General features: G+C 35.2%; 2 long non-coding RNA genes and 1 other non-coding gene across 3 annotated transcripts; 2 read left to right on the plus strand and 1 right to left on the minus strand.

Moving 5' to 3' along the window:
* Nucleotides 1-7,889: 7,889 nt before the first annotated feature.
* Nucleotides 7,890-7,996, minus strand: LOC120279895. Its single transcript, XR_005542197.1, has one exon. It is a non-coding gene; the product is annotated as a small nucleolar RNA R71 (small nucleolar RNA).
* A 26,159-nt stretch (nt 7,997-34,155) lies between these two features.
* Nucleotides 34,156-36,455, plus strand: LOC120278823. Its single transcript, XR_005541776.1, has 3 exons — nt 34,156-34,217; nt 34,617-34,740; nt 36,320-36,455. It is a non-coding gene; the product is annotated as an uncharacterized LOC120278823 (long non-coding RNA).
* A 4,511-nt stretch (nt 36,456-40,966) lies between these two features.
* Nucleotides 40,967-42,748, plus strand: LOC120279455. Its single transcript, XR_005541917.1, has 3 exons — nt 40,967-41,086; nt 41,922-41,981; nt 42,530-42,748. It is a non-coding gene; the product is annotated as an uncharacterized LOC120279455 (long non-coding RNA).
* The last annotated feature ends 29,341 nt before the right edge of the window (nt 42,749-72,089 follow it).

Raw genomic sequence — 72,089 nt, forward strand, 5'->3', positions numbered from 1 at the left:
TTTATTTAATATTTATATTATTATATGAGGACTGGTATTCTAGGGACATCCCTACATTTTAAATCTAGGGACGTTCACAGTAACCGTCGGATGGTAATCCGATGGCTACTATCATTCTAAATAGTGCAAAATGCGTTCTACAGTGTCCTATAGTAATCATGAACAGTAAAAAGATGTATAGTGCTTATATAAATAAACAACCATTGGATGATGATCCAACGGTTGTAAGTGGGACATCCTTAGAGAACAGTAATCTAGGGACATCCCTAGATTACCATTTCCCTTATTATATTAATGTTTTATTATTTTATTAGATCCACACCGATGTAATTTATGATTGTTTTATTTTTATTTGATGTGTTGAATGGATGGGTACCATACGATCATGAATTTTATTGCTTTTTATATTTATTTTATTTTGAATTTATGTATTTGGGCCATATTGCGTCAAATGTAATTTTCTTTAATTTTTACAGAAAGTAAATTGTATCTAGGATACACATTTGTAAATTTTAGAGAAAATATAATCAAGTGACACAAGAGTCTGAGAATACGTGGACCAAGAAGCCCGGTGCGAAGTCCTTCTTTTGTATGGAGAGCAAAACCATGTATTAGATTAGGATTTTATTTTTAAATTAATCTATTAAATTGGGTTAATCTTAGATGTTCGTGATTGTATCCATGTGATGGCTTGATTATGTATGTATGTCATATTTTATACATGCATGTTTGATGTAATGTGAGACCTTAAGTACATTTAAATAATTCTCCTGAAAGAAAACACTAAGTTGAAGGGCATGGAATGTCCTGGTTCTCCACCAAGCTTTGGGTGATTAAAGTTATGAGGGTGCATGATATCTTCCCTTTATGAGGGGTCCCCGTATTCGTTATAACTTTAAGAACCTTTAGTGCATTGGATGCCGTCAGCCGAAACAAATTCCTCCCCAATTATACTATATGGGTTGAGGGGGTGGAATTCAATTGTTATATTGACAGAAGTTGGTGGGTTTGACTTAGATAGTTTACGGGCCAATTAAACTGTATGGGTTGAGACTTGGTGAACTATGGGCCAAAATTGATTGGACTACCTATGGTATAGGTTGGCATAGAACGCCACTTTATTGACTCTAGTGGTGCAATTATATTGTATAAGTTGAGCTCCGCTGGATTTAATAAAGAACACAATCACTCACTATGAAATCCTACCAACGAGGATTTCTGATTTCTACAGTGGGAGTGTAGATTTCAAAAAATGTAGTGGAAGCCAAGTTTTATTTGAAGACCTTAATATAACTTGGGTATTATATAAATAAACTAATAATTTAGTTTTTTATTTTCTTGTAGTTTATTTCTCGATATGACTAATAACCCACTTAATATTTTGCTTTAAAAAAAAATACCCTTACCGAGTCCAATTATGTAGATTGGCTTAGGAATTTAAAGATGGTCCTCAATTTAGAGCAAATCAGGTATACATTCATGAGGCTGATGTTCCTACCGAACCTCCACCCGAGGCAAGTAAGGAAGAACAAGATATTTATCTAAAATGGCTTGAGGACAACTTGCGAGTGATGAGCTATATGTTAGCCTCCATGAGCAGTGATCTGCAACGCTCTCATGAGAAGATGAGTGATGTGAAATAGGTATTGTTGCACTTAAGGAGCTCTATGGAGAGCATAGTTGGACTGCTCGGTATGAAATATCGAGATAGCTTGATAAGTGCTTGTGTATAAGTAATACGAAGTATTCTTTTCTTACATTAAGCATTACTTTTCTTAGATTTTATCACTTATTCTTGTGTATATGTGTTTTTTTGTGCATGTAGGGTGTGGAGACAATTGTAGAAGAAAGAAGCCAAAAGTAGATCGTGGACGCATTTGTTAATGAAGTCTTTGAGTGAATAAATCTGAAGACACAAGTTGTGCTCAAAGACCTGTGAGGGTGTGCCAACCTCCATTGTGCTTAAGCGAATACGCAAAGTGGAGGGGCACAAAGGTAGTTACACTCACGTGTTCTGACTTCTGCAATACTTGCAAGATCTTCGTCAATTTTATTTTTGACAAGATCCCCTTGCGTATATCCCGCAAGTGCACGGGTTTGTCGAAGTAATAATCCCGGGTGAGCGGGTATCGAATCCACAGGGAGTAGGGAATAAAAATACTTAATTCGATTCTTAGCTATGTAAAAGATCAATGATAATGAGTGTGACAATGATTTAATTCTCAACAGTAAAAGCAACAAGTAAGAGAGCAAAAGTAAAGAAGGGGGTAAGGCAATCGATAAAGATGGGGTACCCGGATAATGCTCCACCTAGGATAATTGTTTCAAGTGCAAGAACCCTCTATTATGCTTCCTAATCAATGCAATGGTGAGTTATGGAAATCCTTAAATACATAGTCCCAAATCTAAGGTCAACTATGCCTAACTCTATACATGTCCCGGAGGAGAAATCGAACAATCTCAACACCTCGCACTCGCATAGAGTTGCAATGAGCTCTAGGGATTCCAAGTGATAAATCTCTTCCTAAGTATAGACCTAACCCTTTGGTCCAGGTGGAAGGTCCCTAACCACAATTGAGCCCTAGATACTAAGATCACCTCAACGCTTCACTCCGTTGCACGCGCAACTAAGCCCCAGTGGAAGTTCATCCCTTAGACCATTCACTCTATTATAGCCGCAAAGAACTCGAGGAACGGAGGTAGAATCTATCACACCGGAGGGGAAAAGGGACGCTCCTGTACCTCTCGACTCACCCTCTCAACCCTCTCCAACCTAGCTTTGTCTAACGCTCGTGGTGTGTCACTCACTCACAAGGTTACCAACAAGAATTCTCAACCCTAGTGTCACTCTAGGGGAAATGTTCATACAATCAAGCATTGAAGGTTGGAACTCACAATAAACATCAATTTATTGAAAGCATAATAAAGAGGTTCAAAGAAACAAATACATTCTAGGGTTCACAATACCCGAGTACCCACTAGGGGTTTAGCTCTCCATGGAGCTAAGTACAATCAAAGAAATAGAATGTAAAAGCAATGAATCCATAAAGAAACCCCCTCGATAGTCGTGTCGATGGTCTTGTGGAAAGTCCTCTACTCGTCGTCCAAGGATTCCCTCGTCCGGTATAGGATACGCCTCAACGGAAGCTCCCCTACCAACCTTCTTCCTAAGGAATGACGATGTCAGAGCCGTAGAACCTCTCCAAAACTTTGGCCAATACCCCTCAAAACCCTAGCCGAAGCCCTCTCTCAAGTTGGGGAAAAGATGGAGAAAAGAATACAAAAATCGGGGCTGATTCGGCTTTAAATAGGGCTGGAATCGGGCTACTACACGGGCGTGGATGCTTCACGTGCCCGTGCGGAATTTCCACACGGGCGTGGGTAATTTCCACACGCCCGTGTGGATTCTCTGAAACTGTCATTTTCGGGCGGCTGTGAACAGTAACTACTACAGTGTTTGTTACAGTGATTTGCAACAGTAACCTACTACAGTACTATGCCAAAAAATATTCCCGAATCCACTTTTTATCGAGGTAACATAAACGGGCACACGTTTATGCCGTGGATCGCTTTGCTTCTTCAATGACGGATAAGTTGATAGAGATCTTGTTCTATGTGCATAAGTCGGAATGCTTGAGTGTGACTGCCCTTGTGCCCTCCAAATGGTTGTGCAAACTCAAATACGGGGAGGTTGGCACACACTCTAGCATCTCGCACCCGACTTATATCTTCGCGTTTGAACCTTAGCAAGATTTCCTACAAAATCGGTGCATTGTGATCCACATTGGCTTCTTTCCTTCATAATTGGTTTCACAACCCTACCTGCATAAAAGTAACATAAAAACACACATATTAATGTAAAAACCCGAGAAAAGTAATGCTCAACATAAGGAATGCTTCACATTCATATCACTCAAACACTTATCAATTTTATTGAAGACGCAACACGATCTACCGCATGGATGTGTGCCCATTCATGTGGCCTCGATGATAAGAGTGGATTGGGAGCATTTTGGCGAAGTACTGTAGCAAATCATTATAGCAAAAGTACTGTAGTAGTTACTATTCACAGCTCGCATGAAACCAAAATCTGGAAATCTACATGGCTGTGTGGATGCCCGATTCCAGCCCCTATAAATACTACAACTTGAGACATTTTGAATAATCTTTTCCTTATTTTTCTCCCATCTTTGGAGGCGCTCGCGGCTAGGATTTAGAGAGGCTTTGGCTAGGTCTTTGGAGCGGTCTACTGCCTTCAACATCGTGTTCCTTTGGAAGAGAGTTATTGGGGGAGCTTTCATCGGCATCGATTCAGCGAGGTGTGCCCTAGGCTTGACAATGGAACCTTTGGAGAAGATGAGGCAGCTCCGTAAGACCATCGATATGGACTACAAGGGGGTTTTATCTACAGATTGCATGTTTTCACTATTGATTTCAATGTTGATTGTGTATTGCTCCATGGAGAGCTAAACCCCTAGTGGGTGCTTGGATTTTTAAACCCTAGGATGATTTTGTTTCATTGACCTTTATTATGCTTCTTTAATTGATTTTTTAATTGAGTTCCATCCTTGAATGCTTATTATATTAATTTTTCCTCAGAGTGACACTAGGGTTGAGAATCCATCTTGGTAATCCTTGTGGATGGGTGACACGCCATTAAGATTAGACAAAGCTAGGTTGGAGAGAGTCGAGAGAGTGAGTCGAAAAGTAGCGGAACGTCCCCTTTCCCTTCAGGTGTGATTTATCCTACCTCCACATTCCAAGAGTTCTTTGGGGTCACGATAGAGTGAAGTGCTAAGAGACAAACTCCACTGGGGCTTAGTTACACGAGTAATAGAGTGAAGTGTTGAAGTGATCCTTAGTGCTGGGGCTTAATTGTGACTAGGGGTCTTTCACCTGGACCAAAAGGTTAGATCTATATTAGGGAATATGATATATCAATTGGAATCCCATAGAGCTTTAAGCAACCTTGCGCAGTGTGAGGCGTTGAGAGTATTCCTTTTCGCCGGGGCATAGTGTAAGGTTAGTCACGGTTGACCTTAGGTTTGGGACCGTGTATTTTTTTTTTTTGGATTTCTACGACTCATTAAACATCAGTTAGGAGATATAATGATTAGTCTTGCACTTGAAACAATAGTCCTAGGGTGAGCAATATTTGGGTGCCCCATTTTCTATCGATTGCCTCTCCTTATTACTATTCTGTCTCTTTCTTCTTTTCTTTATTTTTACTTGCATTGATATTTTTCATACCACACTTGAATCATCTTCATTTTAGTTAAATAACAATATTCTGAGCATTATTCTCTGTGGATACAACTACCCACCCACCAGGGTACTTTATTACTTCGATAACCCGTGCACTTGCAGTACACACATGCAAGGGGTGTGTCAGAGCTTTTTAGGGCGAAGATGAGTGAGGGTGGTGAAGTTGGAGAGCATGTCCTTAAGATGATCTCTATGATTGAGAGGTTGGAAGCTCTTAACTTTTCCATGGACTACAACCTTCAGGATGATCTAACCTTGCAGTCTCTTCTTACTTCCTTCTCTTAGTTCATTGTTAATTTTAACATGAATGATATTGAATACACACTAGCGGGTCTTCTTAACAAGCTAGTGAGTACCCAGTTTCAGATGAAGACTAAAGGGAAGAATGTTGTTGCTTTGTCTATCTCTACTAATAGGCTGATAAATGGCTAAATAAGTGTATTTCATACGTATTCTTATCATATTATTTATGTATAGATTGATGATTTGTTGTTGTTTGTGTGGTTTAATTGATCTTATTTGTGTTACAGGTCTTGAAGATGCCCAGGTGAGCTCAACAACACAAAAAAAAAGAAAAACGACACTAAAAATGACGTTTTAGAGCCCAGGGCATTGTAGCAGTTACTATAGCACAAAGAACTTGAGAAACGACAAAGTCTTGGGTTTTGTTGACAGGTTTGTTAATGGCCGTGAAGATGCCTATGAACCGGATGAAGAATGCGCAGTTTTACCATAGTAGTTTCTGTAACATTTTACTGTAGCACTACACAAATTTTCGGCAAATTGTCGAAACTCTGATAGCCTCCTTCATGCCCGTGAAGATGGCTGTGAAACCAACCCGAGCAAGTTTTAAAAGGGGCTTTAGGGCTTTTTGAGCTATCTTCTTCCACATCTTCTTTTCCTACCTCCACCATTCCTCTTCATCTTCCAAATTCGGGGTAAAGACGACTCAAGAAGATATTTTAGACGAGGAAGTCAAAGGAAGAGATAAGATTCGACATCATCTCCCATTGTTCAAGCTTATAAGAGGGCAAGGAAGCCGCCCTTTTGGTGGCATCGTTGGAAGCTTACCGCGGCTTGTCTCTCCACATTCATCACTTGAGGGAGTTCTTTTTTGATTATTTAGTTATTTTTATGGACTTGATCATGTATTTTCTTAGTATGAACAACTAAACCCCAAGGTTACAGGATGTTGGTGAACCTTGGGTGAACTTGTGTAGTTGGATGCTTTGATCTATTTTATTTCATTTTGGTGTGTTTGTAATTCATGCTTTGTCTACTTTGATGTATTGATATGCATGAGAACACGATATGTCAATTTCTAGGTTGTACTAGGTTACGTGACCATCGCCCTTGTATTAGACATACCTAGCTTGGAAGGGATCCATGTACAAACACGCCGTGACCATCAGGTATTTTGTGTCCCTCCAACATTTGGGTTTGACATAGTTTGTGTTTCGGCCCTAATTAGATATTTTTATAATTGTAATGCAATCATAGGAGGATTTGGTAGGAAAAAAAATTCTATATCAATACTCCTACCGGATTAGGAGTCAATTGCCATGACCATCTGGTTGACCTATCTTAGGAATCTCTTGGTCCAAACCACCAATTGCATGATAGTTCTAGCATCCTTCTCACTTTAGCAGCCCCAGGGGGACCGCATCTGTGACCATTTTCATTCCTTGATTTCTACCCTTGATTTGCCTCGACTGTAGACACACATTTAGAGTTCTTTCTTTTATTTTGTAGTTTAGAACACGATCACTCAAATCTGTAGGCTAGATAACACGTGAGGAAGAAATAAGAGTAGCTTCTCGGGCTCTGGGAATACGACCTTCTCATGCTTACATGAGAGGTATTACTTGACAACCTCGTGCATTTGCTGATGTCACAGCAAGTTTTTGGCGCCATTGCCGGGAACCCACGAGGAATATTCGAAAAACTTAGAGCATGTTGATTTGGCCATTGTTTCTTTTATTTTCTTATTTTGTTTTTGCTTGTTTTTCTTGTACATATATTTTCATTTCTTTGCTTCTATTTCTTTCTCTTGTTTTCTTTTTAAATCCTTATTGTTGGTGTTTGATGCTATGCAAGGTACCCATCTTATGACACGTGCAAATCAAACAAACTTGGTGGTGTCGGACGATGAAATTTAGAGAACCTTGCATCAAAGGTTGAGGGAAGTAGCTAAGTGTTCAGGGCAACAAGAGGTTCAGATTGAACATAGTGAACCATCAATCATGGCAGAACAAAAGAGGACCTTGTCAGATTATGAGAGGCCACAGTTTACTGGTGAAGAATTCAGTGTGCAAGCTTCTACAGTGCCAGCAAATAATTTTGAAATTAAGGCCATTACAATCGGGATGATTAAATATTCAGTTCAGTTTGATGGGTTAGTTGATGAAGACCCTCATGCTCATTTGTCCTGTTTCCTCTAGATTTGCTCCACCTTCAAGATCAATTCAGTCTCAGATGATGCCATCAGATTGAGGCTATTTTTGTTTAGTCTGAGAGGAGCAGCTTATCGATGGTTCACTTCATTAGCTCCCGTGTCTATCACCACATGGAAGGAATTAGTGGAAAAATTTCTTGCAAGATACTTCCCGCCAAGCAAAGCAGCTAGACTAAGGCAAGAGATTTCGGCCTTCAAGAAGGGTAATTTTGAGACACTCTTTGAGGCGCATGAAAGTTTCAAGGATATCCTAAGAAGATGTCCTCATCATGGTTTCTCTTCTTGGATGAGAGTGCAGATGCAATGCAATGGCTTAAATTATGCAACTCGCTAGCTTATCGACACTGGAGCAGGGGGTCGTTGAGTAATAAATATCCTAAGGATGCTGAGAAATTGATTGAGGATATGGTGAGTAATGAATGCCATTAGAGCATTAGGCAGAAACCCCTAAGAGTAGTAGGGATTTATGAAGTGAATGACACCACCGCCTTAGTTGTAGAATTGGAGGTACTGAAAAGAAGATTTGATCAATTTATGATAGGTTTGAGCTCGAAATCAGGGGCAGTCCTATCTTGTGAGACGTATGGGCGGGAGATGAAACTGCTAAGTGCTGAATTTCTAGTACATCGATAGTGCCTATGGAAAGAGTTGACTATGTTAGTAGAGGCCAAAGAAGCCAAGGGAATCCTTATGGTACCACTTATAAGCTCGGGTGGGGAAGCCACCCCAATCACTCTGGGGGTCAAGGTTCACAACAATGGGCACCACCACCACCACCATGTCCACAAGTACATCAATAGCCACCACTGCAATAAGAGAGGAAGTACACTACTAAAGATGTTCTGGCCAAGTTCATGATCAACACAGAGGCCAAATTATAGAACAAAAACACTAGGCTTGATGAATTCAGCATAGTATTAAGGAATGTCCAAGCTTCAATTCTCGCGCTAAAAAATCAAGTTGGGTAACTTGCCAGGGTAAATTCTGAGTGCTCCCCAGGCAGCTTACCAAGTAATACTGAAAGTAATCCGAGCGAGTATTTGAAGGCCATCACTTTTAGGAGTGGAAAGCAGGTTGAAACACTGGCTAAAAAAGGACACATCACCAAGGAGATGGTGCAAGCTGTGCAAGATATTCCAAGCACATCAAAGAGTACCGATGAGAAAGAAGGGATTCTTAGGAGTGGTTGGCATTGAGTATAAGTGGGAGATTGTTAGGATTATGCCCTCGAATGCCAACAAGGATACTTGTATTAGGGCATTTGATTTGTATTATACATTCTTCTTATTATTAAATAGGCATTTATTTTGATGTTCATATAAATCTTATAATGGAATTTTAATTAGTTTTGAACATCGCAATCCATGTGTCTTAAGTTAAACCTTCTGTTCTTTGTGGGATAAAGATAAAATCACTAGAAGGGTTTGGTACTTATGCATTTACATAGTTCTCAAATCGGAGAACCTTTAATTGGGCATTAAAGGTTCATAAGGATTTGTATAACATATACTTTGACATAGAGTGTTAGTTGAACACTATGAATAGTGGGATCATATATCATAAATGCATCACTGGGATTGGTGTATTCGAACATGACTCTCAACTATCTAATCACATGGGTTTTAGTCTTTGACAGTCAATTATTGGGACTGTTGGTTATGATCATATGAGTGGACCTTAGACCTGAGATATCGTGATCACAATCTATTTGTGATGTCTAGTCTGTTACTAGAGTCATTAGGCTCAGTTTACTTTTTGGTAAGGCCGACCTCGAAGTGCGACTATGTTGGGCAAGTAACAGTTGTGACTTGTGAGTGATCACCAAATTCTCGGAAGTAATTGAGTTAGTATTCTATGCAATTATAAGTATGTGATATTAGAAGACCTTGGCCAAGGCAATCAAACTAAACACGTGGGACATGAAGGGTAGTTTGGTAATCTTGCTCTACTGTGGTTATTAGCATACGGTCGAGTTTAATGAGTATGACAATTACCATGGCTCTTACTCTGTTGGGATACAAGAACGAAGGTTTTATGCACATGCCTCTGATGGTATTATTTAATTTTGCAATATTATCTAACAGTATTCACAAGAAGATGACTAGTGGAAAGACGACACACTGAGTTATTCATGCATGTGTGTGCACTAGAAGTCTCATCATATAAAGCTTTAGAATTCACTATAGTACCAAACCCATATACATCAGTGTGTGTAGTTGTCATCCCCTTAACTGATGATGCGAATGCTTCCAGATCAAACTCGGGAGGATCAACTTTAAATTTCTCCTACAAAGTAAAAAATAATTATCGCCAATCATAGATTTAATTTTATAAAAAAAGTAGCAATTTAAAACTTAAGTATGAATTGATAACAATTGACATGGTGCCCGTAAGATCACTATTTCCTCTTAACATATATGAGTTCTCTCGAACAATTCTATATATTCTGTTGGTCGTTGAAGCTTTTTTTTCTTTACATTCACAGAGAATTGTTTTTAATTAAACTAGGAATGTAATTTTTTTTATCGAAAATATATGTATATATATGAATAACACAGACAAAATTCATGAGATGAATTGAGTGAAATTGTTCTATACCATTAGATATTGAGTAACAAGAAAGGAATGAGATTCACTTGTGTGTTTGTAATAGTTCCCTCATTTTTTGTTAAGCGATTGGCTAGTGCTTTCTTGGATATATTTTGCCAATTCTCTATAATCCAAATAGTATCAATAAAAGCAACAAAAACTTCAATTGACATCCAACAACTTTTCATTCCTATATGCTTCTTATAGCAATATCAATGAAATCAACTTCTTGCATTGTACCGTTCAACATATCTTTGAATCACTTCTTACTTGCCTTTTACCATACTCGTCAAACATTATGTTCCTCTTCTAAAGGCCACTTAAAATATTCCTAATATTAAACATTAAAAAACATTACTAAGATCCACATATAAATAATCAAAAAATTTAGTAAATAAGTCAAGATAAAATAAAATAAACAACACAATTTGTAGTCACCCCAAATTTTTTCTACATAGCTTCCTTCACATTGTAGGGAATTTTACTACATAGCAGAAACACGCTGGTCAAGAAATTCTTTATTATTTTAACAATAGTTTTTGACACCATTTTCTTAGCAAAAACATTGTGAGAAATCAAAGTCAATCATTAATACATAAAATTATAAAATTTACAAAATAACTAAGCCAATAGAAAAAACAATTAATTGTGAAAGTATCACACAAAATCCCAGATTTCTTCAATATACCTATCTTTAAGAATAGTCAGACAAATGTTTTGGTTTGTAACTTTTGGAGTGATTCTTCTTATAGTAGAACCACTTATTTGACGTTGTATATCTTCTCCTATGATAGCTTAACATGTAACAGAAAAATCCATCATAACTAAACTTTAATTTCCCATTTACTATTGCCTCCATTGAAGAAGCAGTTGGTGCTTCAATTGGTGAATCATTATTTGTTGATGGTTGAGACCATAGAGTGACGAGGGATGATATTGATATCAGTGGTTCTTTAGTGGATAAAGTGGCAAAAGAGACATTCAAGGATGGATGACACGCAGGATTCTTTGTAGGGTCATAGTTGCTTATTTTAATTACTTGAGCTTTAGCTTTATTTTGGGCTTTAGGATCATTTAGCTTAGCCATTGCAACTCTAAGATTAAAAAACTAATTAGTACTAATTAGATTTGGATATCTTCTGCTATATATTAAATAATATAACCAAACAATAAAAATCAAAATTAGAAAAATGTTGGTAAATAAACAACCAAATTTGGATAACAAACACACCAACAGTAAAATTTCATATATGATAATAGTTATGTGTTCAATAAGCTAGATGTAGAAAAACACAAGAATTAAATAAAGTATATTAGTAAATTAAACATATCAATCATCATTAGAGTAAGGAAATTCATTTTCTTGATCATCTTCATACTCATCTCCATTTTCCCCATCCTACCCATCATTCACATTTTCCTCATCTTTATTACATATTTGTCTTCATCTTCATCAACTTCATCGTCATTGTCTTCTTGCTCTTCAATAAATGAAAATTTCTCTTCAGACCTACCATTAGCAAGAAAAATTAGGCTTTCAAGTTTCTCTTAAAATGTAATATATGTATTTATAAAGACATCATCTTTTTAATAAATATCTCCAATTAAATTTGTTGTACTTTTTCCATAAGTATCCCTCTCATAAAGGTAAAACATACTCCTCACCTTGGTTTTGAAAACTGCCCACCAATTGCATCAATCTCTCTTATTAAAGGTATGAGGACTGTAATAAACTTATAAACCTTAATCAACTAGCACAAATGGTTCATTACAATGAAGTATTGATTTGTGTTTGATTTCAACAAGGCCATGACAAGGATCAACCTTAATCTATTTTTCTAGGTCAAACCAATAACATTTTAAAAAGTACAACCTTATTTCCAACCCCAAAATTCTTTAATTAGATAATATGCTCCAAGACACCATATATGTCATTCTTGGAATCATTATAAGAATTCCCTTTCATGCAGACTCCACTATTTATTGTACTCTTGTTTTACCTATTGTCTTACTTGTCAAACTTGGACCCATTTATAAAAATAACCTTTGATAAATTATGTAATTTATCTCAGCCCATATGATATCTCGACGATGCAAAGGTCAATTTCATTTTAAATTTTTTTCACTATTTCACCCATGCACAAACATGCCTTCTATCATCTTTTCTCAAAGTGTATGAGGCTTGAGGTATGTAAACACAACCATTAGTTTCCACCAATTCCAATTCTTTACAACCGCAATATACTGCCAAGTCTGTACAAACATGTATGTGGTCTTTAGTTTTACCATTAATATCCATCATCATATTGAACACACTCTTTAAGACATCTCATTTAATATGCATCACATTTAAATTATCAAAATAAAATTGTGTGTCAATAAAGAAACTTCCAAATATACTTTTATTCACTCAATTATGACTTTCTCTAAATCCTAAAAGCTTTCCCTCATTGCATTTTGTGCCACACATGATATTTGGAATGGAATTCAACTGTGTTAATATTTTTTGACCAGATAATCAAGGAATTGGACAATCATGCTCAACCTTTTTTCTAGAGTATATTTTTACCTCCTAAAATAATGATCACTTCTTAAGATTGGTAATCATAATAAAAAAAATGTCTTCTTATCATGAACTAATATAAAAGACTTAAAAATGTTCCATGCAATAAGGACATGATAAGGTTCCATAAGTACTACAACAGGAAAACATAGCATATGTTGAAAAATCATTAATTGTCCATAACAATTATGCTTTCATAGTGAAATTCTATTTTTTAGAAGCATCATAAGTTAGAATGCCATCATTCCATAGTTCTTTTAACTCATCTATCAAGTCCACAAGAACAAATATATGTTTTAGTCTAGACTTTTCTTTCCTAAAGTGACTATAATAAGAAATACGTATGACTACTTCAAACATTTCCAAAAAGGCAAATTGTAAATAACAAATATTAATGACCAAATAGAATATGGTTTTGTTACAAGTCTAAAAAGACTAAAACTATATGCCCATAACCTGAGTCTCACATTGTGGGATTTTTGGATGAAAGATGAATTCATTTGGTTGAAGTGCTGCCATGCTTCCCTATCAACAAGATCTTTAAGCTTGCCATCAGTGCTTTAATTAGTCACACGCCATGTTATATTTTTAGCAATCTTTAGTGACATTTCTAATGTTTTGGTATAAGTGGTAAATAGAGAAATATCTTGCAAAGAATTATCTTTTGCCTTCCTTTTTTTTTATTTGTCTTATTGTATCATCTTATACCAGGATGTCCACAAATAGAATGATGGTCAATTTTAGTAGCCTCTTTATAAAACAATATGCAATTATTTTGATACACATGTATTTTCTCATAACCCACACTATCTTTCTTTATTTTCTACTTTATTCTATAACAGTTATAGAGTAAGCATTCATCTTTTGGAACCATATTCTTAATCATCACCATAAGATGATCAAACATGCTTCACTCCTGATTAAACTTAGACATTAAATTAAGTAGTTATGATAAAGTTGATAGCTTTGTGTACTTGGCGCAATGTTGATATCATAGTTTATTTGCATCATTCAACAAATCATAGAGCTTGATTGCCTTGGGTTAGGTTCTTCTTCCACAAAATTTAACCCACTATTATGATAAAGAGAAATGCTAAAAGTTGGGTCTATAAAATATATTATCATTGGAGCATACGAATTTCGGGATTCCACTTGACAAATTATCTCAACATGATGATCTCCATATATAGAAGATTGTCCAATTTCATATTCCCATGAGAAGGTTCAAGTTATATAACCAACCATAAAACCATTATAGTAAAGGTGCCTACACATTGTATCAGCAATATGAATTATACTATTTTGAGAATATGCAAAGGCAATAAATTCCTCTACTTCCTTAATAAATTCATTATTAATTAATGTACCTAATCCCTCTGACAATACATCTAAGATCAATTTCTAACCATTTTGTAATTCAAAATAGCTAAAAACATACAATCTATTTATTAAAAAAACCATAAATTTTGTTACTATTTTAACAAGAAATCGTATGTTTCAAATTTTACCCTTCAATGCATAAAAATGTTCAAAAGTCCTAAATTCATCAAGTATTTATACAAATGAATTAAGATAGCACAAATTTTCCTTAATAGCAAACAAAAGGCCAATAAAAAGTAAATATGAGCAAAGGTTCTCTATGCATTTCCAATAGTATATCCATTCTTAAAAAGGCCAAACTGGTATCAAATCAAAAATTATTTGAAAATATGAGAATGGGATAAAATGCCAAGAAACAAGTATTGTGTATGGCGTAATGTGACAAAATGAAAATAACCACCCATAAATACACCTAGGCTTTACATGAGGAATTATTTCACAAATTCTTGCCCCTCAATATTTTTGCTTCAACATAGTCCCAAATTATAATTTATACTAAATTAAGAAATAGTAATAGAAAAAATATATCATTCATAAGAGCTTAAGATCTAATTTGGGAAGCTTGTGAAGTTTGAGAACTATTAGCTGAAGAAGAATCTTGAACTTATACACGTCAACCATTTATTAAGGAAAACTTGTCATTAATTTGGAAAACAATAATATCTGCATTAAATTAAATAAGAGAAGTGCAAAGCAATAATGTCATCCATCATTCTGATGTTTGCTAAAGATTGATCAGTGGATGGTAAGGTGGACTATACACTTTTCAATTTCAAAGTTTCTATGTTATGGAATCAAAGTGGTGATTTGAATTGATTTTAAAATTAACTCTCTCTGATGGATATTTAGAGTAAAATAGTGTCATATTTTCATTGGCCTTTTCATTTATTTAAATGCATTCTAAAATAAATCCGCTTCATATATCCAACATTTGTTAAAGCAAAAACAAAATAATAATAATAATAATATCATTATTATCTATCATCATCATCATCATCATCATCATTAACTAATTAATTAATTTGATTAGATGAAAAATTAGAGAGTATATAAATGAGGAACAAGTTTAATGGTTTATAGACTTTGATTTTCAGTTTTGTTTCGCAATTAGTTGCATGGCTGATGAAATACTTTTATGCATGTAATGAATTAAACATAACATTTTAAACATCAATTTTATGCCACATTACCCAACACAAGGTGCATACTAAAATGTGGATAGGATCCTCTGTTTTACACATTTATTAATTAAAAAATGTTACATCTAATTAGAATATGGTGGCCCTCCTTACATAGCATATATTCCATGCTTGCTTTATTGGCAATAAAATGAGTCTTTTTTTGCCTTGTAATCCAACGAAGGCAATGGTTTGGAGTACTAAACAAAGCCCCAAAAACATGCTACAAACACTCAAGGAAAGGAGTTTTTTTTTCTTGATTATACCCATATTCAATCCACATTTAGAATAAACACCTTATGTATACATCCATTTTGTGGTCCTGTTTAAGCATCATGCACTATCTTAAATGAGTTAGATGTCCTTATATTTTACCACTTGAAATAATACACTTCCACCTCTCCCACTTATATTTCACCACTTATTACTCTTATCTTAAATCACCACCCTTGCTCATTTTTCATTTCTTCTCAAGAACTTCCATTTCCTCTAGTCCATATAAGGATGGAAATTTTCAATCTAAATTTTTCCCCCCATTTTTGATTATGTTAGGAGTATGCCCTCGAATGCCAGCGAGGATACTTATATTAGGACATTTTATTTATTTTATACACTTTTGATTATTAATATAAGACATTTCTTTTGATGTTCATATTAAATATTGTATTAGTATTTTAATATATATTGAACAATATAGTTCATGTCTATTAAGTTCAATTTTCTACTCCTTATGGGATAAGGAGAAGGCACCAGAAGGGTTTAGTACATATACACTTAGGTAGTGTTTGTTTGGGGTTATTTTAAAAACCTTGTAATTGAAAATACTTTACTTTAGAAAATCTTTTGTTTGTTTAGATTTATTTGAAAACTTGATGTAAGTGGAAACCCTCCTTTAGGTCTATTTGGTTTTAAGCTCAAATCAAGAGTAAAACCAAATCTTGTAAAATCAAATACATCATTCTCTCCTTCATCACCTCGTGCTTCATTGTGATGCTCTCCGTCTTTTGCTCAATTTTAAACCTATCAATTTGGGTTTGTGGTGGGCCAGCCCCCGGCCCGCCAAACCCGCCATTTGGCTGGGCGGGGCGGGTCAACTTGCCATTTTGGGTTAAGGGCTAAACGGGCCAACCCGCCAAAAAAATAAAAAAAATAAAAAATATATTATATTTCATAGTTTTTACTTAAACCTGTTAATACATTTTACATTTAACATGGTACATGGCATCTAATGATTCTAATATTAAAAACTAGACATAAGATAAAAGTATCCATTACAATTACAATGAAGTTCATTAAAAATTTAAAATCTTCCCATCAACAATAAAAAAGTTCAATCATAAGATAAAAATCTATTTCATAGTTCTTCAAACTCCCTCTCCTTCTTAAGACATACAATAATAAAATTCATTACAAATTTAAAATTCATCAACCATTAAATCATTAACATCTTCCTCTTCTCCATCTCCTCCTTCTCTTATATCTTCATCAATAACTTCAAAAATATTTGATTCCCCACCAGATATAGTTGATTTAATATTTGCTCCATCTTCATTATCTACATAAAAACGGCCAAATACAAAGATTAGTTAAAAATTAAATTTAAGATAAACCATTATTTCAAGATTTCAACTACATGAAAAACTTAAATTAAATAATTTGTAAGTAAATTACCAATGTTATAGCCATGCAACCAATTACGGGTGCAAATGAGAGCTTGCACTTTTTCAGGAAGGGTACAACTTTTGTACTTGGTGAGCACATGACACCAATAGAGAAAGCCGATTCAGATGCAATAGTTGTTATTGGAATAGCCTAGACATCACTTGCCATTGATGCAAGGATTGGGAACCTATGCTTATGATCATTCCAATACTCCAACACATCCAAATCTTCATAATATGAAAATTCAAGCTTTGGCTAGTCCAAATAAAGATCCTATTGAGATTTCCCCACATTTGTAATTGATGGGCTCTCAAATGTTTTAATTTCCTACAATTAACAATTAACATATGTTATCATAAAAAATATAAACAAATTAGAGAAATAAAAAGAAAGAAAGAAAGAAAGTGTTAGAATACTTACATCATAGATTCTTTTGCCCTTCCTTTTAATTCCTCCACCACCTTTGTGTAGATGTAGGTGCAATGGTAGAAGAATGTTGTGGTTGTGAAAGACTTGCCTTATTAGCATTAGAATAATGCTCAAAAAAATCTTGTCTAACTTTGTCTTCACAAGTGACACTTTCTCTTGGAATTTAGTATGATCACTCTCAACTTTCCCATAAAAATATTCCAACATCGGCAACTTAATCCGTGGGTCAAGGATAGCTCCAAATGCAAGCACCACACTATATTGTCTCCAATATTTATCAAAATTTTCTTTCTTACTTCTACACATATCACTTATCACCACATCTTCACTTGACAAATTTTCTTTTAATAAAACCTCAATCTTCCAAACTTGCAAAAAATACAAGTTTGATTTAGGATAAGAAGAAGCCGAGATCAAGTTGGTAGTATCAAAAAATGGCTCCAAGAACTCATATATTTTCTCTCCTCGTTTCAATTCTTCATTTGAAAGGAAATACTTATAATTTCTATCATTTAATTGAAGAGAAGCAAACGCCTTTTTATATTTAACGACACTGTCCAACATAAAATATGTTGAATTCCAACGGGTGGACACATCCAATCGCAAACCAATACTAGTACTGATGTTGCCAACTGCCCCCACACATTTTTCAAAATTTTTCATTCTGCTATCTGAACCTTTCACATATTTGATAGATTCTCTGATTTTATGCAAATCATCACTAGCTACTTTCAAACCTTCTTACACAATGAGATTCAATATGTGAGCGGAACAATGAATATGAAAAAAATTCACCATTACACAACAAACTAACATGTAGAGAGAGCTGCTCTTTCAGAATATCTTGCATATTGTCATTGCTAGATGCATTATACAATATCAAAGAAAAGACTTTTTTCTCAATTCCCCATTCTTTCAAAAATGCAAATAACTTTGCAGCTAATTCAACTCCAGAGTGTGGAGGGGGCATTTCAGTAAAGTTAAGAATTTTACTGTGCAATTTCCAATTTTCATCAATAAAATGCCCTATCAAGCAAATGTAGCCCTCACTAGTGCATGCAGTCCACACATCTGAAGTTAAACAAATTCTATTTTGAATATTACTCAAAACATGCTTAAGTTTCTCTTTCTCCCTCATATATATTCCTTTAATATCATAAACAAGGGTATTTCTAGAAATGCAAGCACCATCGGGATTTACATATTTCATCCAAGCTCTAATGCCATCATATTCAACAAATGAAAATGGTAAATCATGTTTTATAACTGCAGCAGCTAATAAGTCACGTGCAATTTTTTGGTCTATTTTCTTAGACCTTATCTTCCCTTCATGATCAAAAAACATCTGTCCTATGTCATTGAACTTTAAGTTTTTGTAGTTATCCCTGTGGTGCCTCAATGAAGAAGTTCCATACTTTTTACCCCCACATTTATATTCTTTCTTACATCCCTTACATTCTACTATTTGTGTGCCATCTTGAGTCATCCCTTTCTTTATAAAGAAATTCCAAACATCAAAATATTCTTTGGATTTTTTAATTGACTCCTTACAAGAATTAGTGTTTTCTAATTCTTCTTCATCTAGGTTCACACTTTGATTCAAAGAGGTAGATTCCATGTTTTTTTTTGTTCTGCACATATGTATAAAAACATAAGAAAAATCGGATTACATGTGAAATTCAATCAAAAAGCTTAATAAAGCCACATTATAGTTTCTTGATTGAACAATTTTATATTAAAAATTTTATATAAATGGCTTCAAATGATTGAACAATTTTATATTAAAAATTTTATATAAATGGCTTCAAATGATTGAACAATTTTATATTAAAAATATCATCCATGTCTAAAAAGGGTTGACATAAATGGCAGTCAAAGGAGATTGGACTAAATAAAGTTTAATAGGTGATTAAAACATTGCATTGAGCATTCATGCAAATCTAGTTTCTATTTGTCAGTACAAAATTATTAAAACATTCTTCAGATAAGTAACAACCAGCAATAGTGAGTGCTTTACCTTTTCTTAAAGATTCAGTAAGGTATCATTGAAATCTTCAAAATAAACCTTACGGCCAGATTCTCAATGTAGCTAGATTTCCTTAACTACAATGATTCTCATGAAATAAATAAAAATAGATATATAAAGTACTAACACATGGAGATGCATCAAAGATTCAAAGAAAGGTTGTTACCCGGTCCTCACTCCTCAGATGCCAAATGGTACGGATAGTTCTTTTGCATCAATGGACTTTTAGAATCAATGTTGCAAAAACGAAAGCAAAGAAACCTAAATCCTAGGTTAGCTTGGGTACCTAACAAAATTATGGTTTCTTGATATTCCTATTGATACTTTGATGAAAAGAGAGATAACGAGAGGAGGATTACCTCAATTCAGATAATAGACAGATAGATTTTTGAATCTTAGCAAACCTTAGGGTTTTGAGATAACGGGAGAGGAATGACACACCCTTTGCATGTGTACCGCAAGTGCACAGGTTGTCAAAGTAATAAAAATACCCTGGTGAAATGGGTAGTCCTTTCCACAAGGAATAGTGATCAGAAACATAAGAATTGCTATTTAACTATGGTGAGGATAAATCAATAGTGGTACGAACAATATTAATGCAAATAAAAATAAAGAAAACAAGAGAGAGAGAGAGAGAGAGAAAGACGCAATAAAATGATAGGAGAGGCAATCGATAGAAAGTGGGGCACCCGAACATTGCTCACCCTAGGACTATTGCTTCAAGTGCAAGACCAATCATTATGTCTCCCAACTGATGTCTACTGAGTCCTGGAAATCCTTAAACACACGATCCCAAACCTAAGGTCAACTGTGACTAACTCTACACTATGCCCTGGTGGAGAAATCGCTTAATCTTAACACCTCAAACTGTGAAAGGTTGCTTAAAGCTCTAGTGACTCCAAGCGATAAACCCTATTCCCTAATCTAGATCTAACCCTTTGGTCCAGGTGAAAGATCCCTAGTCTCAATTAAGCCCCAGCACTAAGGATTACTGCAACGCTTCACTTTGTCGCTTGTGCAACTAAGCCCATGCGGAGTTCCTCTCTTAGCACTTCACTCTATTGCGACCGCAAGAAACTCTTGGAACACGGAGGTAGGATAAATCACACTGGAAGGGAAAAGGGACGTTCTGCTACCTCTCAACTCACCCTCTCAACCCTCTCCAACCTAGCTTTGTCTAATCCTCATGGTGTGTCACTCATCCACAAGGATTACCAAGATGGATTCTCAACCCTAGTGTCACTCTAAGGGAAAATAAACTCAACAAGCATTCAAGATTGGAACTCAATTAAAACATCAATTAAATAAAACATAATAAAAGGTCAATGAAACAAAATCATCCTAGGGTTTACAAGTCGAAGCACCCACTAGGGGTCTAGCTCTCCATGGAGCAAGATACAATCAATAATGAAATCAAAAGTAAAAACATGCAATCCACGAGTAAAACCCCCTTGTAGTTCGTACCGATGATCTTATCGAGTAGCCTCATCTTCTCTAAAGGTTCCCTCGTCAAGCCTAGGGCACACCTTGCCGAATCGACACCGACAAAAACTCCCCCAATAGCTACCTTCCAAAGGAACGTGGTGTTGAAGGCCGTAGAACCACTGCAAAAGTCTTGCCAAAGCCTCTCCAAACCTTAGCCGCGAGCGCCTCCAAAGATGGGGAAAAGATGAGAAAAAGGATAGGAAAAGGATCCCCAAAACGTCATAAGTCGCTACTTTAAATAGGCTGGAATCGGGCATCCACAAAGGCCTGTGGAATTTCCACACGCCCATGTGAATCTCCGGGAAATGAATTTCTGCGATGTGTAAACAGTAACTGATACAGTACTTTTTGCTACAACGATTTGCTACACTAACTGCTACGGTACTTCACCAAAATACTCCCGATTCCACACTCTTCATCGAGGCCACATGAATGGGCACACATCCATGCGGTAGACCATGTTGTGTCTTCAATAAAAATCACCTTGACCACGATCTTGCTAACATTGCATAAGTCGAAACACGCGAATGTCACTACTTTTGTGCCCTCTAAACCATGTATTTGCTTGAGCATAATGGAGGTTGGCACACAATCATGTGTCTTTAAGCACAACTCATGTCTTCGTGTTTGTTCACTTCAAGATTTTATCAACAAAGTTCATCCACGATCTACTTTTGGCTCCTTTCTTTCATAATTGTCTCCACAACCCTTCATGCACAAAAGAACACAAACACACATGCATAAGCGATAAAATCTAAGAAAAGTAATGCTCAATGTAAGAAAAGAATACTTCATATTACTAATACACAAGCACTTATCAAGGAAGATGTTGAAGAATATGAGAAGGAGCCGAGGAGGGTGTTGTCGGCACTTGGAGGAAGGCACGTTGCTCAATCCTGAAGGAGTCATCGACGCTTGGAGCCTTGGAGGAAGATGATGGGGGCGGCGAAGACTGCGAGGTGAAGAGATCTAGGAGGCCAGTGATCAGGGCAAGGAGAAAAGATACAAAAAATTATATATTAATATATATATATATATATAACAAAAGTTAAAAACTAATAACTTAAGGGCGGGCCGCGGATTGGCCCACGTAGGCCCGCCTCTAAACGGGCCTAGAAAACGCTAAACCAACCCACCCATTTCTGTTAGCTGGGCGGGCTGGCCCGGCGGGTCAAGCCCGAATTGACAAGCCTACTCTTGTTTTATTGCGAGGTTGTCCTTCCTCACAACAATTTTTTCGTTGAGACTAGAGATGGCCACGGGCCGTCTAATCAGGCCCGCTAGGTCTGGGTCGGCTTTGGACAGACCCGGAACCGGCCTGTCCTATGCTCTGACCCACCGAGCCGGGTTGGCCCAGCGGACCTGGCCGGTCTGGGTCACCCCTAAGGGTGACCCATACCCGGCCTGAGTCTCCTCACAAAACCAACGAACCGGGCTAGAACCCGCTGATTCTCAGGCCGACCAGTCGGGTTTTACTATTTTTTAAATAAAATTGTATTTAAAATATTAAATTTAATACAAATTCTTAAAAATAGTTAAAAAATCTGGATTAATTGTGAGCTTATTACTACATTTATAGGAGGTTATGATGTTGTTTTTCAAAGATTAACCGATGTGGGACTAAAATTGCATAGCATGAGTAATATATTTTTATATCTTTTATTAAAAGAATACTACCATTAAAAACTTGTAGTTCAGTTTGTGAAAATAGTCATGCTATTAATTGTCTAAGGTGTCATGAGTTCAAACCCTTACAAGTACATTGTTGATTATTTTGAGTTCAAACCCTTACAAGTACATTGTTGATTATTTTTCCCAAAAATCAAATCTAATTTTAAAAAATTCTAAAATATTTAAGATAATTTCAAATAAATCACAATAATTAATTATAATTGTTTATTTATTTTTTAAAATATACATTATCTAGAAAAAATTTAAATATTAATAATTATTAATGAATATTTTTATCGTAATTTAGATTTATTTCTTTAAAATATCTTGTTAATGAAGATAAATATAAAATTTGTAAATTACATTTGAGCGAAAAACTTTGTTATTAATGTAACAAAATTTTAAGTTAATTATTTATTCATCAAGCTTTTAGTGAATATTATGATTTTAAGTTAATAATATGTTTAGAAATACTTAAGATTTTATTAACTTCACCTAAAAAATACACAAAAATGTGTAGAAAAGATTATAGTTTAAATTAATAATATGGTTATACTATTACGTACATTTTGTTTTTCTATTCGTTTTAAATAATATTAATAACGGAGGTGAGTATACAAATAAAAACAATGGATTATAATGTTGACTAATATGCAAAGAGGGTGAATAATATCTATTTTGTTTATATGTAATGTAATGGTTGCTAATAACAATTAAAGTAAATAAATTGACGCTAAATGAAAAATAATGGGATGCAAAAGGTATGTATAGATTAAAAAGAAAAAGAAAAAGAAAATTAATTTTATGTTCTTTTTAAAATATGTTTTTAGTTTTTCGTTTTTCCTAACTTAACAAAAAATAGGGCATGGTTGGGTGGTTAGAATGTTTGTTTGGTGACTTGGACTTCATTAGTTCGATTCTTGGAGATTGGTTGTAGTATTTGTTGTTTTGTTTTTCAAAATTTAATAAAAAAAAAATGGACTAACCTGCCTTTTTGACCCGGGTGATTCGGCGGGTTGACCCACCGATTCACCGAGTTGGGATAACCCTAACCTGACAATGCGGTTTGGTTACGGGTAATCGGCCCGGTTTGTCGGGTTAGCTGAACCGATGGGTTTGGGCAGGCCGATTCTTGGCCAAAAGACAGCCCATTCCCCCCTCTAGTTGAGACCCCTATTACCGATAGCTTTTTCACCTACCTCCAAGTCAAACTTAGTGATTCTTGTCACCTCTATTGTTTCATCCTTGCCTGCTTGGGGACCTGGGGGATGCCAGTTAGCAGGCCTATGGCCTTCTATTGGGAAGAGGTTGGTTCCGCCGGTTGGATAAAATGATTACATGAGTCAAGGGGAGTCTAAAGCCCCTGTTAGCCCCTCCATGGCTCCTTCCCTGGGTAAGGGCCATTCTTGAATTGTGATAATGTTGGGCAAATAGCAGTTGTAAGTGATTACCAAGAAAAAAATCATTCTCTCTTAAGTAAATGATTTAGTATCATACGCAATTATAAGTAGGTAAGATAAGGACACCTTGGCTAAGGCAAACAAACTAATCATGTGTGTCATGAAGGGTAGTTTAACAATCTTATCTACTATGGTTATTTGCATATGATCAAGTTTAGTGAGTTTGACGTTTTCAAAGGCTTTCACTTGATTCGGATACAAGAACAATGTGTTTATACAAATATATTAATTATAATTGGAAAGGTTCATAATGATCTATTCATTCGAACATGATGTAGGGTCATAGGTTGGCTAGGTATCATCCAGGTCTTTTAGTATTCTCTCATTCCTAATCAGGATGACCCTAAAGAGTCACGCTTAAAGAAATTAAGAATCAAACTTAGTTTGAGGGATAAAATTGTCAACTTAAAGTTTTACCTCATGGGATGAAGTAAAACTATAAATTGGACTAGGTTTTTGTCTTAAATTTAAATTTTGATTAAAGTTCAATAGAATCGAATAATTAATCAAAATTATAATGGCTTGTAGATGAAAATTGGTCTCGGGCTCATGGGTAAATTTTGTGCCCTTATAATAGCATAATGGTAATTATTCTTTATGAAGTGGTTTTTTTTTAAATATTATAAAATTTTAAATCATTTGCATGAATGCATGCGCATACTTCACTTTATTTATAGAAGTGCATAAATAGTATAAAAACAATAAATATTGTACCATTTTCTATAATATAATTTTAAATATAGTAAATTGTTTACCGTTTTTAGTGTCAAGCACTGAAACAAATAAATAGTGTACCCTGTTCAATTCTTACGTATCCACCTACCCCCCCTCTTCCCCTCTTGCCATTCCTCTCAATGATTTCAATGTTATAAACATCTTTTATATTATAATGGTACACCCTTAATTGTTTTCAACAATTTCAATGTTATATGATATGTTTTATATTGTTCAATGTCATAGAGCATGTTTTATGTTATAATAGTACACCCTAAATGTTTTCAACAATTTTACTGTAATAAAACATTTTTATATGGTTCCATTGGTACAAAACATGCTTGATGTTATAACGGTAAACAGTTTACTATTTTTAATGTTGTGGCATTGAATTCGGTAAATTATTTACCATTTTTAACACCAAACACCACATTATCATGATTGTATTACCGTTATCTCAATGGCTTCCAAAGTATACAACCTATCATTTTTAATGGTTTTCATTGCAAACATTTGTAAGTGTGGTTGTCTCTCCTTTATATAAGTATTGATATGCTGCTCATCTCCTCTACCAGCCCTTAAACCTTTATTTTTTATCCATTTTTTTTATTTTCTCCTCATCCGAGCCCCATTTCCCTACTTCTATAATAGTGGAAAGATCACTTATTTTGGTTTACTACAATGATTCTACCACTACAAGTGAGGACACTGTTATATTTTTTGTTGACAATCAAACTTTTTTTTTATATAGAAAATGATCTCTTTATAAAATTTAAAGAGTAACAAGATCCCCTTGCGTATATCCCGCAAGTGCACGGGTTTGTCGAAGTAATAATCCCGAATGAACGGGTATCGAATCCACAGGGAGTAGTGAATAAAAACACTTAATCTGCTTCTTAGCTATGTGAAAGATCAGTAGTGATAAGTGTGACAATGATTCAATTCTCAAAAGTAAAAACAACAAGTAAGAGAGCACGAGTAAAGGAGGAGGTAAGGCAATCGATAAAGATGGGGTACTCAGATAATGCTCCGCCTAGGACAATCGTTCAAGTGCAAGAACCCTCTATTATGCTTCCTAATCAATGCAATGGTGAGTCATGGAAATCCTTAAATACATAGTCCCAAATCTAAGGTCAACTATGCCTAACTCTATACATGTCTGGAAGGAGAGATTAGATAACCTCTAAACCTCGCACTCGAATAGAGTTGTAATGAGCTCTAGGGATTCCAAGTGATAAATCTCTTCCTAATTATAGACCTAATCCTTTGGTCCAGGTGGAAGGTCCCTAACCACGATTAAGCCTTTGATACTAAGATCACCTCAACGCTTCACTCCATTGCACGCGCAACTAAGCCCCAGCGAAGGGTCATCCCTTAGACCATTCACTCTATTATGGCCGCAAAGAACTCGAGGAATGGAGGTAGAATCTATCACGTCGGAGGGGAAAGGGGATGCTCCTATACCTCTCGACTCACCCTCTCAACCCTCTCCAACCTAGCTTTGTCTAACGCTCATGGTGTGTCACTCACTCACAAGGTTACTAACAAGAACTCTCAACCCTAGTGTCACTCTAGGGGAAAAGTTCATACAATCAAGTATTCAAGGTTGGAACTCACAACAAACATCAATTAATTGAAAGCATAATAACGAGATTCAATGAAACAAATACATCATAGGGTTCACAAATACCCAAGTACCAACTAGGGGTTTAGCTCTCCATGGAGCTAAGTACAATCAAAGAAATAGAATGTAAAAGCAATGAATCCATATAGAAACCCCCTTGATAGTCGTGTCGATGGTCTTGTGGAAAGTCCTCTACTCGTCGTCCAAGGATTCCCTTGTCTGGTATAGGATACGCCTCGAAGGAAGCTCCCCTACCAACCTTCTTCCAAAGGAATGACGATGTCGGAGCCGTAGAACCTCTCCAAAACCCTAGCCAATACCTCTCCAAACCCTAGCCGAAACCCTCTCTCTAGTTGGGGAAAAGATGGAGAAAAGAATGTTGAAATCGGGGCTGAATCGGCTTTAAATATGGCTGGAATCGGGAATCCACACGCCCCTGTGGAATTTCCGCATGGGCGTGGGTAATTTCCACACACCCGTGTGGATTCTTTGAAACTGTCATTTTCGGCCGGCTGCGAACAGTAACCTGCTACAGTACTCTGCCAAAAATACTCCCGAATCCACTTTTCATCGAGGTAACATAAACGGGCACACGTTTATGCCGTGGATCGCTTTTGCTTCTTCAATGACAGATAAGTTGATGGAAATCTTGTTCTATATGCATAAGTCGGAGTGCTTGAGTGTGACTGCCCTTGTGCCCTTCCAAATGGTTGTGCAAACTCAAATACGGGGAAGTTGGCACACACTCTAGCATCTTGTACCCAACTTATATCTTCGCGTTTGAACTTTAGCAAGATTTCCTCCAAAATCGGTGCATTGTGATCCACATTGGCTTCTTTCCTTCATAATTGGTTTCACAACCCTACCTGCATAAAAGTAACATAAAAACACACATATTAGTGTAAAAACCCGAGAAAAGTAATGCTCAACATAAGGAAAGAACGCTTTGCATTCATATCGCACAAGCACTTATCAAAGAGAATCATTGAAGAGAATATAGAAGTGCCAAGCAATCAAAGAGTTTTACATATCAAATACCGGCTTCTTATTTCTTCAAGTTATGGTAAGATTTTCTATCAGTCATTCAAATTACGTAATGGTTGAGATGCTTAAATGTTGTATGACTGCTACCAAAAATTTCCCGATGTTCAAGTTATTGAATTGTATGCCAAGCTTGATGTTACAACTTCTACTAGTAGTTCTTCTCAATGACAAATCAATAGAGATGGCAATGTTGAGCACAATATAGGATGGAAGAGGACTTCATCTGCATGGCCTATTAATAAACCTAAAAATCTCAACGGCATAGAGGACATGGTATGATCTACCACATAATGTTGACTTTAATACTCTACAATAATCATCAAACACACCTACACATTGTAGAATTGAAGTATATCCACAAACATAATCAAGTTATAGGCACCAAGATGTTGGAACATCTTCTTTTCATGATTTATGTAAAGGAATTTGGAAGATATAGAAGATCAAGAAGGGATGACCACTATGGTGATAACTAAACAGAGAATGAAGAGGCAAGTGCTGAAGATCTTGATTTAGAAAATTGAAATTTAGAAGATGTCACAAGACAAAGCACAGAATTAATGGATCCTTTAACACGTCCCTTGCATGAACCGCAAATGCACAGGTTGCTCAAGTAATATAATTTACCTGAGGGTTGGATACTTGAATCCACAAGGAACAAGAGTACTAGTATTTATAAATTCTCTATTATTTAAGCTCAATCAAGCAATGTGATAAAAAAATTACTCAAGTAATTGAATCAAGGAACAAACGAGCAATAAGGCAATGATAGAAAGGATCAAATTAATACAAGATAGGTACCCATGCAATGCTCCCCCTAGGATTTTCGTGAAATACTAGATCTAACTAATGCTTTCTAAATAAGATAAGTTGAGTCATGGGTATCCTAAAACATACACGTCCCTTTCTCATGGCAACCAATAACTAATCTCATACGAGGTTCTAGTAGTGATCTCTCTCTTCACCTTAACCACATATGATTGCATTGAGCTCTAGGGATCCCAAATAGATTTACCCAATTCCTAAAATTAGGTCAATCCCTTTCTCAAGATAATTGACCTATAATTCTATACAAACCCTGGCGGTGATCTCTCTTTTTACTAGGGTTCATATGAATGCATGAAAATCATATGAATACGGAGGTAGAACTAAACAAATGAGAAGGGAAAGAGCCACTCCTCTACCTCAAAGCTCATCCTCTCAACCCTCTCTGGCTCAGTGAATCTAACCCTAGTGGGTCTCTTGACTCATCACTAGTGTGATTACAACATGTAATCAGGCTCTCACTAATGTGGATTGCATGACATTAAAACACAAGCTTGAAACTCAACATTAATCTCAAATTAAGGGAAGGAAACATTAAATCATACAAAAAAATAAATCCTAAGGTTCACATGGCCAAGTATCAGAAGGGGTTTAGCTCCTCATGGAGTAATATAATGTCAAACAAAATAATGAATGAAGACAATCAAAATCCATAGAAGAAACCCCTCAGAATCCATAAGTGATTGTCTCGATTAATAGTTCCTCAAGCTTTTAAGGATTTCTTCAACTGCAAAAGGTACGCCACCTCAAATCTAGTCTGGGTGACTCTCTTGATGACCTTAATGATGATGGAATCATGAAGGTTGATGTTGGGACCTCTCCTTCAATGCAAAGACCTTCTCTCCAAACCCTAGCCTCTTTCCAATCTCTAACTTGTGCAAAAAGATACAAAAAATAAAAATCGACCCTATTTATAACTTGTTATCGGGGGTTCACATAGGAGTGTGACTGCCTATGTGGACACCTAAGTGGAGGCACATAGCTGTGTACTAGACCATGTGCCTGGTGATAAGTGCTTAAGTATACATATTTTATAATATGTTTTACATACATTGAGTATCACTTTTATCAGGTTTTATTGCTCATAGAGTGTTATTGGTATTCTTCAGTGCAAACAGTATTGTGAATGCATGTAGAGAGAAAAGAAAGCAAAGATAGGGCATGGAGGCACATTTTGTGATTCTTTTACGCAATACAAGAATCAAGACATAAGCCGTATTCACATACATGGGTGTGTGTACCAACTTTCCATGATTTTTAAGCCAATTCATGAGCCAAAAGGGCACAAGGGTAGTCACACACTCATGGTCCATTTTGTATGAAGATTTTAAAAGAATTCACAATATTTTCAGCCAACTCCCGGCCTTATGGCCTTGGAGGAGAAATTCTGCAAGTACCGTACGCGCATACTTTAGCAAATTTACTGTAGCATATTAATGTACAAGGCATGTGAATAGCACATGACCGTGTGAGAGGTCGTTTGAGCCCCCGATTTCAAATTATAAAAGACCGCTTTGTCAAGTTTGAGCCCCCGATTTCATATCTTTTGTGCCACTCTTCGGAGGCAAGGCGGCTAGGGTTTGGAGAGAAGGTCTTTGTGACTGAGGGTTTGCTTGGATGGTGGTTTTTGGGGGTAAGGTAAGGGAAAGGTTTTTAAAAACCCATGCTTGGGTAGGAGGTTTTAGGGGGAGGTAAGGGTTGAGAGGGGTTGATGAAGGTTTCAAAACCTCCACTTTTCTCTCATTTCTCAATTCTCCAAATTGGAGGGTTGGGAAAGTTTTGGGTACCAATATTTTTTATTGACCAAAATGCCCATACTCATTTACAAATTTACAAGATATTTGATTAATTAATAATATAATACTAGCTTCAGAGTGGATTCCATCAAGACATTGAAACTACCCATCAAAGCCATCATCACAGATATAGGGTGGGGTTTATTTCTATGGCTTTTACATACTTTCATTTATTAATTTCTTGTTTTGTATATTAGTTCATGGAGAGCTAAACCTCTAGAGGGTATTTGGCCATGTGTACCCATGGATTCTAATCTTGTATCGCTTTGCATTACGTTTCTAGTTAATATGAGTTTGATTGAGTTTCAATTCTATGTTTCTAATGCTTTCTTGCTCTATTGGCTTTATTATTGATTTGTTTAAATGATCTATTCACCTAAGTGATGAGAGAGGTCTCCATTAGGGTTAGAATTATCGAGATTGAAGAGGGTTAAAAGGGTGAGCCGTGAGATAGCAGAGTGACCCTTTTGCTTTCTGAGTGATGTATCTTATTTCTGTATTCTCTAAACCCTTAGCAACCATATGTGGTGAGAGGTGTTGAGAGAATTCTCCGCAAGGACCTCATAGGGGGTTAGGGATCTTTCACTTAGAGGTAGGATTAGATCTATATTTAGGAATCAAATTTATCTTCTAGGATCTCTAGAGTGCTACACAATTATATGTGGTGTGAGACGTCGAGATAACTCTCCGTCGCAACCTCTTAGGGGAATAGTTATCAATGGTCTGGAGATAGGGACCGATATACCTTAGGATTCCCATGATTAAACCTACTCATTCTAGAAACACTTTGCAAATCTTGTGCCTAATACTTTAATCCTATGGGGAGCATCACCTGGATACCCCACTTTTACTGATTGAGATTTTCCTCTATTTTACTCTTGCATATTCATTTTTGGTATTTATTTCTTTATACATTAGATCATCACATCATCTTATTCATTAGGCTAGATAGTAGAGAAGTGGTTAATTTTAGTACTTCTATTCCCTATGGATTTGGCTACTCGAACCATTAGGTATACTTATTATTAGATGACCCATGCACTTACGGACATGCAAGAGGCGTGTCACCTATCCGTGTTGGGTCCACACGGCCTAGCACATGGTTGTGGTCATGTGGTAGGGTGTGTGGTATTCTGTCTTAATAAAATCTTGGACTTGTCTTCTGGAAAATATACACGGGATGGTACATGGTTGTGTGACTACCTTTGTACCCTTCCGCGGATTAAAAATTACTCTAAAACTTCCAGAATTTAGCACACACACCAATGTGAATCTCCTAAGCTCATATGATTGCTCTTATAGCTTGTAGAAAAGCTCCAAAAGTGTTCCACACCACTATCTTTGCTTCCTTTCTTCTAAAATAGCCTTCACACACCCTAGTTACACTGAAGAATGAAATACACACAATATGAGCACACATATTTGATAAAAATCAAGCTTGATCTATATAAAATATCATAGTTAAACATGTGTAAACAAGCACTTATCAGTCATCAATTGAGCCTCTAGCACATGTGAGAGCACTTAATTTGGAAGAAATGTTTGCACCACCATTCGATCTCTGCTTGATTAGAAAATATATAATCATTTGAAATTGTTCTTATCTATGAGGCAAAGGAAACGATACACTAGCTAAGTGTGTGGAGATATGTTAGAAATTCTATACCATGCATATGATTGAAGCATTATCATAGATTTGCTAATATGTCTCATATTCTTATTGCATGCACAACATAGTAACCTGCATAGGTTCACCAGACATACCGATCTCCAACAATATCTTTTAGCTTCTATGAAATTTCACAAAAGTGGTAACCACTTCAAATATACTCTCCCTTGTGACATATCTAACATTAGAATACAGCTAATGAGCCTAAGTATATAAGCATGAGAACAACACTATCTTTGATGTTAACTTAGTTGCTAACCCATTGTAGTGGTGTCGATCCTTGATGAGTTAGGTTTCTTCTCTAGTGGGCTCTTAAGGGATTCTTTCTCTAACTAAACCAGTCCAAGAAAAATAGAATAAGGAAGATGAAATAGTACTAAAGTAGAGACAGTCCTCCTATACTCTAATAGAGAAGTAATTTGGTTTGAGCTCCATGTAAGAGTGTCCCCCAAGCCAAAAGCTATGAAAGCATGAGTGTGTTCATGTGAACTTGTAATTTATGAATTAAGTTGGGTTCTTTGGTGCATAATCAGCATATCTACCCTTCTGAAATGAGATATACAGTTCATGTTAGTCTAAAAAAACTACAAATCCCTTTCTTGGTTTTAGAAGTAGTTAAATCAGGTCATGAACTCCAAAGTTAGAGTAGAGAAATTCCTTAGGAGTTTACTAAAGAGTCTCTTACCATTTCAAGGTCGAATACCACTATAGGTGATGAGAATTACTCCAAGAAGTGGTCCTTAAAGAGTAACTTAATCAGCTTGGAATACTGGGGATCAAAGCAGAGGTGTTGCGCACACACATTTCAACATTGCCAATGAAAATTTCAAAGTGTCTATAGTGGTTGTTTGCTTAGAACCTTGAGTTTTGCATTTAATATTGTATGTTCATTCTTGAGCTGAAGGTTGTGTATTTTATCATATTCTCTTGTTCTCCATATTTTTTTGGTTGAAGACAAGCAATTGCCTAAGTAGGGGGATATTTGACAAGTATCTAAATACATCACATTTACACTGCATAATTTACTTTCATGAAAAATTTTATAACACTGATGACCATTTACACCGTTTTTGTGTTGTTTTTATTTGAGAAAATCGGAATAAGCATTTGAAACCTGAGGAAGGATTTGAGAGTGTTCTTGGGAGCATTTCCATCTTGGTTGAAGCCCAAACGTACCATACGAGTTGCGTGGCCCTGGCTAGGGGCCACGTGGGCCCTATATAGACCACATAGTGCCCACATGTGCATGGTTGATAGCCATGCAACCTCCTTGCAGCCACATGGAGCCTACAAGCTGCTTGGGCAAACCCAACACGGCTTTTTGAGTGAGATTTCAACGTCTATGAACCCTCCATGCTGCCTTATGCATACCCGAACATTTAGGAGACTATATAAGTTGATTTTAGGATTTTTGAGAAGGGGCTTGGCCGCCATGTGTCTCCAAGTGCTCCTAGTGTGCAATATCTTTGGAGAAGGTCGATTCAAGGGAGAGTCAAAGGGAGAAGAATGTGGAACTCAAGGGGAACATCAAGAACTAGACGGCATGGATTTAGCGAGGGCTCATTACCACCATAAGTCGACAAAATAGGGAGTTGCAATGAACCTTTACATTATTGATTTGTATCTCTTACTTTTTCCTCTATTGATGTCGAATTAAACTCCTAAGGCCACTGTGCTCCAATGAACCATGGGAGGAGACTTGTATGGATGATACTTTAATTTTTAATTGAATGTTGGCATGCTTTACTTTCATTTCAATCTATTGTTTTCTTGTTCAAACTACAATGGATGGATTCCATAGGTTTTTATTGTTGAATGATGCTTGTAGAGTGGGATGCTTATATGCATTAGGTCACACATGGATTGAAGGTGGATTCAATGTATCAGCATACACGAGGTTCTGAGTGTCGGTAGCCCCTGCACGAATTAAAGTTTAGCTTTAGGCTTGAGAGGATTAAGGCTATCCTTGCCAAGACTCCTTGCACCAATTGACATCATAGGGGTTTCTTCCAGATGGAGGAACCGGCATGGGATTAGGGCTACACTATAGAGGCTTAAGGGTAGTTGAATTTAGAGTCTAGCCGACCAAGGCCTAAGCCAATATTATATTTTAAGTTCCAAATTCATCAATGCTCGTTCTACTCCTACGGGGATCCTTGCCCAAGGCCTTCCCTCTAATTGGTATTTGTTATCCTTGTTAGTTTGTGTGGTGTCCCTAGCTTGTTTCTTTATTTTCTTATTTTGCAATTGACTATTACAATTGTTTGGTAGATTAGATAGTGTAGTCGAAGAGAAAGTAATAGTAGCTCTTGGGACTTGCAGGAATACAATCATCTCGCGCTTGAAGGAAGGGATTATTACTTGATGACGCATGCACTTATGGTGAGTAATGGTATGCACATTTTCTAATGACACGCACCACGACCATCAGTAAACTATTTATTGTTTTTAATATTTTTATAATAAAATATAGAAAATGGCAAACTAATTACCTTTTTTTATATTTTTATAATAAAATGTAGAAAGCGGTAAACAAGTTACCATTTTCTATATTATATTATAGAAAACGGCACATTATTTATCATTTTTATACCTTTTGTGAATTTCCGTAAATTAAGTGAAGAATGCGCATTCACGTAAATAATTTAAAAATTTATAATATTTAAAAAAAATCTTTATGAAGTTTATATATATATATATGATTTCTTTTCTAAGCCTAGCCACTAACGCTTTTCATCTTGTAAGAATAATTCCCTAATCTCTCTCCTTTTCTAATTCTAGTTGCTACTTTGAAGAGAAAGAGGAGGTTGGTTCTCAATTCAGTCGTGTGATATAGAGGCATGAAATCTTTATTCGACGCTACGAGATCAAGAACCATCCGAGAAACTAATTCTGCATATCGGAGGTAATTTTTCTAATATGATATTCATTAAATTAAATTAAAATAAGATGTTCATCAAATTGGCTGGTTGATGTCGCAACTTTTCTTTGCTTCCACTTGCATATGGTTATATTGTATGATTTTACAGTAATTATAATAGATTCTTCACTACAGTAAAACTAATTCTAGTAAAAGAGTGAGTACTAACTCATAAGTACTAACCAAATGTACAGAAAGATAATCTAAATTACAAGAAATATAAGGCTTGAATTAGGCATCCATTGATTTATGAAGTATATTAACTTAACTTACGACCTTATCATCCCTCAATAGACACATAAATATTTATTGAAACCTACATGGAATAATTCTAGTTGATGGCTATTTGATGACTTGAACCTTAGATGTTTTCAACAATGATATATTAACAAAGCTAGCTTATGATAGGCCACAAAACCAATTATGTTAACATATAAAAACTTCAGTAAAGAAAATATAAATAGTTAACTTACCAAATAGTAGCATAAAAAGGCTTAAAGGAATAGTGGAGGGAAAAAGATTGTGAAGAAAATTAAATTAGTAAGCTACATTCATAAGCTAAGATATAGTAAATTGAATGTCAACAATGGAACCTATGGAGAGAATAGACTTGCTTACCCATTAAGATCCCTTACACTCCTTTTTTATATGAACTTGTAAAGGTTCTAAACCTCTCCTACCCAAGTACATGATTAAGTAATCTTTTTGCGGTAATCACTTGTTTGTTTGAAAGGCTTTCCATAATATGTGACAGTAGATAGCAAACCAAGAAAAGCAAATGACCTAACAAATGTCCAATAGTTTTTTCTTTCAATAAAAAAAACCCTCACAAAGACGAGGAATTGAAACTTACCCCTTTCAAATTTAAAGGTGATTGTGAAATCCAGTGTAACCATGTTAATTCAAGAGTGAAGATTGTTTTACGAATACAACCTATGATCTTTTCAGCTTTTGGGGATAGATAACATATAGTAAAGTTATAAAGGACATGGACCAATTATTCCATTTACCTTATAATAAGGTGTCCCAACAAAAAGAATTTGAATTTTACTTGAAGGCAATTTGCTTTCAATAAATGCTACACAAGAACAATAACTTGACCAAAATCTTAAAAAACAAACAAAAAATAACATGAAGTATCATAATAAACAAATAGATATTAAAAAAACAATTAAAAAAAATTGCCAATTGCAATATATCAACATAATCAAGGAGGGAGAGTTGGAATGGAATTTTGCACCTATAAACTATTAAAGTTGTTGATGGTTTTTATCGAATAGGTAAATGAACTTTTACTTGCAAGATATATCAAATGATCTTCTTGTGCAATTTGTAATATCTTAGCACTATTATATCCTAACCAATAAATTATTTTATTGGAAAAATTAACTCCATTTTTGCAATTATGTTGGCAATGAAAGGAATTTTAGTTTCCCATAGTATAGCCCTATGATAAGTGCTTGTGTGATAAGAATGCGAAGTGTTCTTTCCTTTATAATGAGCATTACTTTTATCATGTTTTAGCGCTAATACTTGTGCATTTGTGTTACTTTTATGCGTGTAGGGTTGTGAAGCTAAGTATTGAGAAAAGAAGCCAAAAGTAGATCATGAGCACACTAATTGGTGGGATCTTAGAAAGAATATACGCGAAGACACAAGTGGGGTCTTATGATGCGTGAATGTGTGCCAACCTCCATGTACTCAAGCTATTACAATGAGTTGGAGGGGCATGAAGGCCGTCACATTTGTGTATCCCGACTTGTGCATTGATAGCAAGATCTTCACCAACGAAGCCTTTGATTGAAGAAGAGTTGCGATCTACGGCATAAACATGTGCCCGTTTATGTTGCCTCGATGAAAAAGTGTGAAATTGGGAGTATTTCTGGGCAAAGTACTGTAGCATATCACTGTAGCGGAGTACTGTAGCAGTTCATGTTCACAGCTGGCCAGAAAACAGATTTCTAGAGAATCCACACGGCGTGTGGAAATTCCCCATGCCCGTGTGGAAATTCCACAGGCCCGTGGGAAGAACCCACAGGGGCGTGTAGATTCCCGATTCCAGCCCTATTTAAGCCACGATTCAGCCCAATTTTAGGGATCTTTTTCCCCTCTTCTCTTCTATTTTTCTCCATCATTTGGGAAGCCGTCGGCTAGGGTTTGAGAGACTTTTGGCAAATCTTTGGAGTGGTTTGAAGGATTCGACACCGCGATTCAGCTTGGAAGAAGGTTATTGGGGGAGCTTTCGTTGGCATAAATCTGGCGAGGTGTACCCTAGACCGGACAAGGGGACCTTAGGAGAAGACTTAGCTACTCCACAAGACCATCGACACGACTACCAAGGGGGTTTTCTTATGGAACACTTGTTTTTACTTTCGATTTCATTGTTGATTGTATTGTGCTCTATGAAGAGCTAAACCCCCTAGTGGGTACTTGGATTTTGTAAACCCTAGGATGTTATTGTTTCATTGATCTTTTATTATGGTTTCCCTAATTGATGTTTCAATTAAGTTCCAATCTTGGTGGAATGATTTCTCCCCTCGAGTGACACTAGGGTTGAGAGTCCATCTTATGCTGGCTTCAAAAAGAAATTTTTCAGATATTCTCGAGAAAAGCGATAGGAGAGCGAGGTAACCATTGTAGATGAGTGACACATTATGAGGGTTAGACATTGCTTGATTGGAGAGGGTTGAGAGAGTGAGTCGAGAGGTAGCGGAGCGTCCCCTTTCCCCTCCAGTGTGATTTATTCTACCTCTATTTCCTTGAGTTCTTGGCGGTCACAATAGAGTGAAGTTCTAGAGGATGAACTCTGCTGGGGCTTAGTTGCCCGAGCAACAGAGTGAAACGTTGAAGGGACTCTAGTGTCTGGGGCTTAGTTGTGACTAGGGGCCTTTCGCCTGGACCAAGGGTTAGGTCTATAAATAGGAAGAGAGTTTATCACTTGAATTCCCTAGAACTCCATGCAACTTTACACAGTGTGAGGTGTTGAGACTGAGCGATTTCTTCTCCAGGACATAGTGTAGAGTTTGTCACGGTTGACCTTAGATTTGGGACCGTGTGCTTAAGGATTTCCACGACTCATTGAGCATTGATTAGGAAGTATAATAGTTGGTCTTGCACTTGAAACATTAATCCTATGGGGAGCATTGCCCGAGTACCCTACTTCTATCGATTGCCTTACCTCTCACTTACTCTTGCCTTTCATTCTTGTTTCTTTTTGTCTTTGTTTTCATTACATTTTATGAACACTATCATTGTTCACTTTCACGTGGTTAAGTAGCAATTTAAGTATTTTTATTCCCTACTCCTTGTGGATACAATACCCACTCACTTGGGATTTATTACTCGACAAACCCGTGCACTTGCGAGTCACACGCAAGGGACGTTGTCACCCTAAAACAGTTATGGGATGTAAAGAATTTAGAAATTATACAATCTACTAGGATACCAACATTCATCCTTTACATTTGTGACTTTGTGAATTAAAAGGATAGGCACACTATTTCAAAACAAATATGAACAAACAAACTAAACAATATTAGAACAAAATATTTTAGCAATAAGCTTCCTTAGAACAAAACAATGATATGATAAGCTCACAAGCATTGAATTACTAAACATCAAGATTGATCTTTTGATCATTTATTTGAACAAAGACACAAGGATCAAGCTTATCAATCAAGAAACTTTCTAACTCACAAGTAAACAATAATTGAAATCCAAATAGAAAATCAAACAAAAACCCCAAAATTATTGAACTAATTGAAAAGAATTCAAACCTAATTTAATCAATAAAAAGGACAATCAACAAGAATCCTAAATAGCAATTAAGGTTTCTACCCAACTGACTCAATCCAAAACCCTTCAAGAGGTTAATGACCAATAAACACGATACCCAAACACAAGAGGAATGGCGGTGGGTGAGATCAAGAGTCAATCGAGATGGGATTATTGAGAGAGGGGAATCAATGATGAGGAAGAGACAGAGAAAGAGCTTAGTGTCGGTGTGGTTCCGGAGGAAGGTGGTGAAGGAAGATGGGGACATGGTGGTGGATCTCAATAGGGAGGATGGCATCTCGGACTTTGTCAAGAAAGGGTTAATGAGCAAACTAAGTTTCAAATAATTAATAGAAAACTTATATTTTATATGATCATTACTTATCTCTAATTAAAAAAAGTATTTTTAATATAAATTATTAATTAAAAAAATTCTTTCTATATAATTAGTTATGAAATATTTTTTATATATTTTAAGAAAGTATAACTATTATGATGATTATTTATCTCTAATTAAAAAATTCTAAAAAAAAGTTATTAGTCTTTTATAATTTAAATTTTACGTTAATATAAATTAAATACTATTTTTAATTTATTAGATAAAAATTATGTAAATATTTTTTAACCAAATTGAAAATCTTTGTCCATAAAAAATATAAAACTAAATGAAAATCCCATCCTTCTTTAAAGAAAAAAAATAATTATATGACATTGTCATGAGGAATAATATTGTTATGATTTTGTCACCAACATTATATTATATTTAGTTGTAAATTCTACAAACTGAATAGCAACGGAACTATGTTGTTACTACTCAACCATACTTCGTTGTTATTCATTAAGATTTTGTTGAAATATTAGTTTAACATATGATGCCTTATTTCGTTAGTGATCCGACACTAATTTCGTTGCCCTATATTTACAAATAGTGATAAAATATTCCCATAGCAATTTTCTGGTTAATGAAATTCCTTGCAACTTTAGCGTGATCAAATTTTAGCAATTAAATTACAACAGAAATATTCCGTTACTATATTTATGTCGCTATTAAACCATATTGCATTGCTATTTTTTAAGATTCCATCCGTAATGTGAAGGAATATCTGTAAAACTTATGAAGTCTTATTCTATTAGTAATCTGACGCTGGCACCATCACCAATATCAACAAATAATGAAGGAATATTTTCATAGAAATTTTTCTACATTAAAAATTCTTGATAAATTTAGTTGATAAAAATTCTAGCATCTAAATAGCAACAAAATATTTTGTTGCTTAAATTTTGTTGCTATTTAATCATATTCTATTGCTATTCCATAAGATTTCGTCGGTCGCCTTAACAAAAGCTAGTTGAACATATGAAACCTTATTCCATTGGTAATCTAATTTTGATTTCGTTGCAAGCTTCTACAAATAGCTATGAAATATTTTCATAGTAGTTTTTCCTTTGTCTTTTCCTAGATTTCTTGTAGTGTAATATTGTGTTCTAGGTTGCTTTAGAGCAAATTATTTTTATTTTTTTAATTTTAGTTCTTGCAGTTTGTGATCAAATTGATTGATTGGTGTCTAAGTTCTTTGTTTATTTTAGTCATTATTTATTGAAAACATCTTTTTTTTGCTCATCATCATTGTTTTTAGTTTGTTGAGAAGTTGATTATCTAATTGTGTATATACCTTTTGTTCATGTTCTTCCTACTCATTTATCATAAATTTTAAGAAATTTAATACTATGTTGTCTTTGTAATTGTCTATTGGCTTAATAAATTTTATTTCCTATTTTTTATGAATCCACATTTATTTATACCTTTTATATAGTCTATTTTATAGTAATGGTTAATAATCAATTCTTATTTGAGACTCTAAGGTTTTATCTCTGAATTGTATTCACTCAATCACATAACTTTCATATTGAATGCTTTCAACAAATATATATATATATATATATATATATTTGAAATAGTTTCCGTTTGTTGAGTTATATCTATTTTTTTTATTTAGCTATCATTTTGGAGTTGAGGAAGGACAACCCTATTAAAGTAAGAGTATCATGCTCATTCTTACACGTGTATCATATCTATTCTTATGCCACTTTTGACTACCTTATTTGTAGCGATTGCTTGACTCAATAATTCTTTATTAAATGTTCACCTCAATCATACCTTTGTCACTCAAGATTTTTTTTTTTTCTAATAACTCTAGCTTCTGTAATGATGAGATAGCTAATTAGTAATGACTATGTAATGTTTGTAAAAATTTCTTTTTCTTCATCTTTGACTGGTTTGACTAGGTGTTTGGTGAGTGGGCCCCAATGTTGTTTCATTGCCTTAATTTCCGGATCTTGCCTGATTGTGGATTATTGGTTTTTCCTGTTTTTGATTAGTGGAGGCTTTTAATTGAGTTTATGGGTTGCTTTTATAGGCTTAGCTGTGCAACCAATCTTCTTTCTCTCCAAACTCTCTTATCCTTGAAACAACTCAACCTTGGCCGAATTTTGGTGTCATTTTCTTTTCTCTTTATGCTTGGTTTTTGAGTGGAACTTGTCACCAACAAGCTTAGAGGTAAGCTTGTTATTTTCTTTAGAATTCTGAGATTTTTTATTGTCTTGTTTTAATTGTTTTGTTAGTGCCAAGCATGTATGTTTATCTGAGAATTTATTTGAGCATGTTTTTCATGTCATTGAGTGTTTTTTTGGTCATTTTGAATAATTATGTGTAGCATGCCTTTGTAATTTTAAGCTTAAATTCCATGTGTGCATGTTGCAATATAGAGAGGTTAGGAATTTGCAGCCTTATTTTGTTAAGATTTTATTTATCTCTCATGATTTTGCAAGCTTGTATCTACCAAGGGATGCCTATAATTTAATTATAATATTTGTGTATGCATCTTGTAAGTTCGGACAGGTAAATTAGCATTCATGTTTTAAATTATTTGAATATAGGTTTTCATGTTTGTAAGCTTGACATTGTGAGTATGCAGCCATGTTATAAGTTAGTTGATTATTTGTTGTTATGTATTTAAATATATGTGTATGTGTGGGCATGCATTTCATGATTTAGAAATTTCTTTTTATTGAAAATTCGTCCAAATCATGTGTCCATGCTAATGTTAATTTTATTTTTAGTATTGCTTAAATGCTTGTGGTGCATGTTAGAAATATTAATTTATATATTCAGAATCATGGGATTGTATTGATTTTAATCTTGGAAAGCTAATTGTGCTGGTGTTATGATTAAAGCTTTTATGGAGAATTTTAATTGCTTAGCTAAATTTTTTGTGAAAACCTTTAATTGCTAGCTATGAACTCTTTTATTTGTTGAATTAGCTCGGGCTATAGTCGTAATTTAGGCCCGACCCAAGTTTTGTAACCTAAATTAGAATATTCTGTTTGGGTAGATCCATACCGAGCTGTAGTTCGCGGGACTTGGTGAACCCAACTCTGTAGCTCGGAGCCAAGTAGGCTCTCGCACTGTATAATTCCGTATTTCTGACAATAATTACTATTTAATTATTGCATTGTTTGATAATTTTATTTATTTATTTATTTGCGTGGTATTTATGATTATTTATTTATTTTCTTATTTGCATTACTTATTCAGTAATTCCTCTGTCTGTATTCTGTATTTTCTGCGGTTTTTAGTACATCTACATTTCTGGCTCGCCCAGCTAGGAGGAGTAAGTCCTAGCCATGTGCACATGTTTTTACGTAGTAGCGCTACCCCCGATGCGGTCGAAGATCCGACTACGGTACGTTGATATTCCGTTGCATTGCTTCCGACTTCATAGTCGAAGATCCAACCTCGTGCTGTTGATTTCTGTTATTAGCCGGGGAGATGTATTTCTGCGTGTTTTTCGTGTTTTTGGATTATTCGAGATTCGCGTATTTTTACGTATTACGTATGAAGCATGAGCTACTATTCTGCAATATCTGCTATACCTGTTGTTTTTCTGCGATCCTACTGGGCCCTTGTGGCTCATACACTCTGTGTATTCTGTTCTCGCAGGAGAAGATCAAGTTTAGGACTGGGGGGTGTTAGAGAGTCGTATTGTCTGCGTTATCAGTATCTTGTTATTACCTTTTTGTGAGTGTAAGACTTGTATTCTGACTGTATTTGTAATTTGTGAGCTGTTGGGTTGTATTTGTATTCTGTAGGGCTGCTAAAGTCCGTACTTGTAGTATTTTAAATTTCCAGTATCCTATTTGTGCTTTTGGGTTCTGTTCATATCTGCTTGTTAGGGTTGACTCTGACCAGGTTTTTAGCTGAGGCCTTGCACCCAGTGGGGCCCAGTCCCATTGGATGCGACCGATCTGTCCGCGGGCCCGGCTGTGGGGCTGGGACGTGACAGACTACTGATTGAACTATGAGTAGCTTCTTCATATTATTTTCTAATCTGACCTTTTCAATTATTTTAATCCACAGTGAACCCCACCAATTTAAAATAATAATGGTAACAAGTTACCTCTCATCCTTATCACTTGGTTAACAGTTTTCCAAATCTTATCTTGTTTTATTCTAAAATCCCAGCCACATTCCACAAGTATCTCGCTTCGACAACCAAGCCATTGTTTAAGAAGGAAGCGCCTATAGCATGCCACCTTATCTCTAGTATCCTGATCTCATTTGCATTGAGGTGGAAATTAAGGCATTTCTTTGTTCAAGGCATTGGATTTTTCTCCACAAATTGCTTCCAAAGAGAGGGATCACAGATGTGTATGGTTTACGATCTTGTGTATAATTTCATTGGTGTGATCTCTTATGTTTAGGGTGGTATTGGTAATAGTTCATTAGATAAGATCTAGTCATTTTCTTGATCCATGCTTTGCATGGTGTCTCTGCTTCTGCATTAACAAGCATGCAGAATTGCATTAACTTCAGTTGTATGCCTTGATTGCTATTTGGGAGAGTATGATGTTGAAAGCTTTCTAGTTTGCACTACTTTATCTCGTGATAGAATATGTCCTTGTACAGTGCCTATTCATGCATGTTTGTATTATTTTGGAATCTTGTGTAGCTTTAGAGTGGACTTTGTGGTAAAAAAAACTACCTGCACCCTAGCTCCCTATTGTGACATAGTGCGGGTTGGCTATGTGCCTATATTTTTTCAAATGCTTTAAAAATTAAATTCTTAGTATGTTATCATTTTCACTAGGTGTTATAATGCCTATGTTAATGCCTAGAAGCATGCATATATAGTTTTTTAAATATTCTCCAATCTTTAATAACAATGTCTTAACACTTTTTTTTTATTTTATTTGTTATGTAGTAGGTTCCGTTGGGTCTCCTTAATTCAAGCTTGTTGAGATTTTTTTGGTCAAAGCTCTAATCTTTAAAGTTCTTGATAAACTCTGGTTTAAATATTCAATAAAAGTTATACTAGTTAGGCATACTCATCTTTTAAAAGATTTCATTGATGTTGGGAGTTTTAATTTCTTTGGTTGAAGATTGGTTTTGGTGTTAGGTTCAGCTAGCATAATGGTTTAGTGTTGTGTTCGTTAGCCTAATGTTGTTGCGAAACCAATTAGATTGTTACAATAGTCATCATTGCCAATACTTAGTGAAGTTTGTTCCTAATAATTGTGTCTGTGTTCAGCAATATCTTGATATTGAAATCCATTTCTTATAGCTTGAAATTTTCTGATCTCTACAAGTTTCTGTTAAGAGTTAAGAGGCGGCAGTAAGGGTGACACCATGCCTAATTGGTTGAGTTTATTCCTTATTATCCTATACGTTAGCTCTTAAATTCTTGGCTGATTTCATCTAGAAAGTTTTCTTAAATTCAATGTTTTGGGTGGCAGCAGCTTTAGAAAGGAAATCCATTGGTATAATAATTAGTTTCATTCACCCCAAAGGGTACTAGTTACTGTGAGTATAAATATATACATAATCTCTTTGCCTGAATTCAAAACTTTTGAAAATTTTATACTTTATTCAAATCTAGGTGCTCATTTTGTCTTGTCTCATTTTGCGTGCATTAATTTCATTATTGCAAAATGGGTGTAGATCTCATTAGGTGTTGCTTCTTGTTTTCACTTTACAACATGACCCAATAATTAAATCAATTAATACCAAAATCATACGGTCCATATTTAGTTTTTATTTTCTTTATTCTGGGGCTATATATATATATATATACATATATGGAATGTTTTGGTTTGTTATTCAAATTGATATGAGCCTTATCCTAGTGTGTTAATAGACAACAAGGTAGTTCTGAGGGGTTTAATATTATCATATATGTCTAAAGGTCCTATCAAGGGGGTTTGACCTATCATAAGATTTGGGAAGTATTATTAGTCGCTAGTCAAGTAAGTAGACTACATATAAATATGTATATATGTGTATATGAAAACTTGGGTTACTGACAATTATTTAAATAATTATTTAATTATTTTTATTTTTGTTTAAAAATATTCATACACTTTTTAAATGCTATTGGGTTTTGAATTTAATATCGTTTATTATTTTTTTGAAATTATTAATTTTTATTTATTAACTTAATTATTTATTAGCTTTTTAGCTACTATTCATTTTGTTTTTTATTTATTCACTTTTGGTTTTACATGTTAAGTTATTGAAACATTTGCAAAATAATCATTGAATTGTTTGAGCGTCCTACTTATTATAGAATAACTGGATTATTTTACTATAAAATGGGATCATGCACATATTGGTATTGCTTTTTGGTCAAACATTACTCTGAAAAGCTTGGCTCTACAATTTTGATAGCTTGTTTGACTTTTGGATATTAAATCTACTTTGACATAGATACGTTAGTCCTCAATTAACTATGTTCCAACTCTATCATTGAGAATTCAACACTGACTGAATCCACATGAAACTCTGTTAAGAGACTATAGTTTTGCACCTTGTCGTTGGTGGAAAATTTGTCATTTCTAACATTTGACTCAAGTCACTAAGTTTAAATAAATGATCTCTAATATTTTGTTTCGGCAATAGTGAATTAGCGAGACATATATTGTGGATTATCTGACAAATTTGCTGAATTATTTTGTTTTTGAATTGTATTTTGACAAATATTGTAGTATGTTATATTATTTTGTATTTATATTCCGAATTTTTAAGAATTCCCATGATCCTAATATTTTTAGTGGTTACTTACTGGGTTGTTGAGCTCATATACTTGTTTTCATCATTTTCAAATCAGGCGTAGGGTCGTTGGCAGATAGCTTAGTGGGATTTTGAGCAAAGAGCCATTTAGTTTAGCAAGTTAATAATGTTCTACCCTACTACTAGACCTAAAAATTGCACTAAATAATTGTTATTTCTGTTAAAACTTATTAGTTTGAATTTATTATATCTCGATATTGTATTATTTTTGCTTTGAAATCTGTACATCCGGTAGTTGTTATCTTCTATTTTGAGACAAGTTTTGAAGCCTTGCGTGCTCACTTGGTCTCGCCCTTCTGATTATGTGGTCGTTTATCGGCATCGAGCTCCTTGACTGGGCTCTGGGTGTGACAAATTTAAGTAGTATTAGAGCGAGGTTAAATTTGATCTTAGTATCCTAGATAGAACTGCCTAATTTGAAGTTCTATGCAATCACACCTTTTTTTAGCTTAACATTTGCTAAATCATTGTTTAATTTGTAAAGTGATGCTATGGCATTTACTCTAATTGGGTTACCATGCAGAATGCCACCCTATAGAGCTGCTAGCAAGAGTGTGGCTAAACTGCTGAGATAGGCATCTACTGCCAAGGATTTTCCCATTGAAAAGGTGAAGGAAGTTCCCGCTGATTGGGGAATGAATACGGCTGAAAACCAGGGAGTTATATTGGAATTGATGTCGGAAATGGTAGGGTTGGTGCATGAACAAAGATAGCACCAAGCACAAGCACCACCCCACCGCCTTCTCCTCCTTCTCTGTCTAAAGCTCTAAAAGAGAATAATGATGGAATTCAATAAATCTGGTCCACCGTCGTTTGAGGGCACTACCTATCTTGATGTAGTGGAAGTTTGGGTAGAGGAAATGGAAAAGGTGTTCATAGTGATGATGTGCACCAAGAAAGAAAAACTCAGGTTTGGGGTGCACATGCTTAAGGGTCCCCCAAACCACTAGTACAGAGAAGAGCTTCACATTCGTCAGGGTCAAGAGTTTGAGTCTTAAGAGCATTTGAGGGAAGCAAGTACTTCACCAGGGACAAGATGGTTCAGTTTGAGAGAAAATTCATTAATATGACTTGGGAAAGTATGACCGTTGATAAGTATGAGTTGGAGTTTGACAAGCTTTCTAGATATGCTCTAAAATTGGTGGATAATGATGAGAACAGGGCCTGAAGCTTTGAGGGAGGCGTACATGCACACATTTATAGGGGTTAGTTGCTCTACACCTGATCAGCTATGTAGAGGTTGTGGGTTGTGCTAAGTCTCAGGATACTGTATGGAGTGACACTAACAATCAGCAAAAGAAATTTTAGAATAAGAGATGCAGAAGCTTTGATAATCAAGGAACTCGTCAGTCTAAAGGTATAGGAAAACTAATAAGTGCTTGAGTGAACATATTTCTTAATATATTTTACATGAATCGAGCATCATTTTTATCATGTTTTATGTCTCATAAATTATATTTGGTGTTTCTTCATGCAAATAGGGTGTGAAGGCCTTGAGAGAAGAAAAAGAAGCAAAGATAGGTTTCGAAGGCACATTTTGGGAGTCTTTTGTGCAACATAAGGATCAAGACACAAGTGGAGCTCATATACATGGGGGTGTGTGCCAACTTCCAAGAGAATTCAAGTTAAATTTTGAGTTGAAAGGGCACAAAGGCAGCCACATTCCCATGTCTCTACTTGTGTGAAAACTTCAAGAGCCTTCCCAATGATGATTAGAAGACAAGAACCCTCATAACCTACCACGCGGGTGTGTGCCCGTCAATATGACCTCAAGAGAAGAGTTTTAGAGCCTTGTTTATAAGGGAGCACTGTAGTAAAGTAATGTTCATCTGACTGGGTTAGGGCACGTGACAGGCACGAGCTGCTATTTATAAATAGCCGTTTTGCCCTATTCTTTGGGGATTTTTTTATATCTTTGGAGAGGTAAAATGGCTAGGGTTTGAAGAGGAGGTCTTTACAAATTTGAGGAGTGTTCTTCACCAACTTTGATAGATTCTTTCTTTGTCATAGCATTGCGGAAGCCATCGGCGACCTAGGTTCAGAGAGGAATCCTTCAAAATGTCAAGTGACCCATCAAGGCCATCATCACGAATTCAAGGGGGTTTTATTCCATGGTTTTCATTGATTGACATTGCATTATTTATTTTGTAATTGCCCTATAGAGGGCTAAACCCTGGTAGGTATTTGAGCATGTGAACCCTAGGATTTTATTTTTGTATTGATTTACTTTGTGTTTTCTATTAAATTTGAGTTTAATTGAAGTTCAATCTTGCTTTCTTATTACTTGCTTGCTTTGTTGATCTTATGGTTGATTGGCATGCATGATTTGTTTGCCTTGGTGAGTGAGTGATCTCTATTAAGACTAGAATCTCAAGATTAAAGAGGATTGAGATGGTGAGTCATGAGATAGTGTAGTGTCCCCTTTCCCTTCTGATTAGTACATTCTATTTTCGTATTTTGAAATACCCTTTTGGGTGTGACCCACAAGTGCACGGGTTTGTCAAAGTAATAAATCCAAGGTGAGTGGGGTATCGTATCCACAGGGAATAAAGAATAGAAACACCAAGATTGCTACTTAACTAAGTGGAGATGAAACAATGATGGTGTGGATAAAGATCGATGCAAACAAACTAAAGAAAATTAGAAAGAGAGGCACAATAGAATGAGAGGAAAGGCAATCGATAAAAGTGGGGTACTCGGATATTGTTCCTCCTAGGATTATTTCTTCAAGTGCAAAACCAACTATTATGCTTCCTAACTAATGCTTAATGAGTCGTAGATATCCTTAAATACACGGTCTCAAACCTAAGGTTAACCGTGACTAACTCTACACTATGCCCCGGCGGAGAAATCAACAATCTCAACACCTCACATTGTGTAAAGTTACAAGAAGCTCTATGGATTCCAAGTGATAACCCCTATTCCTATATGTAGATCTAACCTTTTGGTCCAGGCGAAAGACCCCTAGTCACAATTAAACCCTAGGTGTTAAAGTCGTTTCAACACTTCACTCTGTTGCTCACGCAACTAAGCCCCAACGGAGTTCATCCCTTAACCCTTCACTCTATTGTGACAGTAAAGAACTCTTAGAACGTGGAGGTAGGATAAATCACCCCGGAGGGAAAAGGCGACGCTCCGCTACCTCTCGACTCACCCTCTCGACCTTCTCCAAGCTTGCTTTGTCTAACTCTCATGGTGTGTCACTCACTCACAAGGATTACCAATATAGACTCTCAACCCTAGTGCCACTTTAAAGGAGAAATAATTCAACAAGCATTCAAGATTGGAACTCAATTAAAGACATTAATTAAGAAAAACATAATAAAAGGTTAATGAAACAAATACATCCTAGGAATTACAAATTCAAGTACCCACTAGGGGGTTTAGCTTTCCATGGAGCAAGATACAATCAATAATGATATCGAAAGTAAAAACATGTAATCCATAGGAAAACCCCCTCGGTATTCATGTCGATGGTCTTGTGGAGTAGCCTCGTCTTCTCCAAAGGTCCCCTTGTCAAGCCTAGGGCACACCTCGCTAGATCAGTGCCGACGAAAGCTCCCCCAATAACTATCTTCCAAGAGAAATGTGGTGTCGAAGTCGTAGAACTACTCCAAAAGCCTTACCAAAGCCTCTGTAAACCCTAGCCGCAAGCCTCTCAAAAGATGGAGAAAAGATGGAAAGAAAGATAAAAGACAAATCCCCAAATCGGTATAAGTCGCGGCTTTATAAAGGGCTGGAATCGGGCATCCCCACGGGCGTATGGAATTTCCACACGCCAGTGTAGATTTCTGGAAATCCGATTTTCTGCGGCCTGTGAACAGTAACTTCTACAATAAATTGCTATAGTGATTTTCTATAGTAACCTGCTACAATACTCTACCAAAATACTCTCGAATCCACACTTTTCCTCGAGACAACATAAAGGGGAACACGTTATCCTGTAGATCACGTCTCTTCTTCAATAAAAGGTCTCATTGGTGAAGATCTTACTATCATTGCACAAGTCGGCATACGCAAATGTGACTGCCTTTGTGCCCCTCGAAACCATTGTGATTGTTTTAACACATTGAGGTTGGCACACATTCACGTATCTTTTGAGCCTAACTTGTGTCTTCTCATTTGTCCATTCCAAGATTTCAATTACAATGCGTTCATGATCCACTTTGGCTTCTATCTTCTTTATTTGACTTCACCACCTTATATGCACAAAAGAACACAAAAGCACATCTATTAGCGCTAAAATCTGATAAAAGTAATGCTCATCATAAGAAAAGAATACTTTGTATTCTTATTACACAAGCACTTATCATAGTCCCTAAGCTTTATACAACCATATTTGGTGTGAAGTGTGAGATTGAGAGATTTCTTCACCAGGACCATGTAGGGGGTTAGCGATCTTTCACCTAGAAGTAAGGTTAGGTCTATCCTTATGAATCGGATGTACTCTTAGGAATTCATATGTGGTGTTAAGTGTTGAGATTGAGCGATTTCTCCACCGGGACCTCGCAGGAGACTAGTATCGCTGATATGGAGGCAGGGACAAATTATTCTTGGATTTCCTCAACTTGATTAATTTGGTTTAGAAATACTTGGTAAATCTTGCACTTAATGTCAAATCCTAGGAGGAGCATTACTTGGGTACCTCAATTTTATTGATTAAATCTTCCTTCTTTTCTACCCTTTCTTGTTTGCTCGTGGCATTCATATTTCTCGTGATTAAGTTCATTTCATCATATTCTTAATTCTGGCTAGATAAGTTAGAAGCAGTTATTACTAATACTTCTGTTCCTTGTGGATTCAACTACCCAACCTGTTGGGTACTTTATTACTTCAACACCCGTGCACTTGCGGTACATGCACACAAGAGGTGCGTTAAAAACCTAGGTGTTATTCAAGACAAGGTGTGTCTTAGACAGTCAGTAGACTGCCAAATCTGCGATCTCAGGGGTTGGCATCTGTTCTTCCCCATTCTATCCAATGGGAATGTGCTACTTGTGAAGGTGCTCATGCGATAGCAGATTATAGGCAAACTATTGGAGCCTGCTTTAGGTTTGGCAATTTGGAGCATTGTATTGTTGACATGTCCTCAACAGTCTTTTGGAGCACATAGGGTATCCAGCATGCAGAATTCTAGGCCTGTGGTTACACCAAAGGCTCAAGCTTCCTCAGGTTAATGCGCTGGAAATGAGGTAATTAGTGAGCATCTATCTTCCTTAACTCATCAGAAAAAAGGAAAGCCAAAGACACAGTGGCGTGTTTATGTGATGACTAAAGATACACATACCTCTAATTTAGTGGTATCGAGTACTTTCTTAGTTTATTTTGCATATACTTGTGTGTTGTTTTATTCTGAAGCTACACATTTGTCTGGATCTTCCTACATTTATACAGAAGCATGCTTTGGCTGTAAGTGCTATTGAATATGATTTGTATCTTGCCACCGCATTAGGAGTCGATATTGTTCTTGACAGAGCATGTGTGAATTGGTCAATTCTTATCGCTAGTCATGAGTTGTGAACCCGATTGCATGTCATGAGCATGAAGAACTACAATGTTATTTTGGGAATAGATTTTTTGTTTACCTCCCATGTCATAGTTGACTGTTATGTAAAAAGGATAGTTTTTAAAATCCCTATAGAGGCAAAGTTAACCTTTTATGGGGATGATTTTGAGTCACCACCTCATTTGATTTCCGCCCTTCAAGCTTAGAAATTACTTTTAGGTGGGTGCTCGGGATTTCTTACATTGGTAGTTGAAGCCAAATCAAAAGGATCGGTGTTGGATGATATTCCAATAGTTAAAGAGCTTTCTGATGTTTTCTCTGAAGACCTTCCTAGTCTACCTTTAGACAGAGAAGTGGAGTTCATTATTGATTTAGGTTTGGGAACCAACCATATTTCCAAGGCCCCTTACGGAATGGCACTTGTGAAGCTAAGGGAGTAGAAAAGGTAGCTTGAAGATTTGCTCAAGAAGGGATTTATTTGGCCTAGCATTTTGCCATGGGTGCTCTAGGTGTGAAGAAGAAGGATGGTAGGTTGCAATTATGCATCTATTACTAAGAGTTGAACAAGGTAGCAGTGAAGAATTGATATCCTCTACCTCGGATTGGCAGTCTTTTTGACCAATTGAAGGGCTCCCAAGTGTTTTGAAAAATTGAACTTTTGTCACGATATCATCAGTTGAAGATCAAAAAAGAAAATGTGTTAAAGACTACATTTAGAGCTAGTTTTGGGCATGGTGAGTTTCTTGTAATGCCTTTCGAGTTAACGAATGCCCCAACTGCTTTCATTGATATAATGAATAGAACTTTCAAACCTTTCCTAGATAGGATCATGGTGGTGTCTATTGATGATATTCTGGTGTATTCCAAGTGTTGGGCAGAGCATGAGGAGCATTTAAGGGTTAGGTTGAAGATCTTAAGGAAGGAGAAAATGTTTGAAAAATTCTCCAAATATGAGTTTTGGTTGGGTAGAGTGGGTTTCCTTGGTCATTTTATTTCCAAAAATGGAATTTCTATTGATCCTTAGACGATAGAAGCAATTGTTGAATGGAAAAGACCAACTAGTGTGATAGAGGTTTGCAACTTTCTAGGGTTAGCTAGTTACTATAAATGGTTTGTGGAAGTGTTCTTAGTGTTAACATCACCATTAACAAGGCTCACCAGGAAAGGAGCAAAATTTCAGTAATCTGATCAATGTGAGCAGAGTTTCCAAGAGTTGAAACTCCGATTGGTATTCACACCTATTCTCACACTTCCTTCTCCTGGTAAAGGGTTTACCACTTACAATGATGCTTGTAAAAGTGGTATAGGGTGTGTATTGATGGAGAATGGCCATATGGCGGCTTATGCTTCAAGATGGTTAAAGTTGTTTGAGGAAAATTACCCTAGTCACGACTTGGAGCTAACCGTAGTGATCTTTGATTTGAAAATTTGGAAGCATTACATGTATGGTGATGCCTATGAAGTGTTATGGATCATAAGAGACTTAAATATATTTTCACTTAGTAGGAGTTGAATATGAAGTAGAGGAGATGATTAGAGTAATTAAAAGATTATGATTTGACTATTAGTTATCATCCTCGTTAACAAATGTGGTGGCTGATGCCCTTAGTAGGAAGTCATTCAACATTGTTGCTACATTGATCACTTTTCAAAAGCCTATCTTGAGAATATGAGGCGGATGGAGCTACAAGTGGTGTTACAAGGTACTAGTGTGTCTTTGGCGAATTTAGTGGTGTGACTTACTCTATTTGAGAGAATTAAAGAAACACAAGAGGAAGATGGTTATTTGCAGAAGATTTAACAAGAAGTTAAAACTGGAACCCAAGTTTAGTTTAGACTTCATGGGAATGGCTCAATAAGGTTTAGGGATTGGATTTGTGTTCTAGATAATTTGGAATTGAAAAAGAAGATCATGGAGATAGCTCAATATACTAGCTACTTAGTACATTTCAGAAGCACCAAAATGTACAAGGATTTTAAGAGTATTTTCTAGTGGAATAACATGACATGAGATATTGCTTAGTTTGTGGCACAGTGCTTAACCTATTAGCAGGTCAAAGTGGAGCATTAGAGGCTAGTGGGACTTCTCTATCCTCTTCCAACGCTTGAGTGGAAGTGGGAGAATATTGCTATGGATTTTGTGTCTGGGTTTCCTCCAATTAACAAAGGTTTTGACAGTATGTGGGTAGTGGTCGGCAAATTAACCAAGTCAGCTCATTTCTTGGCTGTTAAGATTGACATGTCTTCAGAGAAGACAGATGAGTTATATACTGAGCAAATTAAGGCTTCATGGGATTCTTGTCACTATTATGGCAGATCAATATACCTGGTTTGTGGCTAACTTCTAGAGGAGTTTGCACAAGGCCTTAGGAACCAAACTAACATTCAGGATAGCTTTTCACTCACAAACTAATGGGTAGTCCAAGAGGACGATTTAGATTCTATAAGATATGCTTCGGGTTTGTATGCTTGATTTTGGGGGTTCTTGGGATCAACATTTGCCTTTGATATATTTTTCTTATAATAATAGTTACCAAGAAAGTATTCAGATGGCTCTATATGGGCACTGTATCAAAAGAGATGCAAATCACCTATTTGTTCGGATGATGTGGAAGAAAGAAGATTGTTAGGGCCAGAGATTATGCAATTGATAGTGGAGAAAGTTCATATGATCAAAGATCATCTGCGAGCAGCTCAGAGCAGATAGAAGAGTTATGTAGATAATAAGAGGATAAGCATGGAGTTTCAAGTGGATGATCATGTGTTCTTGAGGGTAGCTCATGCTAAGGGAGTTATCTCTTTTGGTGTTAGAATCTTAGCCCTCAGCATATTGACTTACACTACCGCCAACACTTTCTCGAGTGCACGATGTGTTCCATGTTTCGATACTGAAGAGGTTCATTTCTAATCCTGACCATGTGATACAGTTCTTTGACTTTGAGCATAACAGTGACATGATATATGAGGAGTGACCAATTAAAGGGGTGGATTTCAAGGAGCAAGTACTAATAAGATGGATTATTCCATATGTAAAAGTTCAATGGACCAATCACTCAGAGCGCGAGGCCACTTGGGAATTAGAATTGGAGGTACAGGAGAAATGTTGATACCTTTTTTGACAATCAGGTGTTAGTTTAGAGGATTAAAATCTTTTGAAAGGGGGAGATTATGGACCCCACCAATTTAAAATAACAATAATAATAATAATAATAATAGTAATAGTAACAAGTTACCTCTCATCCTTATCATCTTGTTAAACAGTTATCCATATCTTATCTTGTTTTATTCAAAATCCCAGCCTCATTACACAAGGATCTTGCTTTAATGAACAAGCCATGGTTTAAGAAGGAAGAACCTATAGCACGTCACCTTATCTCTAGTATCCCCAGTTTGCAAATGAGGAGGAAAGGAGTTTCTTTGTTCAAGGTATAGGATTTTTCTCCAAGAGTTGCTTCCAAGAAGAGGGATCACAAGTGTGTATTGTCTACGATCTTGCGAATAATTTCATTGGTTAGATCTTTTATGTTTAGGGTGGTATTTGGTAATAGCTCATAAGATATGATATAGTAATTTTTTTTTATCCATGCCTTTCATGGTATATATGCTTGTGTATTAGCAAGCATGCAAAATTGCGTTAACTTCAGTTGCATGCCTTGATTGCCATTTGGGAGAGTATGATATTGAAAGATTGTTGTTTTGCTCTTTTTTTATCTCATGATAGAGAATGTTCCTGTATAGTGTATATTCATGCATGTTATTATTATTTTGGAACCTTGTGTAGTTTTAGAGTGGACTTTGTGGTAAAAAAAATTGATTTCACCCTAGCTCCCTATTATGGGATAGTGTGGCTTGCCTTTGTGGCTATATTTTTCAAATGCTTTAAATCTTAAATTCTTAGTATTTTGTTAGTTTCACTAGGTGCCGTAATGTTTATGTTAATGCCTAAAAGCATGCATATATATTTTTTAAATATTCTCTAGTCTTTGATAAGAATGTGTTCATGCATTTTTTTTTTTATTTGTTTTGTAGTAGGTTCTATTAGGTCTCCTTAATTCAAGCTTGTTGAGGTTTTTTTGGTCAAAGCTCTAATCTTTAAAGTTCGTGATGGACTCTGGGTTCTGAATATCCAGTAAAAGTTATCCTAGTTAGGCATACTCATCATTTAAAAACATTCATTGATGATGGGAGTTTTAATTTCTTTGGTTGAAGATTGGGTTTGGTGTTAGGTTCTACAAGCATAATCGTTTAGTGTTGAGTTCGTTAGCCTAATGGTGTTGCTAAACCAATTAGATTGTTACAATAGTCATCATTACCAGTAGTTAGTGAAGTTTGTTCCTAATAATTGTGTCTATGTTCAGCAGTGTCTTGCTATTGAAATCCATTTCTTATAGCTTGAAAATTTCCTATCTCTACAAGTTTTGGTTTAGAGTTGAGAGGCTGCAGTCAGGGTGACATCATGGCTAATTGGTTGAGTTTATTTATTATTATCCTATACTTTAGCTCTTAAATTCTTGACTAATTTCATCTAGAAGTTTTTTTTAAGTTCAATATTTTGGGTGGCAGCAACTTTAGAAGGGTAATCTATTGGTTGAATAGTTAGTTTCATTCACCCTGAAGGCTACTAGGTACTGTGAGTATAAATATATACATAATCATCAACACTCTTAGCCCAAGTTTAAAATTTTTGAAAATTTTATACTTTATTCAATTCTAGGGGCTAATTTTTGTTATATCTCAATTTACATGAGTTAATTTCATTTGTGTAGGATGTGTGTAGAGCTTGTCATGTGTCATCTCTTGTTTCCACTTAACAACGTGACCCAATAGTTAAGGCAATTAATCCCAAAATCATATGGTCCTTATTGAGTTTTTATTTTCTTTATTCTAGAAGCATATATATGTTTATATATAGATATATATATATATATACACATATATATACACACATACATGGAATGTTTGGCTTTGTTATGCAAATTTACGTCAACCTTATCTAAGTGTGCTAATAAGCAGCATGGTAGTTCTGAGGGGTTTAATATTATCATACATGTCTATAGGTCCTATCGAGGAAGTTTAAGCTATCATATATAGGATTTGGGTAGTATTGTTGGTCTCTAGTTAGGTAAATAAACCACATATATATATATATATATATATATATGAAATCTCCGGATACCTGCAATTATTTACATAATTATTTAATTATTTTTTTGTTTTGTTTAAAACTATTCATACACTATTTAAATGATATTGGGTTTTGAATTCAATACCGTTTATTATTTTTCTGAAATTACTATTTATTTATTAAATTACTTATATTTTAGTTATTAATTTGATTATTTATTATCTTGTTAGCTACTATTCATTTAGTTATTTATTTATTTACTTTTGTTTTTACATTTTATGTTATTGAAACATTTGAGAAATAATCATTGAATTGTTAAGCGTATTACTTATTTTGGAATAACTGGATTATTTTACTATAAAATCGGATCATGCAAATGTTGGTGATGTTTTTTGCTATGGATCACTCTGAAAAGCTCTGCTCTTTAATTTTAATGGCTTGTTTGACTTTTGGATATTTAACTTCTTTTGACATAGATATGTTTGTCCCAAATTAACAATGTTCTAACCTTATCATTGGGGTTAAACACTGACCATATTCACATGAAATTCTGTTTAAAGAATATAGTTTCGTACAGTGTTGTCGGTGAAAAAATAGTGGTTTTTGACAATCTAGATCCGATCACCGCTGATATACAAATGAACTTTGGTCCTCTGACTTGGGTCAGTGAGTTTAAATAAATGATCTGTGATATTTTGTTTAGGCAACAGCGAATTGGGAGACATATTTTGGATTATCTGACAAAATTATCTTTTGCCGAATTATTTTGTTTTTGAATGGTATTTTGACAAATATTGTACTATGTTATATTATTTTATATTTAAATTCCAAATTTTTAAGAATTTCCATGATCCCAATATTTTTAGTGGTTACTTACTTGGTTGTTAAGCTCATAAACGTGTTTTTTTTATCATTTTCTAATCAGGTGTAGGGTCGTTGGCAGATAGCTTAGTGGGGGTTGTTGAACGAAGTGACATTTAGTTTAGCATGTTAATAATGTTCTACGTAAAAACTTGCACTAAATAATTATTGTTTTTGTTAACCTTGTTAGTTTGAATTTCTTGTATCCCAACATTGTAGTATTTTTTTTCTTTGTAATCTGTACTTATGTTAGTCGTTATCTTCTATTTTAAGACAGGTTTCGAGGGTTTCGAGGCTTTCATGCTCACTTGGTCTCGGCCTTGTGGGTATGTTGCCGTTTATCGGGGAACCGGGCTCCTTGAACAAGCTTGAGGCGTGACATCCACAATTTGTTTTTACTTGTACCTTCAATATGAGCTTGATGTCATTAACCTTCATGTTAATTAGCATTTGTGAATTGTCTTTATTTTTAGTTTTATTCTTATCATTAGTTATTGAAATTGTCTGTGTTAATTATCAATTATTTTTATATTCTTTATTTAATTAATAAAATAACTATTAAATCATTATAAAGAAATAACAACAAATGTGAGATCAACATGAGAAGGTTTTAGTACTATACCTCCAAAATTTTGTACCTTTGAGTGTCTGTTCTTCTTTTACTTTTGCTTTTTTTTAAGTCTATAAAAAAGGAAATACTTATGCTATCGATATGACTACTATGTAATAAGCTAGCTAAAATTGACATGTCCAATTGTTATGTTAGATATCCATTGATAGTATAGACAAGATTGAGGAACTACAATTATATTAAGTAATGTATATGAATTACATTTATGTACTAAATGCTATGATCACTCCATGTGCAAAATGGTAACTCAAAGATAGAACTAGAAGGGTTCAATATGGGATTGAGTTAGCATTTATTAGGCACTGCAAACAATATAAGTACTTAAATGAGGTATTTAATCAAAGTGATATTAAGTGCACTAATAAACTACACATGCATCGACGTATTTTTTATAGTCTACATCAAATGTTGACTACCACTGGGGGGTACGAGGCATGAGAAATGTCATGGTTGAGGAGATGAATGTGATGTTTTGAAAATTGTATCAAATTTTGTCAAAAATAATTAATTTTGATTATCCAATCTATTGAAACAATTAGTTGCCAATTCCATGCTATCTTCAAATCAATTATTCTTTGGCATGGTGTCTAAGAAACTTAAATCTATCCCTAAAAATCAAATGACTATAGGAGGAAGTAGTTTAAAGTCATAGTTTAAGTTTGTATTTTTATTTATAATAATGTATGGGTTGTAAGTAATAATTTGATATTTTTCAAACATAGAATATTTTAGAACATTAGACAAAATACATATCTAAGTGAATATGCCTAAAGCTGCTCAATCAAAAAAGAAAATCTGAGATTACTACTAATGTACTCATTGTTTTTAATCAAGACATGCAATTTATGTCTCGTATCACTGGAAGGGTTTAAGGCATGACAGTCAAGTTCTTAGGGATGTCCTTAAAGCCTATTGGATTAAAGGTTCCAAACAATAAATAAACTGTGGTATTAATGCTTTTGAAGTTATTCTTACCAATAAAAAGGTCCCTAATAAGAAATATATGTCTACTTGTTAGGTTTATAATATTTGGTAGATTTTGGCTATGCAAATTACCCCGGATTTCTTGAACATTTTCAAATCCAATGATATCACTTGAGTTCTTAGTCTAATGGACATCAATCACTAATGCCTCAAGATTTTTTTTTTAACATGAAACATACTAGTGCTAGAAATGTGATTGACAGGGCGTTTGATATTTTAGAAATTTATTATAAAATTCTATCAAATCAAAGCTTCTACAACACAACAATTTAATGACATATTATTAATTTGTGTTGCTTTCTACATAATTTTATTATATTAGAGATGACTAGAAAACCTGAAGATGAAGTTGATAAACATACAAGATGACACTAATAACATTATAGTAGTTGAACCAACATATGAGTAGATCTAATTTAGGCTTAACATGGTTGTAGACATGTTTAACACTTAGCATTTACATTTATTTTGTCAATAAAAATCCATGTATTGAGTATGAATGCTTTCATTTATTAGTCTTCTTTGTTGATGTTTGCTTTTGTAATTATACATTTCAATATTAATGTTGGAGATGTATGCACTAAATATGTTTGAAGTACTTCATAGTTATTCCTTTTAAATCTTATATGACAACTGTGTATGTTCTATTGTTTAGTATGTGTTTATTACTTTCATATTTTTTTTCTATCTAGTATGGACTCAAAATCACAATGAAAATAAGGGACAAAACAAAAAATATTGGATAACAAAAGAAGATAAGACCCTCATTGATGCCTTAGTTAAACTTTATATATGGTGGGTTGAAAATCGATTTCGAAGTGGCTACCTTTTTAGTTAGAAAGAATGATAAAGGAAAAAATTCAGCAAACCATGTTGAAGGTTGTGCTAACTATCAAATCTCTCTAATAAAACTCTTCATAAGAAAAACTATTACCATCATTGATATATTACACATAAGTGGTTTTCTTTAATACAATGAAAGTAGTACTATCACGTATGTGAACAAGGGGCTTAATTATGATGAGTATGTTAAGGTATAAGTGATTTGTATTCAGTAATTTTCTAAAGAATTAGACATGCTATTCTTGTTATTAATTTTCTTTTCCAATGCAATACCTACTCACAAAGAAGTAGCTGGATTTTATGGAAAATCTTTTCCATTCTTCTATGATCTCACCCCGGTCTTCAGAAAAGATAAAGCATATGACAATGCAATGGGTGATATCAGAGATGATGCAACCCAATATGAACATGATAACAATATTACTTAGGAAGAGAATGTGGGCTTTTCTCAAATGCCCAATGATGATTTCTTTATGCCAATGCTCGAACCTACTAAATCTTTATTGCATATAGTATTGGATAACAATGCTTTAAAATATCTATTTGCTAAAAAAAGGAAAAGTCTTACTACGAACCCAATGATGGAGTGGGTAACTAAAAATTTTCATAGGTTTGTAGATATTATTGGTTGAGAGTTTAAAATTTTAGCTGAAGTTGCATCCCACAATATTGAATTTGCAACCCTCAATGTTTAATTTGCTATCCGCAATGCTGAATCTATTGTCCGTAATGTCAAAATGGTTGCTTTCAAAGAAACAACTCATATAGAAATTGAAGATAAGAAGAAATTAGTGAGTCAATTACTTTTGGATGTTGATGAGCTTATCCATGATGAAGATTCATGTTACAGGTCTTGGCCAAAGATGAGAATCACCTCAGAATATTTTGGAAGCTTCTAGATTATAAGAAGATGCAGTTTTATTGTGTATTTTTTGCGAGAATGTTGTATTACCCATATCGTGCTTACCTTTTAGTTATTAGTTAATATCATATTATGTGTTTTTGAGTTTCCTTGAATTTATGACTTATAATTTTAGGTGACATTTCTCATGCATCAGTTGTATTGAATTTAAGACTTAGTTTTATTTCTTGAAGATAGGAGGTGAAATGTCTTTATTGATAAGTAGTCTATTGAAATGTATAGTGATGTTGAAAATGGCTATATAGTTTGAAGAATATAAAGGGTGTGTGAATTTTTTGTTTATGTTCTTATGTGAACTTTTAATATATAATTAATTATTCACTATTTTTTATATTTTTTAAGGACAAGGTTTGATGGTCCATAACTATAGTTGTATTAAATTTAAGTATTGATGTTCATGTTTGGTTATATAGTTTGACATTTTTAATGTATAGTGATGCTGAAAATGGTTATAAAGTTTGAAGAATTAAAATGGTATATGAACTTCTGATTTATCTTTTTTTAAGCAACCCAAGCTCTCTTGTTTGTCTTTTGTAGTTTTTCTTGTTATTAATTTTAAACATGGGCATGAGCATGGAACCAATCCTTAAGAAATATTGTGATGAAAATTTCTTCTTCTTAATTTATTGGGAAAAAGTTCAAAAATAAACCATTTGGTTTTGTGTTTTTGCAAATCAAGGCATGTGAAAAACTTTTTACAATTTTGTACCATATGGTTTCCATGATTGGCAAAAACTGGAAGAAACGTCAATGTCATTAGTCATTGGTTACGTGGCAAGTATAGGATCATCAAAACACATAGTTAATTCTTTTTCATCTGAGTTGGCAGTTGAGTTGGCACTTGGGTTAAGTTAATTTGAGAGAACGGCTTTTTCTTCACCGCCTAGCTTCTTCACAGCCGGGCTTCTTCTTCTCCATTCTTCTTCACAGCCTACTTCTCCTTCTCCACTATTAAAACTATTTTGTTTCTTTTCTTTTTTTTTTTGAAACCCCATTCATTTTCTCTCTTCCGATATGTTCTTTAATTTGTCTTGCTTTGGTGATCTTTGTTGGTGGGGTGGAGTTCGGAGAAGGATCTAGTCGCCAAGGTCACCAAGCAGTTAGCAGGAACAAATGATTGATGAGTAATAATTTATTAATGTTTGACGCTCATGATTTGGCAGGTGGAACCAACTACCAAGGTTGGCATCAGGAGGAGCAACCGTAGGAATGAAGGTGTCATGGGAGTTGAAGGATTTTGTGATGAATTAATGATGAACCAAGGTTCGCATCAAAAGTAATGAAATGAAGTAGTAGTTATGTAATTAATTGTAATTACAGAGGAGGTAAGAGTTTGTTAGGAGGTTGTTATTGAATTTATAGGTGTACTGGCATATAAGGTGTTTGTTAGAATGCTAGGGCAGGTTGTCACAATAAATGTATTGATTTGCTATAAAACCAAATCATGAATAAGATGAAATCAAAGAATATTTGCCCAATCTTGTGTTCTCTCTCTCTCTTCTTCTTTCCTTCTCCTTAATCCTCTTCTTCCTCTATTATACCACAACAATTAAAAGAATCTAGAAGAGCATAAGAAAATTAAAAGAAGATAAGCAATCAAATACTAACCTATGCCAATCTTACCATATAAAACTAATTCTTAAGATCATCCTATATAATTCAACAGAGATACAAGCAATTTGAAAATACTGCAACAGTGATCTTAATTATATTAGACCCCAAATCATTTGAAAATACATAGAACAACAACACATTTGAAAATACAAAACCATGGATTTAAATCTATTCAAATATGTCATCCCACTCATTACAAAATACTAATTAAGTAATTCATTAATGAATTTACAAAATATAGATTATGCAAATTAAGTGATTCTTCTCTACTGGCCTTGTGCCTTGTGAGGAATTATCTTCTGAATACTTGATGTCGTATGTGCATTGTATGTTGGTGGCCTACTTGGTACTAAAGTTTTATAGCTGGTCATCTGCAATCATGTGCAAACAAACTAAAAACTTTAGGTGTGCAAATTAGCTCATTTTCACTAATAAACATTTGTCATAAAGCGGATGAAATAAGAAAGCTGAAATATTTACATGTAGCATTCAAATAATTCAACACATAACATACTCTATGTTGTGAAAGTTGTGGGTGTACTTCACAGTTGATATGATTTTTCCTGGGTCTTCCTCTTTTTTTTTTTGAAGGACTCTACAAGCAAACAAAATATGCATCATATTTAGAAACACATATAGAAAACAAGTAGAAAACAAGCAAACAAAATTATATTAACAAATACTTGGTTTAGGATGTATATTCCACTCTCCTTAGCCTTTTGAATACGAGCTCTCCTTTGACATGATGTTTCTCCTATGACATCAGCCTTACATCCTCTTATATTATGGCCAGCTTTGTGACAATTTCCACAAATGACATTACCGCCAGCCCTTGAAACCTTATGTTGGTTATATAGCTCATTTGCATTCTTTTTCCTATTCCTACTGGGTCTTTCTAGGGGCTTCTTGACAATCCATGGGTGAATGTCTGGTAATTCTATCCTTTCCCATGCTTCTTGGCTGGGAATTGGTTGCATTGAATGCTTGCACACCTCTAAGTAAGTTGACTTGGTGAAGAACTGATGCACATATGATTCTGGTTCTTCTCTGTTACTGTGAATTGCAGCTACAGCATGTTTTCATAGAACTCCTATAAGTTCCCACATCCTACAAGTTCATGTTCTATTGTCCAATCTCACAACTGATGTTGTGTCATAAAATCAACCACATAAATTCCTTGACTAGCAGAAGTACAGAAGCAATTCCTGCTTTGCAACTTAATTTTTTCTAGCACATCTTGATAGTTAGGACAAATGCTACCCTTATATATTTTTTTTCATGCCACTTAGCTTCACATAAAACCTCTGCATCAATTTCTTCATAATCCATTCAAACATTCTCAAAATTGGTAAGCTCCTTGCCTTCCTAATATAAGAATTAAAAGACTCACATATATTGTTTTGTAGAGCATCTGACTTGGTGTGAGTTGAGAAATGACATCTTGCCCAAGTATGTGGATCATGCTGCATACACCACCTGCAGGCATTTTCATTCATCTCTTTCATTCTTGCCATATGCCTATCAAAAAGCTTCTCAGTCCCAGCAGATGTAGCTGCCCATAGCAACTTCTTATACTCAACTCACTTGTATTAGTGTTTGTAGTTCTCATGCATATGCTTAACACAGAATCTATGCTCCACTGTAGGCATCAACTCCTTGAATACTTGTGTCAATCCCTACAATTCATATCAATACTCATGTAAGTAGATGCAGGGATTTTTGTAACTCAAAGTAAATGCAATAACTTAATTAATTCAAACCTTTTGTTGGTCATACATGAAAACCAAACCATTGACTTCTGGCCTACCAAAATCTTCACACAAGATACTGAGGAACCAAGACCATGAATCCTTGCATTCAAAATCAACACATGCAATTGCAAGGGCAACATGTTTTCATTCCCATCTCTGGCTATGGCACATAACAAATGGCCTCCCATTGCTATCTTCAAAAAACAACTATCTAGACAGATCAATGGTGTTAAGCCTGAGAAATAACTCAATTTCTGGGATCCAAATCTAATGTACATATACCTTAATACAATTAATTCCCTTGGTATACCTTCAATCTCCACTCCACCACCCCTTTCTCTATCCTAATTTTCAACCATCAAAGAGGTCATGCATTTTCACCAAACCACCTGGATTTGTCTTTCTAATAGTTTCTGCATAATCATACAATCTCATGTATTGGCTCTTCATATCTCCTAGTATATTTCTATTTACAATTCTCTTAGATCTATAGCATTTTGAAATGTGTACATTAGCTCCACATTCCCTACTGACCCTTTTCTGCATTGTTGATGCATTCCAATCAGGGTCATCTCTTATGTCTTCAAGGTACCTGGTTGCCAGGTACTTTGTGCTCACCATGTGGCCTAAATTTTTTCTTGATCCAAAATGTAGGAGTGCCTCTGTAACTTGATGCATGAATTTTGAAGCCACAAGCTTCCTCACACACATCAGTAATTTTTGTCCTGTTGTTTTTTTTTTAGTTTATAGGAAAATCCTCTTGCTATTTCCAATGCTCTTAGGGCTTCTCTAAAACAAGTGTGGCCAGAAAATTTCATGCCCAACTCCAACTGTGGATTTTTTACATCCCCATCTTCATTGAAGTCAGCATACATTTTTTTGCTTTCATCATCTGACCCTTGCATGCTAAGAAGATCATCTTCATAGTATGGCGGTTCATTGAACTCTTCCATTTCATCTTCAGTCATATGTTTTTCTTTAACATGACCAGTTGTCCTTCCCTCACCTATAGCATCAGAAGCATCATCTACTGACCCTTGCTTAAATATGGCATCCTCATCTCCTTCAAAATTCTCAAACATCCAACTAGAATTACTTAATTCTGAGGCATCACTTATTTCAACATCACTTGACACCACAGAAGGCTGGTAAGATCCATCTAAAGAACAACTGCCATATGCCATGTTATGTTGTCCTTCCATTCCTATATTCATGTCATTTCTTCCAAATTTTTAGTTTTCTCTCCTTCCATAGCATTGGTCATGTTCTGTTCTCCATCAACTACCTTAGATTCATCAATTAAAGCCATGCTTTGTTATCCCTCATATTCAACAACCACAATAGGAAGCATTGCCACAGGAGGATCATGTTCAACCATGAATACATCAATAATATCTTGACCATTGTTTTAATATATCATGATGCTTGTGTCTGCATCATTCAAAATCTCATCCATCCCATCATTGGTAGAAAGCCCATTAATTTTAAACAACATTCTTCCACCTTTTTCACATCCTAAATTTTGAAAATAATCTGACAATGTGAAGAAGGATATGTAGTCCACATCTATTGACCTAACTGTCTCAACTTGGACTCCCTCATACACCATCTCATTCTCATTCGTCCACCTTCCTCGATAGTGTAAGACAAGATCCACATGTGTCCCCATGAACTGTGTTATCAAAATTATTTAACAAATAATCAAAACAATGTTAGTTATCCATTCAGTCCATTGACAAACATTCATCATGGAAATCAAAGCACAATGCCACTTGATCAAATTAGCATAACATGTCCAATAATGCTTGCCATTCATATTAGTTATGCATAATGTATCCCAATAATGTTGTCCACTACCAAAATAACACTTGATCAAATTAGTTATGCATTCACAGATAAAACATTATAAACCTATATGAGTTCCATTCATATTAACATCTGGCCAATGATGCTTTCTCATGAACAAAACATGATTGTCATTCATTTTAAGTGCATTCAACATAAAATTAGAAGCATTACAAACAACAATGGTGACATTAAAAGCAAACTAAAGACACCTCCATTCAACATGCATCCAGATAGCCATTTGTTTTACATCCATTGAAGCCAAATTCTGAAACAAGCATAAAGAAATTAAAACTAAAACAACAAGGATGAAACTAAACTACAACACTTAAGAAGAAATTAAACTGCTAACAAGCGCTTAGTCAAAGAAATAAACCCATTTGTGTCACATTAGTTGAACTAATGTCAGTAACGATTCGTATGGAAATTGAGAGAAATACCTGCTTGGTCACCTCCACTCAATAGGGAATTTGGAATGCCTTAGTCACAATCACCACGGTTCATCCAATGATGTAAAACCCTAGAAAATCAATTACCAAACCCTACGAAACCTCAGCCATGGTACGTACTTCTAGGGTAAAAAAAAAGAAAGAAAATAAACAAAACAGAATGAAAAAAACAACCTGGAGTAACAATGGAATGGAGGTGGAGAAGAAGAAGTCTGGTGGAGAAGAAGAATCCCGGTGGAGAAAAAGTAGTCATTTGTCTGAATGGTGCGTTATAATCAAGGTTAGGCATTGAAGAAGAAGATGGTCTCTCAACTTAACCCAAGTGCCAACTCACCCGCCAACTTAGACGAAAAAAATTAACTATGTGTTTTGACGATCTTACCCTTGCCACATAAGCAAGGACAAAGGCCGTTGACGTTTCTTCCGGTTTTTGCCAATTGTGGAAACCACATGGTACAAAATTGTATAAATTTTTTCACATGCAAAAACGCAAAACCGCATGATTTATTTTTGAACTTTTCCCTATTTTATTTTATTTTATTTTTTGTGTCTAAATGTAGTTTATGTTATAAACACCTCCCAAGGCAATATTGTGGGATTTTGTGATGAAAACTTTTAAACCATTCTAATTTCATGATGCTTGTGTCATTATGACTTTAAGAATTTGTTCATAATTCCTACTTGTTTTTATTCAGCTTTGAATCATAGTTTACAACTCATAGAAAGAATGCAACCTGGAATCTGATTCAAACTGTTAACAAATAAATATAGATATATACTAGGAAATTTTTGAAATATTGGTATTGTAAATAAAATTACAGAGAAATGTTGATTGGAATTAATTGGATTTCTTCTATGTGAATATTGGAGTATTTGTGAATACTATTTCACATTTTCTTCTTAAATATATAATAAATAGCAGTGAGCTTGATTTGATTTCTTTTTTGTGAATATCCAAGTAATATTGGGCATATTATTTCATACATTCATCTAAAATAACTTTTAATTTTATATAAAAATGCAATCATGATATTTCTCACTAGAAAGTTGATTTTAATTTATATATATAATTGAAATATAATATCAATAAATAAATAAATATCTATTATTTTACTCAGTCCAACAAAAAAATCATTGTAAATTTTTTTAATAATTAAAGTGAATAATTAAAAAAAATTATAATAAAAAAATAATTTATCATTAAACATAATTCACTATTTTGACACGGATATTATTTATTTGCATTAAGGGTATAAGATAATTTTAGCCCCTCACACCCCTCTTTTTTTCCATTGTTATCCACTAAACACACTATATAAATGAATAATAAATCATGTTTATAGAAAATCTTAAAAAAAATAAATGTATTTTAACCTTAATGTTTATAAAATTGAGATAAATATCAAAATTTATTTTATAATTAATATAAATATAAATAATATTATCTTTTTTAAAAGGGAAAATTATTTTTTAGTCCCTGAAAGTTTCAAAACATCCCAGACAAACCCTCTGACATTTGAATTTACCAGACAGTCCCTCTTTTTTTTTACAGTTTACTTTTCAATCCTGACAGTTTACTTTTCAATTAATGCAGCTTACTCCGTTAATTTATTCTATTTTACAAAATGTACTTCCCGCTTAAAATATATAGTTTCCATTTAACATAGCGTGTTTTTGTTTAACCACATAAGTTTTCACTTAATATATAGCACATTTGCGTTTAAAATTTGACTTTTTCCGCTTAAAATTATGGGTTTCCGCTTAAAATTTGCTGTTTTTGCTTAAAAACTGAGAGCCAACCCAGTTAACATCTGTTACCTTTATGTCAACATCAATCACCTTTATGTCAGACAGGTCTGAAAAATAACCTGTCAGAAAAAGGAAGGACCTTTTGAGAATACTCAAAGTCATGGGGTTTTTTGTGAATACCTGAACTTTGGAGGGACTTTTTGTTCATTTCCAGTTTTTAAAACATATGTCATGTACTTGTATATATCTTTATACGTGAAACAATATTTTTTTTTTAGCTATACACAATTTTATAACAAACATTTCTTTCAAAAAAGTTCTTTTTTTGGTTTTTATTTAAAAACTCATTTCTAAACAAGTATCAAAACAAATTAATTTTCCCAAAACAAAATATAAAAACAAAAAATATTATTAAAATAATAAAAACTGGTAGTATGAAAAATGACCATTGCTAGTTTGCTTAGGGCACGGGCCGGTAAGCCGCCCTAGCTCCTAGTTGACCAGACAGGCCATGCTGACCCGCCGAACTCTAGTCTTTTCTCACTGCGATCATCACCGCCGGGCTTAATTGACCCTTTGCTCACAATGGAGTACTTCACGTTGGTCACACATGAGCCGTTGTTACAGACCACTTGTCTTGGTGGCAGGATCGCTAAAGAGAGAATAGCGCCCGCTGACATGAACGCCATGAAGGCAATGTAAGTGCCATCGTTGACGGAGGAGGTGGTTGAAGAGAAAGTTTAAGTTTATAGTTTGTTAATTGTTCTAGATAAGATAAGCTTTTTAGATAAGATAAGACTTTCTAATTTATTTGATTTGTTTTAGATAAGCCAGTGTGTTTGATTGTTTAGTTCTATCTTATTTTCTATTAAATCTGTAAGGCTATATATACTGGCCAAGTTTGTATAATAAAGAATGAGTCATTTTGTCAAATCTCAATTCTTAACATGTTGGTACCAAAGCAAGGTTCGGTTAGACAAAATCAAAGCTACAGTCTTTGAAATTTCTTTGTTGTAGCAAAAAAGATGACAAGTGAAGGAAATTTTGTGCAGCTAACTATTCCCCGCTTTGATGGTCATTACGACCATTGGAGTATGTTGATGGAAAAATTTTTGGGATCCGAGTATTGGGGTTTGGTAGAGACAGGATATGTTGAACCAGAGACTGGAGTGGCACAGATAGAAGCTCAGAGAAAAGGACTAGAAGAGTTGAAGTTGAAAGATTTGAAGGTAAAAAAATACCTTTCTTAGGCCACTGACCGCACAATTCGGGAGACAAGTGTGGTGAAGGACACCTCTAAATAAATTTGGGAGTCTATGAAAAAAGAAAGTATGAAGGGAGTGCTAGGGTTAAGCGATCTCACTTACAAGCTCTCCGTAGAGAGTTTGAAACCCTAGAGATGAAGTCGGGAGAAGGAGTCTCAGATTACTTCTCAAGAGTTCTCTCTGTGGCCAACAAGATGCGTATCTACTGCAAATCAATGCAAGATGTCACGGTGGTGGAGAAGATTCTTAGGTCGTTTAGTGAGAAGTTCAACTATATTGTTTGTTCAATTGAAGAATCCAAAGACATCGATCAACTTTCAATTGATAAATTGCAGAGCTCTCTACTTGTTCGCGAACAGAAATTCCAGCGTCATACTAGAGAAGAACATGCACTCAAGGTCACCTCTAAAGACAAGTTTAGTGGAAGGAGACATGGTCGAGATAATTACAGAGGCAAAGGGAGAGGGAGAAGCCGCCAGTCCTATGACAAGTCCATAATAGAATGCTATAAGTGTCACAAGCTTGGACACTTTCAATATGAATGTCCAAGCTAGGATAAGGAGGCCAATTATGCTGAGGCAGAAGAAACAGAAGAGATGCTACTTATGTCATATGTGGAGAAGAATGATAATCAGATATCAAATACTTGGTTTCTTGATTCTAGGTGCAGCAACCATATGTGTGGTAACAAAAGTCTATTTTGTGAGTTAAATGAGGAGTTCAGACAGAACTTGAAGTTGTAAAATAATACAAAGATGGTCGTGTTAGGTAAAGGCAAAGTGAAGCTGAAAGTAAGTGGTGTTACAGATGTCATTAGTGGAGTGTTCTTTGTGCCTGAATTAAAGAACAATCTACTTAGAATTGGACAACTACAGGAGAGAGGATTGGTGATTGTCATCCAAAATGGGAAACTGAAGATTTATCATCCAAAGAAAGGGCTTATAATCCAGACTGGAATGGCTACAAATCGAATGTTTGTGTTATAGGTTAATTCTATGCCCGGAAAACCAACGTGTATGTACACTTCCACACAAGACTTGGCACATCAATGGCATTGTCATTATGGACATCTAGTTACAAAGGGCTAAGGACACTTCAATATAGAAAGATGGTGCACGGATTACCTCAATTCAAGACTCCATCAGTCATGTGTGGAAACTACATGGTTGGAAAACAACACAAGGATTCAATTCCTAAGAAGAGTAATTGGAGGGCTACAGAAAAGCTTCAGCTTGTTCGTTCGGACATCTACGGGTCTATATCTCCCATTTCCAATAGCAAGAAAAGGTATTACCTCAATTCAAGACTCCATCAGTCATGTGTGGAAACTACATGGTTGGAAAACAACACAAGGATTCAATTCCTAAGAAGAGTAATTGGAGGGCTACAGAAAAGCTTCAGCTTGTTCGTTCGGACATCTACGGGTCTATATCTCCCATTTCCAATAGCAAGAAAAGGTATATACTATGCTTTATTGATGACTATACTAGAAAAGCATGGACTTATTTTTTTAGTAGAGAAATCTGAAGCACTTAGCATGTTCAAAAGTTTTAAGAATTTTGTTGAGAAAGAAACAAGGAGGTTTATAAAATGTTTGAGAATAGATCGAGGGGGGAGGGGGGAATTTGCATCATGTGAATTCAATGAGTTTTGCTCAGAGCATGGTATCAAAAGACAACTAACTACAGTATATACTCTCCAACATAATGGAGTAGTTAAAAGGAAGAATCACACATTGATGAACATGGTTCGATGTATGCTGACTGAAAAAGGGGTTCTAAAAATGTTCTGGCCAAAGGCTGTAAATTACACAACATATGTTTTAAACAGAAGTCGTACTATGATGCTGAAGAATCGAAACACGAGGAAGCTTGGAGTGGAAGTAAACCCTCAATTGAACATTTTAGGGTTTTCGGGTGTGTGGGACATATGGACATTCTTGATGTAAGGAAAACGAAGCTAGATGCAAAGAGCTTTACTTGCGTGTTATTAGGTGTTAGTACTGAGTCTAAGGCATATAGACTTTACGATCCAATTACAAAGAAGATCGTCATTAGCAGGGATGTAGTTTTTGAAGAGAAGTCTTGGAACTGGGATAAGAGTTATAAAGAGCATATAGTAGTGGATTTGGAGTGGGATGATAATCATACTAATGCTGAGAATAGTGAAGCAGAAAATGAGGAAGAAGAAAGGGCCATTGATGAGTCAACTGGTAGCCCGCAAGCTAGTATGAATGAAGGAGGTTTATTTAGTTCTAGTGAAGGACGAGTTAGAAGACCATCAGGATGGATGCACTATTTACTTCAGCAGATCCAGTACAATTTGAAGAAGTAGTGAAGCACAACAAATGGAGATAGCTATGGATGAGGAGATACATGCCTTCGAAAGAAACAACACATGGGAGCATACTAATTTGCCGAAAGGTGCAAAGAAGATTAGGGTGAAGTGGATCTTTAAGACTAAACTAAAAGAAAATGGAGAAGTTGACAAGTTTAAGGCCTAGTTGGTAGCAAAAGTATATGTGCAACAGCAAGGAATAGACAATACAAAAGTATTTGCACCAGTTGTAATAATGGACACTGTTAGGATGATTGTGGCACTAGCAACTCAGAAGGGATGGACCATTTATCAACTAGATGTTAAATCAGCTTTTTTGCATGGGGAGCTTAATGAAGAAGCATATGTGGAGCAACCTAAGGGATATGAGTTGAAAAACAACCCTCAAAAAGTTTATAGGTTGAAAAAGAAAGGATTCGAGAAATGTTACAGTAAACATACTTTGTTCATCAAAATAAGTAAGGGAGGTAAAATTCTCATTGTTAGTTTATATGTTGATGACTTAATATTTATTGGCAATGATGATTGTATGTTTGCTGAGTTTAAGAAGTC

This window comes from Dioscorea cayenensis, chromosome 16 (assembly GCF_009730915.1).
Source record: "Dioscorea cayenensis subsp. rotundata cultivar TDr96_F1 chromosome 16, TDr96_F1_v2_PseudoChromosome.rev07_lg8_w22 25.fasta, whole genome shotgun sequence".
Taxonomy (NCBI): domain Eukaryota; kingdom Viridiplantae; phylum Streptophyta; class Magnoliopsida; order Dioscoreales; family Dioscoreaceae; genus Dioscorea; species Dioscorea cayenensis.